We start from the raw sequence: 72,089 nt of genomic DNA on the forward strand, positions 1-72,089 counted from the left end.
CATTAATTCCATTTGCAATTGTTTAAACCTGACAAAGTATGAGAAATTACTATGATTCTTTTTTAAGCAGGGATATCTGAGATCTGTATGCACAATCTGGAAAACCAAAAGTCGGTTAAAGGGCACCAATTATGCCCCTTTTCACAAGATGTAATTTAAATCTTTGGTATGCCCAGAATGTGTCTGTGAAGTTTCAGCTCAAAATATCCTACAGATCATTTATTATACCATGTAGAAAATGCAAATTTTTGGGTGGGAATAAAAACTAGCAGTTTTTGTTGTGTGTGTCTTTAAATGCAAATGAGCTGGTGCTCCCTGCCCCATATCCAGAATAGGGCGGAATTTTGATGTCTCTGCTTCAGATAACTAGACAAAAGCAATATGACTGACAGTGAAAATGGTGGTGTTCATTCTTATATGTTTGAACCGGAGTCAGACACTGATGAGGGAGAGACTCCAAGAATGAACCAGGAAGTTTCCGAATGGTTATTTGATAAATGTATTTATTTGAAACTGTTCAATAGTTGTTGTTTTTATTACTATGAAATCTCTTCCCTGCCCAGTAAGTGGTGATATGCACAAAGTTATTGTATGGAATTATTTAAATATTCATCTGTTTGTTTCTCACCTACATCTAGCATATCACTTCATAAGATATGGATGTAACCACTGGAGATTTATGGATTACTTTATGCTGCCTTTATATGCTTTTTGGACCTTCAAATTCTTGCCACCATTCACTTGCATTGTATGGACCTACAGACACTCATTTTCTCTCTTCATGAGAACAAGTCCCATTCCAGACATTCTCACAGAATGCTTCATATGGAGGCTGTGTGCTGAGGGGCTCATGCATGCTTGCAATTATAATTCAGTGTGACTCAGAGCGCTTTACTGCTGGTGTACCACCAAGGAACCAACCCCCAAATTCCACAGGTCCCAACAGTCTCACCAAACCTGAGAGCTCAGCCTGAGTCATCTGGGTGTGCTGAGACTGTTGGGACCTGTGGAATTTGGGGGTTGGTTCCTTGGTGGTACACCAGCAGTAAAGCATGAACAGACATGGACAGACATGGAATGACATGGAATGCTTAGATTATCAACTTTTTATTTGTAATCCCCTATAAAACATCTCTTTCAGGATATATCCAGCAATATTCACTCAACTGTAAGAAATCATTCATAATAATCTCGAAAGATGGATAGATGGATAGAAAGAAAGAAAGAAAGAAAGAAAGAAATGTATGTATGTATGTATGTATGTATGTTCCAAAAAATATTTTCCAAGAGAGCAGAGAACGGGTGATCCAAATCTGCATTTGTGACGAGGAGGAGGGCGTGGCCAGGCCGTGAGGCTGCACAGCCGGCGCTGAGTCAGCTGATCAGCAGGAGAGCCAGATAAAGGGGATCCAGATAAAGTCAGAGACACCAGTTCGAGAGAGACACACGTGGCTGTGTTGTATGTTTGTTTATGTTTGTTTTAATTTGACATTAAAACTTTATGTTTTCAAGGATGGGCAGGGAACCGGCAGAAACAAAGTTTTAATGTCAAACTTAACTTAAATACAGACAAACATGCGATGCGGCTGCGTGCGTCTCTCTCTTGAACTGGCTTCTCTGGCTCCCCTTTATATCACTCTCTCGCTGATCAGCTGATTCAGGGCCGGCTGTGCAGCCTCACGGTCTGGCCACGCCCTCCTCCTCGTCACAGCATTGTTGAAATAAAACACCAAATTATAGATAATAAATTCTCTGACTTTGATAAAGAATGGTCTGCAGTGAAATGTGGAAGCTGTTGATGGTTCCCGAAGGAGATGGTGACTTATTGTCAGACTATCACCCACTTGCTGAACACCTGGAGGACTACTTCCAAGCAAATCTGTTCCTATGCATTCTGGATTTATTTATGCCATTCATCCTGCAGATATTTGTATTGTATACTGGTTTAAGCTCCTTTCTCAGGAGTTCAGAGTAGAAAAGCATCTGGTTATGTTCATCAGTCAAAAGCTGCCTCTAGAGAACTGACACACTGCAGTGGAGAGAGAAGGCTTTGAGATGTAGTGGAAAATCTTGAAGCTGTGGTATTAAGTTTAATTTTCATAACAGACCACGCTCCACTTCATGCATTATGCATGGTGAAAGTGAAAGATATAGTACCTGTACCAGAGAGACTTACTGGTTCCTTTATGCTTCAAGACTTGCTGCCACAGATGTACACTGAAGAGTATTTCTCTATGTAAGTAATCTATATATTTAAAAGAGTGCTGTTGGTTTGTCTGTACTGATATTCAGTTCAACATCATGATTGCAAGTGTGCTATTGGTTTTATACAAGTTCTATAAACAAAAAGTTAAAATTTAGTAACTCGCATTTCAGACACAATATGGCCAGCTGTTTTGTTTATTTGCACTGCCAATGAAAATAATAATAATAAAAAAGCAAAAGGAAACAAAGTGAAAAAAGGAAAGCAAAGCAGAGTGAGACAAACAGTCCTGTCATAACAAATATCTGTGGTCCAGGAACACATCTTGACAAATCAAATTAGATTCTCATTACATTCTGTAAATGATATGTGATGGTTTGAAGAACCTTATTACATACTGGTGGGCATACAAATTTCTCCCTTTTCTCTTGAAAAACTTTCATGTCCTTCATTTACCATGTCTTCAGACTGTTTGTTTCTGTAAGCACTCTAATGGTACTTTTCCACTGCACGTTATGGTTCGACTCGACTTTGCTCTCTTTACTTTTCTGGGCTTTCTTTTCCATTGCAGTTCAATTATTAACTTTTCCCTACATTGTTGGTAGGTCCGGTGGTAGCCGTGTGCGGCCAACAGCTGAGACACTTCCTGAAAGTCTTTTTCATTTTGCATCGTTTCGTTCGTTGCTAACGAGAGGAACATCTGCACCTCTTTTATTGACCACGACGTGGTTTTGCGCACTGCCATTTCTTTTTACAATTCGAAAGTTGTGTGAACAAATGATACTGCTATCGCTGTTGCTAACTTAAAAACTAGCGGCAGTGAAGGTTCTCTCTGATCAATCAGTGATCTGCAGTGTTTTGAGTCGAGTCGAACTGTACCGTGCAGTTGAAAAGCCACGTAATATCCTATATGAGTCTCATGCAAATTAAAAATGTTCATTCCTAAATAAAGAAGTGAAACTTAGTTATAAATCTATCTTTATATTCCACATACATCATGTGCGAGGGTGGTTAATAAAATGCAGAACAGTGAGCAACAACAATAGCTTAAATAAGTGCAATCAGCATTCTTGTAAAATCACAATATCCCTCTTCTGGAACTTTTGGATGCATTATGGCTAACTATTTTAGCATTATGTAAACTACTCTTTGTTGGCCAACAGCTTACCTTTTAACCATTTGTCATTAACAAAATATATAGAGCGCTAATTTAAAGGGATAGTTCATCCAAAAATGTAAATTGTGTTATCATTTACTCACTCTCATGTTGTTCCAAACCTGTATGACTTTCCTCCATGGAACACAAAAGGAGAGATTTAGCTATGTATGTATATATGTTGCATGTTTATGTGTATGTGTATTCATTACATCTTTTTTCCATACAAAGGAAATGAATGGTGACTGAATTTATGTGGGTTTGGAACAACATCAGAGTTAGTAAATTATGTCAGAAGTGTAATAATTGGGTGAACCATTCCTTTAAATTCATGTGTTATTGATATTGATTAATATATTAAAGACATTCTCTAACCATTCTGTCATAAAATAGACTTTATGAATTAATGATGTGGGTTCAGAAGAATCCCAGGGGCTTAAATGAGCATATGTAAAGTTTTATGAGCATATGTAGGAAGCGTGGCAAGTGACGAAAAGTCAGTTTCCATGCTGCAGGTCAGAATGAAATCCATTTTAATACAAACTCTTTGCTTTCAGACATCTGGATGATATTGAGAATAAGCCACAAACATATCAGACCACAACACTGGAATAGCTGTAATTCCACACTATATTATGTTTAATGAAATGACAGGGAATAACATGATAAGCAAGATCCCAAATTAAAGTATTAACAAGTTAAGAAAACTATACAAAATGTTATAAAAAAGCTGAATTTACTGGATACTATGGAAAATTCTTAAGTTCTCGGTATATATTTACACATGAAGTAGTTACTATGTATATTTTGGCAATTAAGCAAATAAACTAAAAACTCTCCAAAAGCTCTATGATATTAATTGCATGTACTGGTAACACAACACAATATTACACAATATTATTCAACAGTACATAAAGGTCTCTTGTAATACAACTCTTCAAAATACAACTTAAATCATAAGAAATCCAAAAACATCAAAACAGGAACAAGTGTTCCTAATAAACTGGTATTGTTGAAACGTTGTCCCAAGGATACACTGCAATGTTCTTTGGTTCAGGCAATTTAAAACATATTGGTGTACTTTAATGGCCTCTGCTGATTCAGTATTCTAGTTAAAGTATTCTGAAATTCAACTTTGACAATGTTTTTTATTTAACGTTTTGCAAGCCAAATATGAAATTGCAATCAATGTTGCTGTTACGTTCGGCAGAAGGAGGCAGACGAGGAGTGAGGATCTAAGTGCGGTTCTTTTTATTAAACAACGGTGAGGGTAAACAGACAGCAACAAAGGAAATAACCACGATGGGTAAAACAAAACTAAAACAGGAGAACATCGAAGGAATGCGGAAACTGGATGAATACAACAAGACAGACAGGCAGGGCAGGCAAAACAACAGGATCCGGGCATCAACAAACATCAGAAAAGCGGGAACATGAACATTCATCAATCTTCACAAACAACGACTGACAGAGACTGAACAAACAACCAGGGTTTAAATACAGAAAGGAACAAACAAGGGAATGAGGGACACCTGGGGAAATAATCAGGGAAGGAGGAACAATCAGGGGGAAACCAATCATAAAAAGAAACTACAAAGGACTACAAAAACCAAACAGGAAACAGGAACTAAACTAAACTTCAACATAAAAGCACAAAAACAAAATACAACAGTGAACATGACAGTTGCTTATAACAGGACAGGTAAATGAGATTTATTTCACATGATCAGCAGACTATATGTTATGACAGTTCATAACAAAGAGACTTACGTATGAATAATATGTATGTACTTAAATACCTGAAATAAAATGCCTGATGGTGGACTCTCAATATAATCATGAGATGTTGTTGCGTGTCTTGTATCACTCTAATTGTTTTGTCAGGTCTTCAATGCACAAGGTGCTTGTAACGAAGTTCAATGGAAGGAAGAGGCAAGAACCAGTTTAACAACATAATCATTTAATGATTAACTTAAACAAAAAAGACAAACACATGTCGGGCAGCTGTCCGTAATGCTCTCTCTCCCACGAATGGCTGCCTCTGGATGCCTTTATCCCTCCCGAGGGCTTGATTAGCCTGATTAGGGGCCGGGTGCGCAGCATCCCGACCCGGCCCCACCCTCCTTCCTGCCACAATGCTCCAATCTGTTTATCTTAATCTGTAAAATTTAGAGGAAAGAGAAACATACGAGATAAGAGATATTCAGTCTTGGTGGTTGTAGGCTTGTGTCGGATGGTGCCATCAGTATACTGATGTCATTATCTATCTGTTGCAGCTTTGTGACAAAATACTTCCAGGCTTTGACTAGCAAATCATAAGTTGATTCAAATTCAGTAAAGTAGAACAGTTACTGAATATGCTTTTCTTTTGATTTAAACATTTCAAAGAATTGCAAATATCAGGCTTCAATCATTTTAACCTGTTGTTACCTAAAAGGGTAGTTTACCCAAAAATTAAAATATTCTCATCACTCACCCTCATGCCACATCAGATGTGTATGACTTTCTTTCTTCTGTAGAACATAAACCAATAATTGTTCTCAGCTCTGTAGGTCCATACAATGCAAGTGAATGGTGAGCAGATAAAGTCAGCACAAACATAATCCATAAGACTCCAATCGTTTATGTGATCCAGTTGGTTTTGGGTGAGAACACACCAAACTAACTCCTAATCGAGCTTGTTCATGCCTTTATACTGCAATGACAAGTTGTAGAGTGAACAATAAGTTATATTTTGCTCTGTTCTTACCCAAAATCAACTGGATCGCTTCAAAAGATATTGATGAAACCACATGAATCTTATGGACAACTTTTATGCTGACTTAATCAAATTTTTGGAGCTTCTAATGCCTGATCACCATTCACTTGAACTGTATGGAATTACAGAGCTGAGAGATATTCTTCCAAAAATCTTCATTTGTGTTCAGCAGAAGAAAGAAAGTCACACATCTGGGATGGCATGAGGGTGAGTAAATGATGAGAGACTTTTCAATTTTGGGTGAACTATCCCTTTAAATGAATAGTTCAACAAAAATTTTTAAATTGTGTCATTATTCACTCACTCACATATCGTCCCAAACCCATATGACTTCTTCTGTGTAACACAAAATGTTTTGTTTTAAAGAATGTCACAATTTCCATACAATAACAGTGGATAGTAACCCAATTTATAGTTTAAAAAAGCACCTAAAATAATCATAAAATTAGTCCATGTGACTTATATATCATAATCGAGTCATCTAAAGGCATAAAATCACATTATATGATGAACAGACCAAAAGCTCCAAAACGTCATGACACAAGAACCAATGAGTTTGATGTTACTGACATGTTACCATATTTGGTTTGAGAGTGAATAACGACTTAAATTTTAAATTGATCATATAATTTTGCAATATGTCTCAGAAGTTTCAACTAATTTTATGACACTTTTGGGTGCTTTTTAAGCTTCTAGTGTGACAGGACTGCCATATGCAGGGATCAAACCTGGGTCTGTAGTGCTCTAGTGTGTGGTGTTCTACCACTGAGCTAATTCCCTGACAGTCGAAGCAAAGAGCAGAAATGAGCCCACTACAAAACTTCAGAACGGAGAGAGTTAGGGACAAAGAGGCGCCCTGGAGGGCCATTACCTGGACCTGGTTGCTGCAACTGGGCCTTCTTGACAGCAGTCTTGATATCCCACTGGATGGGAGCCACCACGCTGGAGGTGGAGAGGATGGGTTCAGGACAGGACTCCCTTCTGGTGGCTCAAACTGTCTCGAGAGAGCATTGGGTTTAAGGTTCTTGGAATCTGGGCGATAGGAAAGGGTGAAGTTGAACCGGTTAAAGAAGAGAGACCAGCGGGCTTGTCGGGTGTTCAACCTCTTTGCCTCTTGGATGTAGGTGTGGTTCCTATGGTCCGTCCCAAATAAGGAAAGGGTGTTTGGCCCCCTCCAGCCAATGCCTCCACTCCTCTAGTGCCATCTTGATGGCCAGCAGCTCCCTGTTCCCAATATCGTAGTTCCTCTGAGTTGGGGTTAGCCGATGTGAGAAGAACGCACATGGATGTTCCTCTCTTACCCCTCTGGGACAGAACGGCTCCCACTCCCACGTCCGAGGCATCCACCTCCAAAACAAAGGGCATCTCAAGATCAGGAAGGGCAAGGATGGGGGCAGAAGTGAAGAGTAGCTTAAGTTTGTTGAAAGCTTGGTCTGCTCTGCTGGTCCATGAAAACCGTCCTGTTGATTTCTTGGTAAGAGCGGAGAGAGGCTCTGCAACCGAACTGAAGTTCCTGATGAATCGTCTATAAAAGTTGTAGAAGCCAAGAAATCGCTGTACCTACTTAACAGAGGTTGGACAGGGCCAATCCAAGACTGCCCGAATCTTGCCAGGGTCCATCTGGAGGCAGCCTTTGGACACGCAGAAGCCGAGGAAGGAGACTGACGGGACGTGAAATTCACTATTCTCCAATTTCACGAAGAGCCTATGTTTGAGTAGCTGCTCTACGACCTGCCGAACATGCTGAACGTGCTCTTGGGGGTTGTGGGAGAAGATGAGAATGTCGTCCAGGTAGACAAACACGAATTTGTAAAGCATCTCTCTGAGCACATCATTAATGAAGGCCTGGAAGACGGCTGGGGCATTCACCAGGCCGAATGGCATCACTTAGTAGTCATAGTGGCCTGTCGGGGTGTTAGTGCCATCTGCAGGAGAGGAGAGGAACATGGCATGGGAGGTCCAGGACGAGCACCCCCTGATGGTCTGGAGGAGATCCTTACATCTAGGCCCTGATATACTACATATAAAATCAAAGAACGAATGGGTGTGATGTAATTTAGAAATAAATCTGGCCAAAAAGAAGGTGTTCTTGAGTTTGTTTTGGTGGTCTGTACAGCTTGCCTGGGCGAACATAAAGGAAAACTTCTTACCGGCTGCTAAACATCTTCTTACTGACATTGGTTGGTGTGGAGCTCCACCTACCTTGAGGCCAGTAACTAAGTCCCATTCATGGCATTCAGTCAGTTAAGATCAGTTAACATGAGCACGCCGGTGTGCAGAATTAGTAGCGAGCTGGTGCAAATTGACCTACATCTGTACGATTATTCGCATATAGACATTTGCTAATGTCCTAATAAATGACAATAACAGAGTGTAATCGGCACATATTATGGCAATGTATATCGTGTTAGTGCATCATTTAAATGTACTTCTATACACCTCCCACTGTAGTATGGCTAGTGTCTGAGTGGTCGCAAACAGTATAGTGTTGTTTGGCTGTTTAGAACTTATTTTTTACCCCTGAATGAAGAACAAAATAGAACTTCTATGGATATATCGGGGGCTTTAAGAAGAAGCACAATGCATCTAATAAAAATTAGCATTCTCGAGATTCTTTAAATTATATCCTTTTGTATCCGCAGGAGAAAGAAAATCAAATGAGTTTGGAATGACATGAGGGTGAGTAAATAATGACAGAATTGAATTTTTTGAGTGAATAATCCATTTAAAATTGTATGTGACAAATATCATAGATGCTTAACCAGCAGTGACTCATTGACCAATCTTGATATTGACTTTGCAATCTCTGCTACATCTGCAACATCAACAGGAAACAGTTGCTCAGAGAACATGTGATCAGCAGCCCTTGAACAGTTGCTGTGATGACAGCACAGGAAAGACGAATTTCCTTTTATGACATCTGTTTCTCTTGCCAGCTGGCATTGTATGTTAAAGGTTCACTTGATCCCCAAACTTCACAGTGTTTGTCACTGAGATTTATTTCTTCTTCTTCGTGGTCCTCGTGGTGATGCGCGCTCACCTCAATCCGAGTGGCGAGAGAACAAGCCTCAGTTGCTTCCGTTTCTGAGAGAGTCAATCCATGCATCTTATCACGTAGCTCGTTGTGCATGACACTGCGGAAACTCGCAGCATGTGGAGGCTCGCGCTACTCTCTGCGATCCACTCACAACTTACCACACGCCCCATTTAGAACAACTAATTGCGACCACAAGGAGGTTAACCTATGTGACTTTACGCTCCCTAACAAACGGTCCAATTTGGTTGCTTTGGAGACCAGGCTGGTGTCACTCAGCACACCAGCCAGGTGTGCTGAGTGACAGTGTATATATTTTCTGTATTTTTCATAAGTTACATTACACTTATGAATGGGTCTTTTTGCATTATCTTGAACATTGTCTAGCATTCATTTAATGTGTTATTGTAGTTTACCTTGCTGAATAATTACAAATTAACATTGTTTATGACAGTTACTGTGCAGGCAAGATCAAGTTAGTTAAAATTACACCGATCAGTCTTTATGGTACTATTTTTCACATGGAGTTATGTAAGCTTACCTGTCCAATAAGAAGAATGGCTTTGATCCCCAAAACCAAACGAAGGTCCCGCCAGAAATCAAATGCCCTGCTGATGTCCACTCTAGTTTTCGCTCGACCATGACCACATTACTGCTTAGCCAGACTGGATTCAGTAGATACATAGTTTTTTTTTGGCTTACTCTGAGTTTGTGTAGGAGTCGGTGTTGTGCTGGGAGCTGGATGTTTGCTGGAGCACTGGGACAAGACTCTCGGGAGTGCGCATAAACGTCACATCCTTTGGATGTGCCGGCAAAAGCAACTCACTCCCTTCTTATAAAAATCAGTCTACTGGCTTTAATAGGCAACCTAGGAAGTCTGGGAAGGGCTCATTTTTTAAGTTGCATTACAAACCGTTCACACATTGGCAAAAAAAAGGGAGAATATTACATGAAAATTGTTACATATTGCACCTTTTTAAAAAAAGGTTGGGTCCTTTAGCAGACTGGCAAACACTGAGTGATGTATAACATGGCTTAGATACAACAGCCTAAAACCGACAAGTCTTGGAAAAGAAAGCTGCTTCAGGATTCCTGCAGGCTAAGTTCAGGCATCGAGACTTTACCCTTACAATACCCTGCATCAGTTTCCCCTCTCAACCCAGCTGCATAGTACTCCCCCATACATGAGAATGACTTAGCCAGGAAGGCTAAACAAATTAGACTTCATTTGAACCCATTAAACACAATGAGGTCAAAAGGGCACAGTGACAGGGCACCAGATTGCAGTGCACTTTAACTACAGAACTGAAGAATTTTATTTGGCTCTAAGCATTGAATCATCAACACCAGCTGTGCCTCACCTAATAAATATCCAATAAGGTTAGAATAACAAGCTAAAATTGAACAGCACCTTCTGAAAAAAGAAAGAAAGAAAAGAAGCACAGGGCCCATGTTTCCCAACAGAAATGCTCTGCATCTTCAATAATATGACACATTAGAAACAATCTGGCATTTCTGGTCCCATAATAGACTCAATAGCCTACTGCTGGCTTGAGTTTCGCAATGGACTAAAGGGCTTGTAGCAAATGTGTTGAGCCTGCTGGAAGTGATGAGGGCTAGAGGAGAAGAATCGCCGATGCACACATGGTCTGTGTCTCTTCTGTGGATCTCCAGGTCATCAAGCACATTCCTGTCCGGTAAAAGAGAGAGCCCTCCAGTAGTTAAGAGTTTACTGGTGGGAAGTTAATTCCAACGGAAATCCTCATCTTTGACTCTCCTCCCGGTACGACTGCAGTGGGATTCTCTGCATCACTCCCGTCAAGCCCTTGTTGACTCCGGTGCTGAGGCCAACCTTACTGACACTTCCTTGGTCAAGGCTCTCAAGATTCCCAGTTCTACTCTCAATGTCAAGATTCCAGTCAATACTCTATGCAACACTCAACTTACGGAAATAACTCACTGCACCACCGCCTTAAACCTCACTGTCTCCGGTAATTATTCTGAACTCTCCTCATTTTACATTTACATTTACATTTATTCATTTGGCAGACGCTTTTATCCAAAGCGACTTACAAAAGAGGATAACACAAGCTAATCATCTTAAGGAGACAGTGGTACGAAAAGTGCCATACTACAAAGTTTCACTATCATCAGAATTGTATACAAAACAGATTTAAGTGCAACAAGAATTTGTAAATAATTTTTTTTTCACGGATTGAGTTGGGAAGGTCATTCCACCAACATGGTATGATGAAACTGAAAGTCCGGGAAAGTGTTTTGGTGCCTCTTTGTTTTGGTACGACAAGGCGACGTTCCTTAGCTAACCGCAGGCTTCTGGTGGGAACGTAGCTCTGCATAAATGTTTTTAGGTATGCTGGAGCAGACCCATTGACTGTTTTGTATGCCAGCATCAGGGCCTTGAATTTAGTACGTGCATGAACCGGCAGCCAGTGGAGAGAGACAAAGAGTGCTCTCTTAGGTTCATTAAAGACCAGACGTGCTGCTGCATTCTGGATCATTTGCAGAGGTCTAATAGCACATGCAGGAAGGCCTGCAATGAGAGCGTTACAGTAGTCCAGTCTAGTTATGACAAGTGACTGAACGAGCAGTTGTGTGGCATGTACAGAGAGGAAAGGTCTTATCTTCCTGATATTGTAAAGTGTAAATCTACATGATCTTGCAGTCTTTGAAATGTGGTCTGTGAAATTTAGCTCATCATTAATGGTTACCCCTAGATTTCTTACCGTTTTGGAAGGCGAAACTGTAGTTGGACCCAGCTGCACGGTGATGTTGGCTGGAAAGACAAGGAGTTCGGTCTTGGCTGGGTTGAGTTGCAGGTGGTGTTCCTTCATCCAGGCTGAGATGTCTGCCAGACAGGCAGTGATTCTATCTTTGTTAAGTGCAGGTTTTTTCAGCAGTGGGGTTACTCGAGCCTGCTTAAATGTAGTGGGAAAACATAATTGACTCTCCACTCACCCCAGTCGTCCTACGACATTCATAGTTATCCACACACAATCCTCACATTTGCTGGTCTGATAACACGATTTTGGCTCAGAGTACTTTCTGCCATGCATGTTTTTTGCCTGTGCCTTCCCCTGTTTCTTGTTCTGTGTTGCAGGATGAACCGATGGATGTTTCCAGAGTTCCCATGGAGTACCACGACCTGAGAGAGGTGTTCAGTAAGTCTCGGGCTGCATCTATTCCTCCTCATCATCCCTATGATTGTGCTATAGGGCTTATATCAGATACATTTCCCCCCAAGGGAGGTTTATACTCTCTCTCGCCTCCTGAAAGGGAGGCTACATTTCTGATTCTCTGGCTGCCAAGATCATTCGGTCCGCTTACTCTCCTCCATGTGTGGGGTACAACTTTACCGTTGATGTCATCAGCCTTCGAGTGTCTGCGGGGTGTCAATTTTTTCACGAAATTGGTCCTTCGCAATGCTTATCATCTGGTACACATCAGAGAGGTCGATGAGTGGAGGACTGCTTTTAACACCCCTAGGGGGCACTTTGACTATCTTTCGGCTTAGCCAATGCCCCCGCAGTCTTCCAGGTATTAGTCAATGACGTGCTGAGAGATATGATTGATCAGTTAATTTTGTCTACCTGGATGTCATTCTGAATTTTTTCCTAATTCTCTCAAGGAACATGTTCAGCACATCACATGAGTGCTCCAACGGCTGCTAGAGAATGGGCTTTTTGCCAAGGCTGAGAAGTGCGAGTTAACCTTTCCAGGATTCATTGTGTCACCGTAGGGGATTCAGGTAGACCCAGCTAAGATTAAGGCTGTGGTAGATTGGCCAACCATGGATTGTTGCAAGGCCCTGCAGAGATTCTTGGGTTTTGCCAATTTTATTCGCAATTACAACCAACTAGCCATGCTTATGATGGACCTTACCTCCACCAAGACTGAGTTTTGCTGGTCAAGGGAGGCTGATCTGGCATTCTCCAAACTCAAGGGCGCACTAAGGCCAAAGCTGATCACCACCGGTCTAAGCATCCAATCTATGTTGTGGGACAAATGGTGTGGCTTTCTTCTAAGGATATTCCTTTGAATTCCATCGCCAATAAACTCGTTCCCAAATGTATTGGCCCATTTCCTGTTACTAAGATCATTCACCCGGTAACAGTCTGTCCAAAATTGCCTCTAGCATACAGGAGGGTCCACCCCACTTTCCACGTCTCTAAAATTAAGCCCATTTTTTACTCTCTGAAAAATCCACCCACTCCTGTTCCTCCACCGCCATCTCGTAGATGGGGAACCAGTTCCAGTATTTGGTGGACTGGGAAGGTTATGGAGGAGAGATTTTGGGTCCCTGCACGGGACGTACTTGATCATTCTCTCTTTGACAGTTTCCACCAACGGCAGGTCACTGGTCCTGAGTGTGCCAGGGGGCGCAAGTAGGGAGGGGGTACTGTCATGGGATTATTCAGCCCTGGTTTGTTTTGAGTGTCTTCCCTCATGTTTTTGTGGGTGTGGCGTTAATTATGCGGCGGTGTTGCTCAGCAACGCTTATTACCAGCCGCTGCCTGATTAACGCGACACCTGCATCTCCTTTCCCCTTTATAAGCAGCCCTTTGTGTGAGTTGTGTTTGTCGGATCATTCTCGTGTGTTGTGCTCACACTCTTCTTGTTTTTATTTGGATTTACCTTTTCCTGTTTTCCTGTGCTCCAGTCATATATATCTCTCAGTAACCTCTGCATTTGGTCATCTCTGCCTTCCTCTTCCCACCTCAATGCAGTCACTGCCTGCCAAGCTTCATCATCATCATCACCATTTGGATTACTCTGGATTGTCTGCTGTGTTTAACCACCCTATAATATATTTAAATATCATATGAACTGTTACCTGTATCTGGGTCCTCTATCATAACATTAAGGTGATTAAAACAAATGTATAATAACTGTCCAATAAGTGAAAGGTTAAAAGCCCCCTGTTGCAGGGGCTAAAGGCCCCCATAAACACATTTTTTTTCTTAAGAGGGGCAAATAGATTTGTTATGAAAAATGTTCAAAGAGGACTCACATTGACTGATCCAATTACAATGGAGATTCATTTGTTTATAGTATACTTGAGATGTTATAAAATGTCAAAAGTGATTTAAATTAACAGAAAATGGTTAACCCTTTTCTGAAGCATTATCTTCTTTTTTTTTTTCTTTTTTTTATTCAAAGGAAAAAAATATATTTTTTTAATGTCTCAAATATTTGCCTGCCCTTAGTTGCAAATATTTTGCCCTATAACTATGTATCTATATTTACATTATGTCAATATAACCCCTCTGTGGGCCTTTTACCCAAAATGTTGGGTAAAAAAAAAACAGGAGTTTTAATCAAAACAACCTTTCATTATTTCTTTTAACACAAATGATGTTGCTCCATCAACAATTAAATGAAATTTTAGTTTTCAAACATGATACACTTTGTGACAAGAAAAAAAGCACATTTTAATTAAGGTGTGCCTTTAGCCTCGTTGTACCCTACGTTTGTGCTTTTCAATTGTGAACTAACAATGTGACTTATTTAATTTAAAAAGCGCAGTTCAGACAACAACTAAAACATCTTTATTTTTTTATTTTCTCCCCTTTTTTCCTCAATTTGGTATGTCGAACTCTCAATAATTAGTAGGCCCTATTGTACTGACGAATCTTATCACATGGCTCGCTGTGCATGAAACAGCGGAGACTCACAGAATGTGGAGGCTCGTGCTGTTGTTGGTTACCCCATGTGACTCTACCCTCCTTAGCAACCGGGCCAATTTGGTTGCTTAGGAGACCTGGCGGGTGTCACTCAGCACTAGTGATGGGAAGTCCGATACTTTTTCACGAACTGGTTCATTCTGATGGTTCGTTTCAATGAACTGGTTAAAAAAAAGTGATTCTCCAGTTCATTTAAGAATACACACATAAACACATACAATAAAGCCATATGAAAGGACATATTGCTGATTATAACATTTTATTTAAGTTAGAATAATATGGGTGCACCTAAAGCACCCAATACTGACACTGATATACAAACGTGGATGTTCTACAAGTTTAAAGCATTAAAAGTGATTAAACTAGTCAATCAACTCACTCTTTTTACAGAAACCATGATACAGCTCATCACAACTTCAGATATAATCTGCATGCACAAAACTCAATTTAAAAGTTTGTAAAATTTATTTACATCTCTCGACTGAAACGTTTCGCCCCCTCATTCAAGTTCTCAGTTCACGCATGCTCATCAGCTGCTCACTGATAGCAGTTCTCAGTATTTTGTTGACCCACAAGGAGGTTAACCCATGTGACTCTACCCTCCCTAGCAACTGGGCCAATTTGGTTGCTTAGGAGGCCAGGCTGGAGTCACTCAGCACTAGTGATGGGAAGTCCACTTCTTTTCCGTGAAACGGTTCTTTCGGACGGTTAGTTTCAATGAACTGGTTAAAAAAACCAGTGTACTGTTGACTCGAGAACCGCTGTGATCACCTCAATGTACTGTTGACTCGAGAACCGTTGTGATCGACTCAATGTACTGTTGACTTGAGAACCGCTGTGATCGACAAAATGTACTGTTGAATCAAGAACTAATGTGATCGACTCAATGTACTGTTGACTCGAGAGCTGGAGACTGGATCACCTTCATACATTGATAAAATGGTAATACAATCAAGTCATAAACATATTTCCAATATGTTTTATTTGTTACACTTTCTGTTGTTCAGAAAAATACACATGCAACATTGCATGTGTATTGCAACATTTTGCCCCTTAATCTCACACATGCTCAATGTCAGCAGCTCATCAGTTCTCAGTATGTCAGACACTTCCAAAAGAGGCGATTCTCAGTTCAGTGTACTGGTGACTTGCAAACTGCTGTAATTGACTCATTGTACTGTTGACCCGAGAGCTGTTGCGACCCGATCGTTCAGTCTGATTTCTGAACTAGGGAGCGGTTAACTTGTGGAACAGTGTTGACTCAAAATGTGAACTGTTTCAAATGATTCAGTCCGATTTGGTGAACTAGTTCAACTCATTCACTAAAAAGGACCGGTTCAACAGAATGATTCCTTCACAAACTGGACATCACTACTCAGCACACCCTGGATTTGAACTCACAAATCCAGGGGTGGTAGTCAGTGTCAATAATCACTGAGATACGCAGGACCCCCCTTCTTTATTTTTATAACGTTTTTCTATTGCAACTCAAAAATGAAATGCACTGAATTGCAAGTGGATTTCCTCAACATATGATACCAAGAAATGCTGCCTATAGAGTCACTAACTATATACGGTATTGAAACACTGTTAGTGTTTAACGTTCAGATCTCATGTCCAGTGTTATTGCTGAGGTGTAATGTCAAATTCCTGCAATCCTCCTGGGAATGTGTCAAGCGACATGTGGGGGTCAGATAAGCAGTGTGTGTTTGCATTACTGTCTGCGTGGAGGACAAATAAATACACATGCCTGTTCAGAGTTCTCCAGTTACCAAGCTTCTGTTGCGCGGAATGTGCGGGTGTGTAGTTGTGCAGCTCCACTGACTTAGGGAATAAATGCTTCACTACTTCTGCAGCTATAACTGCATATGAAAATCAATAAAATAATTTTTGATAGTCCGTCCTCAATAAAAATTTGCTTATACCAAGAAGAGTAAAATTTCATGATAATTATCCAATAGTATAATAATAAATGTATTAATAAAATGCTATTATTATTGGCTAAATAGGAAAACAATTCGGCCTGTTTTATCAAGTCATTAGTCAAGTGCAGGATTAACCTGTCTAAGATGTCAACAATAATTAGCTTATAGTTTATTGGATAGCCTTTTTTATCATTATTATTAAAGGAACTGAATACCTCCATCGCTGAAATCTCATTGTGGCAGGGCGGAGGGCAGGGCCGGGTCGTGATCCTACACACCCGGTCCCGTATTAGGCTAATCAAGCCTCTGGCGGATAAAGGTTGACTGCAGAGGATCGTGCGGGAGAGAGAGATCGTTAACGGACATATCCGTCAACGATCTCTCTCCCGCACGATCCTCCTTTTGGTCCGGAGAGTGGTATTTTGTCTATCCATCCATAGAGAGATCTTGCAAAGTTTCTTCATCTAATTGTTTAGCCCTGTCCATCATTTAAAACGTAAAAGCGTGGCGAAAGAGGTCATCCCATTACTCTTGAAAATGTTATTCAAACTATCTTAATAAGGTTACATTTGTTAACAGCAGCAATTAATGGAATAGTTAACCTGAACTAACAATGAAAAATAATTAAACAGAATTTAGCAATCTTGGTTAGGCTAATATTGATTTCTAAATATAGGCCTACTAAAATATATTTTTAACATTAAAAGTTGTATACAATAATATTGATTAGTTAATGCATTTGAACTAAATTGAACAATTACAAATATTTTGATCAATTAACATTAGCCGAGATGAAGAAATTCTGTAAAAAATGTTGTTCACTGTTAGTTTATGATACCCAAAACATTCACCAATTTTAACAAATTAACTTTAGTGTAGTTACCGATATATCTAAATATAAATACAAAAACATGATTGATTGCCAACGAATTACAAGAGAAATGTGAAAATGCTTTATTAAAATAAACAAATATACAAACAGACATTATAATCAATACATATTTTCAGATTTACATAGAGTAAAATCAGACCAGCTGAGATCGCATGATTGAACAAAGATTAGGTGGGCAAAAAACAAATTTTTGCCTTTGTCTAACTCACTAACTTTTTCTACAATTTAACTCAACAGTAAAGGTTTCGGAAACATATAAATAAAGAAAAATGCAAATATATGTAAACAACTAGTCACAATGTGGCCACTGATATGCTATTTTATGGACTGGGATTCATGTGGCACTGTGAAAGTTTTAATCAAACTAGAAACCCAATTAATAGGACTCATATATATATCCAATGAAACAAATGAAGATGTGTAAAACGGAAAATAATATTTTCACTGTATTTTAAAAGATATCTTATAAGGTTGATCTGGTCTGATGTCCACAAAACAATTGCTTAAAATTCTTCTATCTAATGAGAGACGGAAAGTAGGGGAGACTGGGGTTGGTTGGTACAGAGGCAATTTCTGGTCATTTTGAAATATGTAAATGTTCACTTTCTTGCCCTATACAGGTTGATTCTGTCAGGGCATCTGAATGTAAAGATCTGTTATAGTAAAGACAACATTGCATTAAACTAATCTGCTAAAAATGCTGAATAATACCAAGAAATATTTTTTAAATATATACATTTGAGTTAATAGTGATGGGTATCAGCTTTATTTTGATATAAGTGTTGTAAGCCTGTGATAAGCTACTGTGTGCTAGCTGACTCAATACATTTATCAAATGAGTGTAAGTGGGTTTGGTTGGCACATTGATTTTGGGGTTGGTTATCACACTGGGTATAAAAAAAGAATAGATAATGATTCATAACCGTCATATACATTATTTACCAACTTAATACCTCTAAACACACATACATATATCATATAAAATAATGTAATAATAATCATTATTATTATGCTTATTACACATACTAACAGTTTAAGACAAGCCAATTATACAATTTGTTTGTTTTATTTATGAAATTAGAAATGTTTTACATTTATATTAAACAAGTTTAATTAAAATTTAGGTAAGTTTATATACATACAAACTGTTCATAATTATTTTTTTAAAATCATATTAATGATAGAAGACAGACATGTGTTTTTATGTTGTCCTGGTTTAAAATAAACTGTTGTTTGTTTTTTTGTTTGTTGCATCTCTCTTAAAACTATAGTGTTTTAATACTGTGCCAACCAACCAGACAACCAGTGCCAACCAATCCCATTTGGGTTTGGTTGGCACAAACGCACAACATAAATTTGACTGTTAATTAACAAAAGTTAATAAATATTTGTATTAATAAATATTGTACCGACTTGGGGTATCTTCATGTTTGTTCCAACAGAGATATTCAACAAAGTATGAAAAGTGTGCCTACCAAACCTGGCCTCCCTAACACTGGAACTCATGCCTTTGGAAATAATAAGCTTCTTTCTGAAGAATATTTGGCTTCAGTTTTAAAACACATGAGAATATTTTCTCTGCTGCTTGGGAGTAATGGGACAGTGAAAGAGGGACTTTGTACACTTGCATTTTCACAAGATGTCATTTAAAACTTTGGTGTCCCCAGAATATGTCTGTGAAGTTTCAGCTCAAAATACCCTACAGATAAAAAATAATGCCAATTTTTGGGTGGGAATAAAAGCAAGCTGTTTTGTGTGTGTGTCTTTAAATGCAATGAGCTGGTGCTCCCCTCCCCGTATCCAGAATAGGGCAGAGTTTTGATGTCTCTGCTTTGGATAACTAGACATCATAAGCAATATGACTGACAGTGAAAATAGTGCAGTTCAGCCCTATATGTTTGAACCGGAGTCAGACACTGATGAGGGAGAGACGCCGCCAGAAGTAACAACTTTGAGAATGAACCAGGAAGTTTCCGAATGGTTATTTGATAAATGTATTTATTTTATATAAATGCGTTTTTTCAGCAGTTTTGCAATGATGGGTGAGCAACACACACACACAAATACTGTTACAGCGTTTGCTATGCGCTATAACAAAACAACACACACAAACAAACATGTCCGTTGGCAGTGTCCGTCAACAGTCGTGGGCAAGGCGTGTACAAAGTGACGTCACTTTGTACAGAATCTGCAAATGGCTTGTTCTGAGACAGTGCTTATGATTAATGGGGATTAAAAAAAGGACTTTGTGTATTTTTCTCATTATAGGGTGGATGTGTACACACACTGCCAACACACATGTTCAAACACTGTGTATAAGTGAATTTTGCATAATAGGTCCCCTATAACTAAGTGGACATTAGATGCCCTGTATTGATATTTTTGATGGTTGTTTTTTTTTTACACACAACTGGAAATGGCTGTAAATTTCTGAGAGTGATATAATTATTTTTTTTTTTTAAAACATACATTAAATAAAAATAAAATGGTAAAAATACAGAAACGGAAACAAACAGGTTGTACCAAGATTACCAAAATTATAAGGGAGCGAGTGAGTGCAAATGCTTCATTTTGTTTTACCATCTCCTTTAACTTCATCTTGTTATTCACAGCCATACCACAAAGTAATATGAGCTTTATTCAGCTCATGAACTGCTCCCTCAGTTTTGCATCCCAAGCTTCTTCTGAAGACCCCAAAAGAACAACTCAAACTCAAAACTGTTTCAAGTCATCTGGGCCTGACAGGAGGTTTCAAAGCTACTTTCTGGATTGCCTACAGTGAATGCAAAAGGGCATTAAAACCTTTACATTCAGTCATTCATTCACATTTTTAAGTCAACCCCCCGGTACATATTTATACCATGTTCAATGGAAACAAATAAATGCTTTACGTTGCAACCCCCCCAATGTTCAAGCCAAATCTACGCCATTGTGTAAATTTACCTTAGGTGGAGCATGTGCTGGATGTATCCATGCAGGTTTTGCAGGAGGCATTGGAGGTGATTTTGGTTTAGCCTCCTATTAGTGCAAGCAAAGAAAGCATAATAGTAATGAATAGGATTTACTGTTGAAGTTAGAAGTTTACATAAACCTTAGCCAAATACATTTAAACTCACAATTCCTATGTTTTTCACAATTCCTAACATTTAATCGTATAAAACTTTCCCTGTCTTTGGTCGGTTTTTAAGAATGTGAAATGTATAGTAGAGAGAATTATTTCTTTCAGCTTTTATTTCTTTCATCACATTCCAAGAATCAGAAGTTTACATACACTTTGTTAGTATTTGGTAGCATTACCTTTAAATTGTTTTAGTTGGGTCAAACATTTTGGGTAGCCTTCCACAAGCTTCTCACAATAAGTTGTTTGAATTTGGGCCCATTCCTCCAGACAGAACTGGTGTAACAGAGTCAGGTTTTAGGCCTCCTTTCTCGCACATCCTTTGTCAGTTCTGCCCATAACTTTTCTATCAGATTGAGGTCAGGGCTTTGTGATGGCCACTCCAATATCTTGACTTTGTTGTCCTTAAGCCATTTTGCCAACTTTGGAGGTATGCTTGGGGTCTTTGTCCATTTGGAAGACCCCTTTGAGACCGAGCTTTAACTTCCTGGCTGATGTCTTGAGATGTTGATTCACTATTTTAACATAATTTCCCTTCCTGATGCTATCTATTTTGTGAAGTGCACCAGTCCCTCCTGCAGAGAAGCGCCCCTACAGCATGATGCTCCATGATGCTGCCACCCCATGCTTCACATGCTTGGTTTTGGAGCAGTGGCTTCTTTCTTGATGAGCAGCCTTTCAGATATGTCAATATAGGACTCGTTTTACTGTGGCTATAGATATTTTCTACCTATTTCCTCCAGCATTTTCGCAAGGTCCTTTGCTATTGTTCTGGGATTGATTCACACTTTTTGCACCAAACGTCTAGGTTACTAGTGTTACCCATGTTCCCTGATGGAGGGAACGAGACTTTGTGTCAATAGTAGTGACACAAGGGGCTTCTTCCAGGAGCCTCGGATACCTCTGAATATGAGAGATGGCCAATGAAAAACTGGTGAACAGAATTAGCATGTCCCGCCCCCGGACATACAGGTATTAAAGGCGGGGATCGTGCATCTGTTCAGTCAGATTCTGCACTGAGGAGCCGAGAAAAACTTTGGCCATTACAGCGGCTTGGTACAGTGTTGTGGCAAGGAGGACAAAACTCCATCAGGGTAGCAGACCACTCCTTTCCCCTAGAAACCTAGACATTTCCCCTTCTGTCACTCGCTCAACGTTGTGTTGATTGTAGTGACACAAGGGGCCCCTAATCAATAACGCTACCTACGCTGAACCATGTTACGTGATGTGCTGATGCTGGTGCAGCAAGCTGTAGCCTGCCAAAGGAGCATGGGAATCAGACTGCACGTACATGGTACCCAACGCCACACTAAGATGTCATATTGTTTTTATTAGGTTCCCGGCATCTGACCAAGGTTTTTTCTTGAGGAGTGGGAACAATCGACGTGACAAGCATGGGAGCAGGCCCTGCCAGCCGCAGCCTTATCTATCTATATGTTTCTCCTCATAGAGTGTTAGATTCAGCTGGGGCCATCTAGCTATAAACAACATCAGGGAAGGCATTCTTTTCCAGTCATATTCTTTCAGGGGAATAGACTCCGTGGAGACCACATCCTGCCCAGGCTGGGGAGGTTAAAAATCTGGCAAATACGTCACATGGGCCTGTTATGCCACACATGGATAGGTAGGTCCTGCCTAATGAGGAAGGAGTTCTACAAACACTGCGACAGGGGCAGTGGAGACTGCCCAAGGGAGACACAGGCCTGCCTGACAGGGGGACTGTACCACGGAAAATACATCACAGGGGGTTACCGTGATAACCAGCACCTATGGAGCACCTATTACAGTACAGAGTAATTTGTACCTGCAGTGGGTCTGGTCGGGAATTCCTCCACTGAATTTGCGAGCCAGAGGGCTAGGGAGGAAGAACATCCAGGGAGCGGGAGTTTGAGGACTCACCTGGGAGTAAAAGCACAAGTGTTCACCTCAGTGGAGGGGAAAGGTGCTAGCGCAAGCGGAATACCCGCTCAGTTGTCCCTTGTTACTGAGTTCTACATGCTTAGACCTGACAAAACGCAGACGAAACCGACTCAACCCGGAGATTGCCCGGAACCACGTACCGAGCTCTGGCTTGGTTGATCGTGTCTACAACAGCTGGTGGTAGACCACTTAGATCTTCCGCATCCCGTCCAGGGGCCAGACGTGGAGATTCCAGAGGTCTGGGCGCGGATGCAAGAGGGTGGCCCTGTCCCTGAGAAAGAAGGTCTTTACTCAGGGGAATTTGCCAGGGAGGTGCTGTCGAGCTCAGTGCGGGCTGCTCCAAGAGGGCCAGTAAGGGGCCACTAGAGTGACTTGATCCTCGTCCTCCCTGATCTTGCACAGCACCTGTGCAAGTAGGCTCACTGAGGGAAATGCGTACTTGCACAGCCCCCGGGGCCAGCTGTGTGCCAGCGCATCTGTCCTGAGGGGACTTGCCTCCGACCTGAGGCAGTACCAGAGTGGGCAATGGGAGTTCTCTTGGGAAGCGAACATGTCTACCTGTGCTTTGCCATAACGGTCCCAGATCAGCTGAACCACCTGGGGGTGGAGACTCCTCTCCCCATCGAGCAAGGCCTGTCGCGAAAGCGTGTCCGCTGTCGTGTTGAGGCTGCACAGGATATGAGTGGTGTGCAGTAACCTCAGTCTGCGCTGGCTCCAAAGGAAGACATGGCAGGCGAGTTGTGACATGACGAGAGTGTACGCCGCCTTGGGGATTTATGTACACTACCGTTGCAGTGCTGTCTGAACAGATAAGGACATGCTTGCCTTGGATCAGTGGGAGAAAACTACGCAGGGCAAGGAATAAGGCCAGCAACTCTAGGCAGTTGATGTGCCAAAGTAACAGCGGGCCTGACCAGGAGCCAGCAGTTGTGTGTTGCACACGGCGCCCCAACCCTGTTTGGAGGCATCTGTGGTGACCACAATGCATCTGGACACCTGCTGTAGGGGTCTGTCCAAGGGTTGAATAACTGATGACAACGGGGGGGATGGGGGGGTGAAGACACACGATATGTGCCGTGGTGCCATGCCCATCTCGTGACTCGAGTCCTAAGCCAGTGCTGAAGTGGCCTCATATGTATCAATCCTAGCAGCGCGACCACGGCTGAGGATGCCATATGACCCAGGAGCCTCTGGAACTTTTTTAGAGGGACCGCGGTGCCTACTTTGAACGGCAATTCAGCACTGACAGCGTGCGCTCGTTTGTGAGGCGCGCTCTCATTGAGACTTCAGAATTTTCTGAACCAGGGAGAGCTTGCTCTTTTCCCAGTTGACCTGAGGTGCCTTGAGAGTGAGCTAAGATCAGCCAGTCATCAAGGTAGTTGAGTATGCAGATGCCCACTTCCCTTAGCAGGGCAAGGGGGGGCCTCTGCGACTTTCGTGAAGACGCGAGGGGACAGGGACAGGCCAAAGGGGAGGACCTTGTACTGGTACGCCTGGCCCTTGAATGCGAACCGTAGAAAGTGTTCGTGTTGGGGCAAAATCGAGACGTGAAAGTACGCATCCTTCAGATCTACCACTGCGAACCAATCTTGATGCCGGACACATGTTAGAATGTGTCTTTGCGTGAGCATCTTGAACGGGAGTTTGTGCAAATCCCAGTTGAGAACTTCCAGGTCCAAGATGGGCCTCAACCCACCTCCTTTTTTATCTATGATGAAGTAAGGGCTGTAGAAACCCTTCTCCATCTTGACTGGAGTGACAGGCTCTATCACATCCTTTCGTAAAAGGGTACTGATTTCCGCGCGTAGGGTGCTGGCTTTTTCGCCATGCACCACAGTAGGGAGGATGCCGCTGAAACGGGGCGGACGCCTGGCAAACTGAATCACATAGCCGAATCGGATGGTCCTAGCCAGCCAGCATGACGGGTTGGAGAGCATAAGCCATGCGTCCAAGCTCCGCACGAGGGGCACTAAGGGGACGATCGCTTTTCTGGCGGCGGGGAGCAGGTAGTGTTGCTTCGGGAGGCAAAGTTGTGTCCTGAGGCATGTGTGCTGAGAAAAAACTCAAAGCAGTCACCTTGCTCCGTGTACCCAGCAGGGGGCGGGTTAGTGACTGAGGAGGAGGTCCTAGTGAGGCATCCTCTGGACTCGTCAGAACTGGCCGGCCGGGGTTGTGAACGTTGTACAGTCGTGGGTGTGGAGGTTAAGTTTCTACGTCCATAGTGCCACTTTAGGTGACGCTAGGTGACCCAAGGGATGAGGAAATCGCTCTCTTATTGACAATGTGGGTACCACAGCCCAAAGGGGGTGCGGCAAATGAAAATAAGGAAAGCAAGGATTTTCCTCCCGGCCCTCCACCGGGGGAAAGAGTGGTCTGCTACCAGGTCCTGTGTGAACATCTCGTCTCTTGGGTGGTCCATCTCAGGAACGCTTGGGAGCTTTCTGGGTCCTCGAAGAGGTTTGTGAGACGGGGGTGTCCGCTTCCTGCGGGTAGCTCTACACTGGGGCTGAGAGCTGAAAACTGGTTGAGGTGGAGCTACCTGTTGGTTCCTTGTTGCAGCAGGGTGATGCCCTCGGCGAGGAGACAGGGCTCGGCTGGTTGTAAACCGGTGCCGAGGCAAGATGTGTTGAATGGCCTCCGTCTGCTTTTTCACCACTGAGAACTGCTGGGCAAAGTCTTCAACGGTGTCTCTGAATAGACAGAGCTGGGAGATGGGGGCATTGAGAAAGCGGGCTTTGTCAGTTTCCCACATCTCGACCAAGTTCAGCCATAAATGATGTTCCTGGACCAAAATGGTGGCCATCGCCTGTCCGACTGCCCACACTGTGATCTTCGTAGCCCGGAGGGCGAGGTCGGTAGCTGAGCGCAGTTCCTGCAGCACATCAGGATAAGGACTACCCACATGCAGACCTTTTCTCATATTCAGACATATCCGAGGCTCCGAAGTAGCCCCTTGTGTCACTAAAATCAACACAACGTCGAGTGAGTGACAGAAGGGGAACAACATACATCTCTAGAAGACAGAATGCATCTCCTTCCCGAGCCATATGATGGCTGCATGGTCCTATGGTGTTTATACTTGCGTACTATGGTTTGTACAGATAAACGGGGTACCTTCGGGCATTTGGAAATAGCTCTGAAGGATGAACCAGACTTGTGGAGGTCCACAATTTCTATTCTGAGGTCTTGGCTGATTTTTTTATTTTCACATGATGTCAAGCAAAAAGGCACTGAGTTTGAAGGTAGGCCTTAAAATACATCCACAAGTACAGTACACCTCCAATTCAGTACACCTTCAATCAGAAGATAACTGGCTAATTGTCTAAAGTCTTGACATCACTGTCTGGAATTTTCCAAGCTGCATTAGGCACAGTTAACTTAGTGAATGTAACCTTCTGATACTCACTGGAATTGTGATATAGTCAATTAAAAGTGAAGCAATCTGTCTGTAAACAATCATTGGACAAATTACTAGTGTCATGCACAAAGTAGATGTCCTAAAAGACTTGCCAAAATTATAGTTTGCTAATATTAAGTCTGTGGAATGGTTAAAAAAATATTTTTAGTGACTTCAACCTAAGTGTATGTAAACTTCTGACTTCAACTATATGTCAGTATGGTGGGGTGCTTGCTATTGACTAAATTAGGAAAAGTAGAAATAGTCTCTTACAGATTTGGACATCAGTGGTGGTAAAGGTCTTGAAGGAGGAAGTGGTTTAGATTCCATTTTAGGCAACAGATGTTTGGCCTGAATCAACATTTAGAAATCACATACGTGCATAATTTGAAGCCATGTACTCTTGCAAAGAACGTTTTTCTTTTCTAGCACGTCAACTTAATGAAACCAAAAAATATATATTTCTAGACCTTACCTGAGTAGGATGAAAATAGGAAATAGGTGGGGTGGAGGGTTTCACAATCTAATAAAATATAGGAAAATCTAATCAAGTATAGATTAAAATAATAAGTCATTTTAAGTGAGGAGGTAGTTAATTTTTTTTATTTAAGATTAACTACCTGTTGCATCCTGGTGTGTGTTGAGTCCTTTGGGGGCTGTGAATAATGAGAAAAGTGTAGGTATTCAATATGAACGTATGATTAATTTCCTTTATTCTAAAATGTAAGCACAAACTAAACAGCTTGTTTCATGGGCAAATGAAAGATCTCACCATTGGTGCTGGTCTACAGGGGACAGCTGAAGCATGAAGAGGTTTGCAGGCCAGTGACGAGGATGTTTCAAGGAATGTTATTTGATTGATGCATGGTTGTGCACATCTAGGGCTGTTCTTTGCACTGCCCAGTTGGAATGCTGGATTGCACTGGCCTGAGGAAATGTGGGTGTCCTTAAAAGACCTTTCAGGTGATAATTTAAAACATAATGTCCATCATTAATAATATTATTAATGCAATGCAAAAAATCCACAAAGTAATAATTACAGTAACTGATAGTTCAGATCCTACCTTTTCTTTTTAATTGCTACTCTTTTGTTTCTGCTACACAACAGTGCTCCAATGATAAAGATCAGTACCAAGACGACTAAAGATGTAGTCCCACCAATGATTAAAGCTTGTTTGACTATAAATCAAAAGCACACATTTGACATCATCTCTGCTGTCCACTGTGACAAAATGTGTTTTGGTCAATGAATGGATGGCTCACTCATATTACATGACGTAGTATTTATATAGTAAATATGTAAAAGGTTTACTTTTTGGAAGTTCGGACAGTTGAACATCACAATAGGGGGGTGCCCAACCTGGATCACAGTGACACTTTCCCTCATGGTTGCATACCTTTATAATACAAGTCAGTAACAAGCTTTAGTATCTGTAAGACACTTTGAAAAATCATAAATCTCAAAGAAAAATGTAAATCTACTTCTACCTTTTAAACACCTTTAGCATTATTTAAACAAAATGAATTTTGCAATATCAAAACATGGCAAACATTGAAACAATACTTTCTCCTAATTCTAACAATACAAATATAGGGGAAATTACATCAAAAATAAATAACATACCCCACGATTGTTGCATTTATCAGAACAGTTCTCAGTACCATATATGCTAATGTCCAGACAAAGGTTGCTGTAACACACCTGTGATAGGAAAAAATATGTTTTTTTTTTTTTTTTTATTATTTTTCTTCTTATTCTTTTTTTTTTTTTTGCATCATGGACTGCTTTAATAAAGTAAACAGAAAGATAGCAATGCCATCAGACAATATACGTAGCCTATGTACATTACTGTGCAAATGTTTTTACAGTTGTGAAACATGTATATTGAGCAAGTTTTCCAAACATAATGTCATGATACATTTTTTTAATTAACTTCATGAAAAGTGCAATAAACATAAAGAAATAAAAACTAAACATAAACACAATGCCTTTGAAACAGCACCAATCCTCCAAGGTACACTTGCACACAGTTTTTCAAGCATTTTGGAGAACATGCCACAGATCTATGTATTCTATGTCTCAATTGCTTGTCTCTTCTTATAATTCAAGATTGACAGGACTCCTTGTTATACTTCTATTTTGTTCTATTCTATTTGCAAAAGCAATGTTTGGTAAACTATAAAATAACCATCTTAAGACAATTGTTTTGTGAAACATCTCACACTACCCCAACAAACTCCAACATTCTAAAGTTGGCAGTTGGATTTAGAATGCTGAGAAGAATAACTGACATTATCAAACCTTCCAACAAATGCCAACAGGGTGAACACACTGTTTGTTGGGAGTTTTTTTGAGGCAATGTGAATTGGCCTTTAATGTGCCAATTTGCACAGTACTGTAGGCAAATTAAATTTTATTTTCTTGCCTTATTAGTACCACATTTGGTGCCTGTAGGAACCTTCCCCAAATCTTCTGTGGGCGAGGAATCCAAAGCCATGTAGCAGATTCTTGATTGCAAGGTTACTCTCAATTTTTTGGTTGTTATGGGGAACTCATTCCCACCAGAACAGTATATATTCCCACATTTCATGTGCCTAATGGATGTGAGATATTATAGTATCAAAACAATTACATTGATAAATATGTAGATCAGAAAATATCAAAGCTTTCTTGATCAAAGAATTTAATGTTTTGTCCTCAGCCATCAAATAAAAGGTTTCATGTTACAATTTAAGTTACACTTACTCAGCAGACTTGGACGTTCCGTCATATAAATTGTGACGAAAGCAGGTATCGGCATCTACATCAGCATCTAAACATATTATGCGATAACAACTTTATATTATTAAGTTTGAGTTCTCATTCCTCGATCTCTGTGTGAAATGAATTAGGCAAAAAATATTGGCTCAGTAAGAAGAGTACCTGATCCCCACAGAAACTTGCAGTGTTCCTGATGTGTTGGACATTGTCCATTGTAACAGTAACCCTGATTAGAATTGCAAGGAAGTCCATTCATCTTATAGTCATCTTTGGGACAGAAGGCTGACTCTCCTGTACAGTACTCTGGCAAATCACAGTCATGAGCACTTTGTCTGCACGGAATGCCTGACTGCATCAGCTAGAAGGGAAGATGAACAAGAGACAAATGAACGCACTAAATTACAAATACTACTTATGTACTGTGTATGGATATACTACAATGATATTAGGGGCATTTGCTGATACCTGGCAATTGTGGCAGCACTCCCCATGTGCACAATGGGCATCTTTGGTAAACCGACAAGTGGAGGCATTGCAGCAGGGATTGTTGCATTCCTATGATCAGATAAAATAAAATAAAAATTGTGTCAACAAAATGAAGGATCTTTTGAGTAAACATACTCAAAAATTACAGCTATTTTTGTGAAGTCATACTTAAAGTATGAACTGGGAAACTTTTTATAAACCAGCATGTTAAACCTTAACAGTTCCGCAGTCACACTCCTCTCCTTTTTCCACAAAAGCGTTCCCACACACTGGGCCCCCGTATAGTTTATCCTCATTTGGAATGTCTAGCAGACAGCTGGAGTCATAATTCTGCAAAAAAGTCTTCAAGGATGCTTGACTGCAAGTACTGAAGGAGTCAGGGTAAACATATCTGTGGGAAGGGAACATTATGGTTGGTAAAAGAGTAAAAATGTTTCTTGACATGTTTATTGTGTCTTTGCATAAGGGTATACTAATCAAAAGTGTTTTCAATTAGCCTCACCCAATGCTATCTTGCATAATGCAGCCATTGTTAGATGAGCACCCACAGTTTGTATTATCATGTGACATGCCCAGATTATGTCCCATTTCATGAGCAATGGTAGAAGCCACTGCAATAGGATTGATATTATGGTCCTTTGCAAAGAAAAACTTGATTCATTAATGATACCACATCCACAGCTCACTTCAAAACACATTTACTTAGTAATAAGGAAACTGTAATTTTTTAGTCGTTTAATTTACTGATGTAAAAACATGCTCGTAAACATACCTCATTCACAGCACCCGAGGATTGAGAGCACATAGCATTCATTGTTGCCAACCCAACAGTGGATCCATGAAAATCTATAGAACTGAATGAAAATGAGAGACTTTAAGCCAGGGTTAAAGACATGTTTTTAAGCAAACAGGATTCAGTGAAAGTTAAAATGTGGTATTCAAATCACAGAGAATGATTAAAATGGCCAGCCAATGACTCACGTAATAAAATGGGCATTGTCATGCTTCTTCCTCTTGAGAAGAATGTCCTGACGCCATTTTAAAAAACGATCCAGAGTTTCATTCGGTATATGGCTGACATCAATCATGTCCCTTTGAGACCAAATCTCAAGTCCTACCAACATGACACGTATGTTTAAAGGCCGGTAGAGCTGGAAGTGAAAGCAAAAACTAACATTTTCATAACTGTATAAATCATAAACTGAACCACACAATAAACACATTACCATAAGACCAGAATTGTACCTTGTCCACATGATTAGCGACCAACATCATTCTTTCTTCAATATTCGTAACACTTCCAAACCTCTTGTACTAAAGAAAGTAGATATTTTTAACGATTATAAGCACAACACAGTAGAAAACAATATTTTTTTCCCATTACACTCTATTATTACCTCCTTATAGTCAACAACCAAAACCATCTCAACAATCCGCTGTCCTCCACTGGGGGCTTTGTTTTTCTAACGAGCAAATGAAATAAATTAAACAGTTAATTGTAAAAACTTAATCTTCATCACTAAAACAATCACATATACACTATCACAATCTTAGTTATTACCATGTTTTTGCTTTTATACAGCCCACTAAACCTTGGACCAAGGTCGTAGACTGTGTCATTAATGTATTCAAAGGCCCCCCGTTTGGACCTTAAATGCTCTTGTTTGTATATAGCATGGTCACCATCCACAGATTCTTCAAGGGGCTCAATCAAGTAAACTTGCTTTCCAGCTCGCAGAAATCCTCTTAAAAAAAAAAAAAAAAAAAAGATATTTTAAAGAGGGAGAAATGTTAGGCACCTGAATTAAAGGGATAGTTCACCCAAAACTGAAAATAATCTCCTCATTTACCTTCATGCCTTCCCAGATGTGTATGACTTTTTTTCTTTTGCTGGACACAACTGAAGATTTTTAGAAGAAAATCTCAGCTCTGAAGGTCCATACAAAGCAAGTAAATGGTGACCAGAACTCCAAAAGCTCATAAATGCCAAGCATAAAATTAATTAATCAGACTCATTTGTATAAATCAACGTCTTCTGAAGCAATCCAGTTGGTTTTGTGTGAGAACAGTCTATAATTCCTTTTTCACTGTACATCTTGACAGCAATTTCCTTGGCAATAATGATTTCAAGCTCACTTACACTTCCTATAGCTCTATCTAGCACTCTGCGTACGCGTCAAGCTCTAGGAAAAGTAATCGAGCTTGAAATCATGATCATCCCTAAAGACAGCATTGAAAAGGTGTACAGTGAAAAATTTGTTTTATTTTGGTCTGTTCTCACCCAAAACCAAATGGATTGCTTCATATGCCAATGATTAAACCACTGGAGTCTGATGGATTACTTTATGCTGACTTTATCTCCTTTTTGGAGCTTCAAATGCCTGATCACCATTCATTTGCATTGTATGGACCTACAGAGCTGAGATATTCTTCTAAAAATCTTCTGAAGTATTTAGCAGAAGAAAGAAAGTCATACACATCTGGGATGACATGAGGGTGAGTAAATGATGAGAGAATTTTCAGTTTTGGGTGAAAAACTTTTAAAGCATGAGACACTTGTGGGAACTGTACAGACAGTAAATATGAAGTAATTTGGCAGTTAATTTTATCCAAAGGCACTGTGCACTTTTTGAAACCACAAGATACATCTGCACAATGAACTATCTTTTACCATTTTTTTACAACTCCCTTTGCTACCACTGTATAATAAAAGGGACTTAGAGCAGAATTTATATGCTGTAGGTCTATCTATTATACTTCAGCTATTCACTATTGCAATTATTGAACAAATATTAATAAAAGTATAGAAGTGTATCGATGACTGATAAACTAGCATTCAATATACATAGTAAAACAGTTGTTTGGTTTTAAGAGACCATATGATTTCCACCTTGTTAATACACAGAAATTGGATGTTGGAATATCTGACCATATTTTTCATTACTGTACAAAAAAATAAACTATGGGTATATTCAACATACATCAGATATAAGTAGCCTAACTCAACAATAAAAGGTTTCCTTACTGCATTCCAGAGCACAGACCAACACTAACAGAAGAATCCTCTATTTCTTGGATGTATCCCTGATAGTAGCAGTGATCCTGAAGTGTGCAAAATAGATTAAAAGCACTATTAAACATATTAAATATATATATATATCAAACTATATAACATACTATATAAGACAGACATAAGCTATTTTACTGTTTAAACGTACAATATTGCCAGAAGTCTCCAAAATCCCATCTTCGTTATAATGTGCCATAGTGTAGTGTTTTCCTAAAAGCTCCCTGCATGTGAAGAAACTCCATTAGTTTGAGTGTGAAACAAGGCACAGATTGTCAATTTTCCCCCAACATATTGTTAGTACGTTGTTTATATTTTAATGATTGTCTCACCTATTTCTATGCAAAGAAATATTGAAGTTCCTCCCATCCACAGCAAGAGCATATTCAAGTTTTTCAGGATAGGTCTAACGAGGTGGAAGCAAGCGCTTCATAAATTAATAAAAGTAAGATATATCATCATCTTTTCTTTAAACAAATAAATAGAAGATGTACCAATAACATTTCAGTCTTAAAATGTAGATTGAAAATGACCGGACCTTGAGAGGAAAGACGCTCCTTTTCGTTCGCTCTTTAAGTGCCTTAAGTCGGACAACATCATAGTGCATCACATGAGGTAAATCTGGATCTGCTGCCTCAAGGTTCTCTAAAAAACACGAGGTGTTTAAACAATGAATCAGTATCTGTGTTTGGCAAATTAAAGGCTGCTTTTTATTTAGCCACATCACGCAAAAGTTAAATGATTCGCTCTGTAAAAATACTCTGCGCTCACCCCATGTATAAACAAAAGAAAGCAGTGATATAAATAATCCAGTGTATCTCATGGTTTAATGTCCTGCGGCTCCTCGCCTCTGATGGATTTAGAGGCAGCTGATGTGAGAACACCGTTACTTTAAAGTTACAGCTCCGCCTCAGAAATCCGGCAACTTGACAAAAAGATGACGAACTCCTCATCCGGTTACAGCAAACTAGTAAGTCATCATGAGTCAACTGACCTGTAGGCTAAATGTCTAAATATGTTCATGAAACCGCAATAGAAAAAAAATATATTCGTTTGTTTTAAATGCATTCAATATGTGTTTATTGTAAATAAATACACTATTATGTCCGTCAACGGAAAACTGATTAACTTAACGTTAATGTTAATAATTATGTGTATTTGAATTAAACAAATGAACAGCAAATCTTCTTCCCGTTTGAGATCCGACTAGCTAAATGCTCTTGGATTATTTTCCAAAGAATATTCCTTGATGTTTTACCGGCTACTTAAATTCTTAGAGTTCTTAGATTATGCTGACATCATGTGGTTATATTCTGCAGGTGCAGTTGTCCTTTGATCCAGGTAATGTGGACACATTTATTTTAATTTAATAATAGTTATTATTATTATTGCTGTAATAAGTACAACATGACAGCAAAAAATTTGAACAATAAAAAATAAAATAAAATAAAAAAACATAAAAATTGGTATATTGACAGTTTTAAGTGTACAAAGTAGGTATGTAAGGCAATAAATTATAACATAAAAGGTATATAATACATACATAAGATGTAATGGTAGGAAAATAAACCCAACTTCAATGTATTTTCTGATATAATTGCAGTGTTACCATAAGATGATAAAGGTATGTAAAAATAGTAGCCTAAAGCACAAAGTTAACACTTTTTATTTATATTAGTTAAAAGATAAATTATTTTTCTTTTTCTTTTTCATAATGTCTGTATTATATTTGAACATGTTTACCATGTTTGCTGTTTCACTTAAAAAAAATTGCTCAGATTACTCTTCATTTTCATCACTTTTTCCTTACTGTCGCCACCTAGTGATACGGCGGTATGATTGTATTCAATATAACTTTTAATTTGACAACCTTTTCAGAATTAATTGGTTTAAACTTTGTGGTTAAGGTTGGGTTTAGGGGTAGGGGTAGGGATAGGTGTAAAAAAAACTCTGTATGAATGTGACATCCAACTGTTGCAATATTAGATGGCTTCAGATTATTCAGTTCCCCCTGTATAACAAAGGTATTCGACAATATTTCAGCCAGATTTCTCCTAGAGGGAAATTCCTTTGGAATGCTCAAATCTCTGATATTTCTTTTTTTTTTTTTAAAGCTTGGTTAAATCCTTATAAATGTATTTCGAACACGGGAAATTTTAATTCCTACATAAACTTTACCCCTGTATAAACCTGCTTTATCTAAATATATGGATATTGATAGAAAATGTGCATTTTGTGGTGTAAATGAGCAATATATCTCTCATGTGTCCTCAAAATTTAGGTTTTTAGCTCCTACTTATTTGACCCATGAAAAATTGTCTACAGTTTATCTCTGAAAGATGTCATATGAACTTAAAACTATAAGAGTTAAAACTATATTTTTAAATGCTTGTAATGGTTAATTTTGCTCCAATAATGTTTTTATGAAGCAAAAGGCCAAAATGTTTATCACAGTACATTTTTGGAACTGCAATTCATGTTGCCTGAAACAATTAAAAATGTGCTTTGTTTCAGAAGGAAACTGTGGCATCACGCATTTCTTTGCCTAATTACTCATTGTGGGTGTTGCATTCTCTGAATGAACACCTTTTTAACAACTATGTATAATTACTACAAACACATGCACAGCTATTCCAGATATAAGGAAAACTTTATTAGAGGTAAACATTACATTTATCAGTTGTTTCCAAGTCTTCATTGAAGTATTCTTAGATGTGATGCATTAATACAGATTTGATACTGCCGGGTTTTGACTCAGAAGCAGATCTGCAAATAAAATTATACTTAACTGTTAATTAACTGCTTCTTATGATTTCTATGCCAAAAAAGCCACAACAGGAAAAAAAAATAGCTTATTTTAGCTTATTTTGGGCTTGTTTTTCCAGACCATATTGCTTGTTCCTCTTGCGAGATCAGGCAACACTGCAATTGGTATTTCACCCACCCTACTGTCATTTTAAAAAGAACATTATTAACTGTTCTTTTATTTTGTTCTAACCAGTAACCTTTTGGAAATGAGGCTGCAGAACTTCTGAACAGGAAAAATACAGTTTTTGCTCAAATCGAACCGAAACAAAAAAAAAATGTTTGGTCCCTCCTAATAAGAACAAGATTGTGGAGTATGTGGTAAACTTTTATATGCAGCATGGGAAATATTATATCCATAAACAAAAATGTGCAAATTGCCAACCAAAGTTTCATTTATTTTTGTTAGAAATGAAGCTTTTGGAAAAAGTCTTTACAATTAATTGTCAATAAGAAGACACTTTACTCAATTTCACTAAGAAATTCTTTGTATTGTAAAGTCCCTAACTTTATACTTTACTGCATTATTATTATTATTATTTTACTTTTTTTTTATAATTATTTTTCTTTTCTTTTTTCTTTTTTTTTAATTTGCTTAACTCGAAGAATGTAATTCTGTAATTTCTATACTGATGTTTATCCGAAATTTTGTAAACATACAATTTGTCACAATAATAATAATAAAAAAGAGTCAATATGACGGGGGCGTAACTTGTTATGGGCGTGTATGCAAACCTTTTTGCACGAGAGAAGACTTTGTCCTGGCACATAAAATAAAAATTCTTCTTCTTCTTCTTCTTCTTCTTTTTCTTATTCTTATTATTCTTATTCTTATTATTATTCTTCTTATTATTATTATTCTTCTTCTTATTATTATTATTATTATTATTATTAGACGTAAACCTTTCGTGAATAGCCGTGCAGTCAATAGGCTTTTATTTTGAAAGGGGTTTGACACGGAAGCGCCGGATATTCTATCAGTGCCAGTGATGTGATGCTAAGAGCGTCTCAGTTACTGTACTGAAAACAGTATGTTGATATAATGCTGCAACAAGAATTAATCGAACTTTTGGGGTCTGGTACACCAAGAATTCTTGCAGATAAAATACCAGTAACTGAAAAGAGGCAATTCGAGTTTTCATTTCAACAAAAAGAAAAAGAGGGAGAAGCAGAAAATGCTGTTTCACCGTTCAAATTTAGACCTCAACGAATTCGCGTTGCTGTAGAAGATGAATATTTTGAAGTAGGCACCTTGTTACACACCTTGCACCTTGTTTTATCAGCAGTAGAGTTTAATTTATCTCTGTTAAATATTGAATTTGAAATTGTTTGTCTCCCCTCTGCCAATTTAGTTCGCAATGTTACTTAAGAGTGGTGAAGACATTTTAAAATGACAAGTAACGTTGAGTGTGTGATTAATTTATTTACCAATATGCTTTGTTCTTAATGTTTCTTCAACAGGATGGGGACATACATCGGCACATGTATCTACAGGATGTCGTAACTTCTATTGCAGATGATTACCAGCCTCCAACGTGAGTGTCACAAGTTGCTCTCATTATGCTACATTATGTTGTTTAGTAATTGGGATAGTTACTTTGCTTATTGTTGATAATTATGATATGAATAGTAGATATAATTGTGGCAGATTATCACTTTATTCATTATATATGTTCAAGCCGTAACATTAAAGATAGATTAAAATATTGATCATGTAGTTGTGTTGTAGTAGGATCTTGTATAGTGGGACTAATATGTCACTTTCTCAACTCTCTTCCTAGCATCTCTGAGTTCAGATGTCACATTGCGGGATGCATACAGTTATTTGACACTTTGGAAGGGTACGAACACCACTACAATTCATTACATCGACATGTATGCTCCAACTGCAAACGTTCTTTTCCTTCAAATCGACTACTGGACATACACATCTTGGAGTGGCATGACTCTCTCTTCCAGGTCATGGCGGAGAAGCAGTGCATGGTAATATCATAAGCAACACCAGAAAGTTAGTTGTAATGTTGTCTTATGGAGTGCAGTGGTCACTTCATTCACAATAGCTTGCATTGACTGATGTCAGACTATTATACATAGTTTAATATAACTCAGTTTGATGAAGTTGATGATACTGTCATTGAGGTTTCATTTGGCATTTGAACGTTATTAAACAGTACACCTGTTCCTAAGATGATGCACTTGCCGTGATCTCTTCAAAAATATGTGCCAAGCAACTATTTTGGCATTTTTATTTCAAGCAATGAATTGGTGCCACACATGCCATTAAAGGTTGTCTTGCATGAATTATTTGGGCATATGACTACCAGGTAAGAACGACTGTTGTAAATGTCCACAAAATTTGTAAATAAATTCTGTTGTTTTGTAGCACATACAGTACTAACATGAGACCAAGCTGAATAACACCAAGCATCTTATCTTTGCAGCGAAATGCTGCCTCCTACTGGTTTCTGTCAGTTCATTTCTGTTTCATGATGTGCGTATTTCAATGGCATATAACTTAAAAATACACACTGTTAAAACTAACATATTATGCTCAGCTCATTTGTCTCAAATTGTCTGAATGGTGACTGTGTCTTGCTTTTCAGTATGAGTGCTTGGTTGAGGGATGTGGACTGAAATTCATAACAAGCAAAGAGAGGAAAAATCATCTTATCAGAACGCATAGCTATCCGGCAAACTTCAGATTTGACAAATCAAAGAAAAGTGGAAGGTTTGAAATTAATACTGAGTTTAAATTATGGCAAATTTTAGAATAAGGAAATTCCTAGTTTACTAAATTCAGTTTTACATTTTTTTTTAGTTTTATAAACATAATTCTATATGGTACAACAGAATTCGAGAAAAAAAGGTCCCACAACAGAAGGATGCTCATATGGAGGTTTCTGCAACTAGTCAGCCGGAGAATGCTGAGTCAATGGATTTCTCCCTGACTTCAGAGCCAGAAAGCCTGAAGACTATAGAAACTAATCCAGTGCATACAACTATTCCAAAGCCACAATATTCATACAAGTGGGTGGATTAATTATTGCATTATAAATATTTAAATATTAAACATCATTGCCTTGTAGACGCTGTGATCAGAATTATCTATGTTGACTATTATCTTTCCAGAGTTCCGCCATCCATTTGCTTCGGTCAAGGCTCAGTCAGAGGGTTCAGAGGAGGAAGAAGGAAGAAGTAGGCCAAAGCTTTCAGTTAATGAATATTTGTCATGTATCCACTTGCATGTTAAATGTACCATGTGTTTTTTCAGAGCAGGATTTTGCAATAAAACTTTTCTTAAAGCATTTTTTAAAATGTTTTCTGTTCCTTTTATATGGATGGCTCTTGTTGAGATGCATAATCAGATCGAAAACAGTGCTGAGAAGTTGCTTCTGTGAAAGTTATACAAACAGAATATTTTCTAAATAATTTAATTTCAAAATAGTTATAAATAAATATGTTTTACATATTCAAATAAGCCTTATGTTTTCGAGATCTAACTTAGTTACAGGTGATTTCAATGAATGTCAAATTGATGTTACAGCCCATAGAGGTGTCTTAGTAGAATAAGACCTAATAAAAGGTACAAATGCATTAAAACGAACGTGTGCTCTCGAATCGGTTTCACAGAGAGATTAATATTTTGTAACCACGTATAAAGGATCTAGCACTCCTATCTTAAATACAGACTATTTTAGGGTGAGCCTTACTCTTAAAGTAAAATTTATGAACTAATTTCGGGCCGAATAATGTTCACATTTAAACGTATTATTTACATTTTGTTGTAGGCTCATTTTTTTTTTTATTATTAAAATTTAGTAGCATTAGTCGTGTCTCTTGGATATTATTCACGCTACTCGTCACACATTTTAAAGTCCACTTAGCGTTGTTTTTTTTTTCCTCTCCACTAAATGAAACGCATGCAATAGGTCTAATTGTCGGTTCTCTAAACCTGTAATGTGCGAAGCAACACGGAGATAAGCTGCATCAAATGTAAACAGGGTGTGTACTGAGTAGTCTTTTTATCCAAGTGTACCAACTTAACGTATGTTTTTAATAACATAAAAACATCTGGACAATTATTACATTGAATTTTGCAATTTTTTAAAAACATCTTAGTAATGACATTTTACACATCAGTCTTTGTGAGATTTATTGTTTTTTTTTAATGCAAAAGATTATTTTTCTAATTTGTATATACATATAAAATATACAATAATTTACACAAGATAAATGCAAACAGTGTATAAATATCAGCAATCCTATTTGTATCTTTTTCAAAAATCTGTAGTATATACGTGTATTTACAGTAATAAAAATCTAGTGATTAATCTTAAAGTCTAGAAAACTAGCATATGTGTAGCCTACTAATGGCTAAACAGACGAAAAAACAGAAAAACAGGCCAAAATCCTCTATGAATCCAACAACACGTAGAAAAAAACTATGAAGATTTGGGAGAAAAGGTTCAGTAAAGGTATGGGATAACGGGCGATGCTGTTTTTTCACCAATATTTCCTCTTCATATAAAGTCTAATGAAATAACGAGCAATGCATATAAAACTAATGGGGTAATTGTCAAATTATTGCCAAAACAAACAAAAAAATTATACATATGGTGAGGTTTAGGCAACCTGTTGGCAGTGTACATTTAAAAAATTATAGCGGGGTACAATCTTTGTAATAATTTGGTTTTGGAAATATTTGGTTTACGTGAAGGTACAACATGTATATTCATTCAAAGAATTGCTCACATTGACTTAAAAGCCAAGTAATGGAAAGTAGTAATGTCATAGGACGTAGTCAAACTGAAATCAGCTTTTATTTTAGTGATTCTGACCATGCACAAACATTGGGTGTTTTCTTGCACATATCAACAAGTGATGCTGGCAGAAACTTCCCAAATAGGCTGAAATGTGTCCTCAGTCATGGTTTAAAAAAAATCACTTTGAAATTGTATTTGTCTTAGGGAAAATAAAACATTTAGCTACATAATTGTTTGTCTGTATAATTCTAGATAAAGTTTGCATTTAAGGAATTATACATTACACACTTAAAGGCTGTCTCTTTTTTCCCCCCTCTAAGCCAATTTATGGATACTCACTTTTGGAATAAACTTTGTAGATGACAAAAATAATTTATTTTAAATTGGGATAACTGCTGAAGTTCTTTAAAGAGAACAAATGTGCTATTTCACTCGTCTAATGACTGGCAAAAACGCAGCAGTTGTAGACGGTGAATTATATAACTGACGTGCTTCAGTCGGTTAAGACAAGTAATACATTCCGTAGGTCACTGGCCCACCGAAAAGTCCTGGTACTGGTAACGCAGGTCTAGGGAAGGAACTGGACGGTCCGTAGAGGGATGGAGATCCAACATGTGCTCCTAGTGGGAACGGAAAGGCGAACGCAGGTAATAATGGCTTGGTAGCAAGTTTCAGTTTCTCTAACTCGGCCTCTTGGAGTCTTTTTGCCTTCGCCCGTCTGTTTTGAAACCAAATTTTAACTTGAGTCTCAGTAAGATTGAGTGAATTGGAAAATTCCGCTCTCTCCGCAATGGAAAGATACTGTTTTTGACGAAATTTTCTCTCCAAAGCAAGTAGCTGCGAGGTGGTGAACGGGGTCCGAGGTTTTCGGTTGTTCTTATGCTTTCTCAAGGTGCAAGGAGGTGGACTTGAATGCCCTGCAAAACAACATTGCACAAATTAATTTGAGAATGATTTGATTTGCCGCACATGGTAGTAGATGATTCTTCCTTTTCCTGTCGGGTTTGCACTTTATATTCTGCGTTATCAGGATTTAGCCTACATAGTATGTGTGGAATCAGATTATACTTTAAAGTTATATATCCCAAATTATAATTCCAGTGCATCCATTACATTTTCTCAGCTAAAATGAAATGCCCCAAAATAAGCAAGTTTAGGCTTTCTTTGTAGACGCATTATAATGCCCTTGGATGACACCAAATAATTGGCTGTAACTGTACATTCTTTTGACTGGTTTCAATAATAAATTAGCTTACTGAAATAATTAGTGTTTGTGGTAACCAGTCTATTTGCGTTTAAGTGGCTGAAACATCTTTACTATAAGTCATGCGTCATTGCATTAAAGTGCCAAATTGATGACAGGCTTCCCTACTGAGCTGTAAATTCTGACCACTCACTTGGCGGAGAGGAGTACGAGGCTGTCTGAAACCAGCCGCTCTGTCCCTTGTCGCCAAGTTCCTCCATATCTCCTCTCTTGCAGTCAGATAGGTTTGAGACGCTCTCCACTGGGATCTTTCTATCTGCGTAAAGAGCCATGGGGGAGAGCCTCAGCCGCTCATCTGCACCGGATGCCGGAGATCTAATACTCGATTCAGATGACGCGTATAAAGTCCTTGTGCTCGTTCTGTCTGATATTAAAGATTCCACACTGAATGGAAGACTCAAAGCCTTGCTTTTACATCCTTTGACAGTCGCTTTATCGTTGGTTTGAGCCTCCTCTTTGTCCGCACTTTTGCGTTCCTGTAGTTTTCCTTCTTGGGAAAGGTGCCCCTGAATAGAATTCATCATGAACGATAAAGGGGCCATACAACAAGAATATTTGAAAACGTCCTGAATTTACTTTTCCAGCACTGCCCGGCCCTTCTGTCGTCGCGCTTTTGCGACGCTTGCCTCGATCTCCTAGCAGAGCGCACTCACAGCTATAAACATCCAAAAGTTCGCTTTTTTTCCTTGCCGCCCTCCAATCGGCTTGACATTTCACCCACATGACTTTTTGAATGCTCAGTTTGATTGGTCAGAGCAGTTCCTTTGAGACGTCACAATGATTTTGAAAGAAATGTTGCATGGTTAATCATACTTGTCTTGCCGAGGTGGTTTATTGATTGCTCTGGGGGCTCCAGTCTTAAAGTCAAGGAGCCATTTGAGAAGTTTTGTTGCAATTAACCAGAGGGGATGTCTGTATAGCGGGCCTCAGCACTCATTAACTGAACTCTTATTGAAAACATACAGCGAAACAAACCACTTCCTTGCCTCTTTGTCTAAGAATTTTTTTTCTTATATATTTTTTCTTTCTTTTTTTTCTTTTTATGAAAACACCGGTTATGGAATCAAAATTAATTCTGTATTTTGTTATATCGCACATGTGATTTCTTTTTGACATAACGGAGTTGAATATTTTGTATAAATATATATAGCCTATATAGGCGTATATACCACGGGATTAAAATGTGTAGCAGTTAATTTTTCGAATGCGTGTTGCAGATGTTAAACATAATATATTTTGTTCTAGATTGCATCAGACTTGCTTTACCTAAAAAAATAAAGCGTAAATATTACTAAATAGAAAAGTGTTCAATTGCAAAAACAACTTTTTCCTTAATACTGTGAATGACAGAACGGTGTGACTGAATTGACGATGATTTTGTCACGGTGCATTACGACAATTTAAAGCTTGTCTTGGCCCTTTAAGACTGCAAAAAGCCTCCATTGAGGCGCAACTGGCAACCCCTCACCGTAAGTCAAAGCATTTCATAACGCAGACAAGCCCTGTTTTGAAAGGCGCCAGTCTCGGCAAGATCAAAAAGGAAGCTACCTCAGGGAGAATATGCAACAGTTAACTCCACTTAACCAATTGTCCTGGAAGAGTTTAATGTCAAGGCAATAGCCAGAGGGCAATCAGTTCTCACAGACAGTGCGCACCACTCTGTTAACTGTTGCCTCACTAAAAATGTCTCCTTGCAGAAGGGCTAGACTTGATCATTTTTATTTACTCTGTAGATTTCTTCGTAAATATAACAGAAAAAAGAAGGTTACAGTGAATACAAATCGTAAACCGGATTTGGGCATGTGTGCCAACATGTTAAATGCACTGAATAATTAATGTGTGACTCTTTATGATTCGAATTATTAATAAATTATTGTTTATTTAATGTTAAATTGTATTGCATTTAATTTGTTTAGCTGTTAGAGCTAAAGTCCTAGCATAAAAAAAAAACATTTTATTTTATTTATTTATTTGCATTTGGCTGTAATTATTATAATATTTAAAGTAGCCGGAGACTTGCATTTGGATTATGCCCTTTATTTGATGCAATTAAAAATACTTCTGGTATTTAGAATTTAAATTATGCCATTCACTGTGTTGTAAAAAAAAATATTTTCTTGTCGATAGCTGAAAACTCATTTAGAAAGTTAAAGTTATTGTGTTTCACCTCGACAATTCAAGTCGACCATATAGGTCAAATGTTAGCCTATTATTATCCTGATGCGTAATTTCTATGGATCTATTTAGGATGATTCGTCGTTCAAAGACTGTTGTTACAGACTGCAGTTTATCGGATTTTATATAATGTTATGCTTTATATTTTATAATAAGTGTTGCTGTTGTCAAATATTCCAGTCAAATATTGGTTAGAAATATTTAATAGACAACTGCAGAAAATTGTCAAGAATTATGCCTAATACCTTACAAGGGCTATACTGCAAAAAGTGTTCTATCTATCTATCTATCTATCTATCTATCTATCTATCTATCTATCTATCTATCTATCTATCTATCTATCTATCTATCTATCTATCTATCTATCTATCTATCTATCTATCTATCTATCTGTCTGTCTATCTGTCTATCTGTCTGTCTGTCTGTCTGTTTGTCCATCCGTCTGTCCGCCCTGCCTGTCTGTCTGTCAGTCAAACACTATGAATCATGTAACCATGCAGCTCTATAACTGCTCTGTTAAAAACTAAAAAAGTGGAACACAATTTTTTCTGCTGATCCACACTGCTCTCCGTAAGGTGGTATTTCAGCAAAATTCTTGGTGAATGTAATTGCTAGGCCCATGTAACCTCCTCCCATGAGAATACCGCTTCCAAGTGTTCTTCAAAACCAGTGCACATATTGAAACATTCACTAAGGAAGTGGCTCTGATTTATTACAAAACAAAATACTGTAAGTATTGTAGTGTGTATGCTACTCATTACCCCAAAATGGCAGAAGCTGTCAAGAGCCCAAACAACTTTAATGTATATACAACTGTGCATTCAGGGCCATTTAGTCACCTGTAAGCTATGCTAATTTAAAACTGATGATTATAGAGTGACTATGTCTCAGTAACTACAGATAAGGTGCTTTAAAAATCTGTTTTGCTATTACTCTAGTAAAAAAAAGAAAAAAAAAAGAATATTTGGTGAATCCTTAATTAGGTTTAGAGATTCATTCAAGAGAGAACACTTGAATCACTAAAACTTGTTAACAAACCAGGATTTTTTTGTTTGCTTAGAGTCAGCCAATGTCAAAGTTGATATGCTGATATGCTGAGGACATCACTGTTGCCTTTTGCTTCTTTAGAGCTATTAAGTAATTTACTTTGCCATCATCTTAGGAGGCTATTTCATTTCTGGAGAATTTCAGTGTCATGCATAACTTTCCTCCAGTCTCCCTTGACTCTCAAACTTTTTTATTGAATAATAAACTTTTCCTGTTACTTTTCTTGAGGTTAGTAATTGCTTGAAATGTAAACTCAAAATGTTATTCAGAAACCCTCATGACTTGACTATTGCTTTGCCAGTGGAACAATTGCTCTTAAGCAGCACAATACTGTTTATGTTAGCCCTCTGTGCATGAGTTCAAAGATTTGTAAAGATCTGATTCTTGAAGGAATGTTTGTCTATGTCCAAGGGGGGTTACATAGATTTCTCATGCATCCTTAGCTTTGATTCTCATGTTTAAAAAAAATAAAACCAGGCAGAATTGCATGTTGATTGCAGAGAAACTCTTGCGGTTGGAAAAAGCATCTTTTCAAAAGGAAAATTGTTGGGCAAAGTTGTTCAAGTTATAGAGTGATGTGTTATTCAGTATGTTTATTTTTTCATTTACTAAGCAAACTTAGTTATAGAAAATAGGGGGAACATCTTTAAGATTTACATGGCCTTGAATAAGATTTGATGAAGAAGATGCCTTTTTAATGCCAATAAATTCAGACTAATATTCTTGCATAAAGCCAAAATCTCACATGCTGGAATAATATTCTTATACAAATGTGTGAATTATAGCTAAACTTCAAGTTTCATTGCCACCATTTTGGCTCAACTGACATTAATAGTTCAAGACATTTCATACCCTCTCCAGCCGTGCTGACATGCTTTACGTTGAAGCAATTACAGATGTGTGGTAATGCCATAGTACAGAGAGGACAACCCCCCTACTCATGTCCTTTATGGAGTTTAAGGTCACATCCCAATCTCATCTATGTGGTTTTACAGCCCTATTTTGTGATCTCATCCTAGCATGTTAGTGTTCTTTCTGATCTGTGCCCCATTTCTCTTTGGACCATGAATACCTTTGAGAAAGCAATACTTCTAAAAAATCTCTGACTGTCATCTTCACAGATTTCCATCTTCGTAACGAAGTCTATGCATCTCCATACTCCCGGCTAAAATGGACTGTCTACAAACATTAAATCTTGCGGCGTATCCATACAGATTGTAATGGCATCATATTATGATAATCATAGGCTTTTAGTCGATCAAAGAAAATCTTTGCAGAGGTTTCAAAGGATATAAGTAACCATTTTAAATGAGATCAGTGTTTTTGAATACTCCAAGGCACAGAACTTGAACTTTTGGCTTCAAGTTTTTTGTTTTTTAATCAGATCTTGTTCTGTGGATAGTACTTCGGCTTGTCAAGATCAATTTACATTCGCACATTACAGTAGTCCAATTTTGAGTGTTTTCATCTTTGCATCAAGCTGTGTCTTAGTGGGGTGCAGTCTGTGCATGGCTCTACTTAAATTTGGCAACTCTTGAATTTATTGTGTAAATATGGTTCTCACCCAAGGTTCAAGTTTAGTTTCCATTTTGTATGTCCATGTCGTTTAGTGGTTATTGGTTACTGATTTAATTTGGTCAAGATAACCTTAATAAAAATTTATATTTATCCTATTATCTTTTGCATTTTTATACATATACCTTTAGGAAAAATCCTTCTTGAAATATAATTTCAAAATATTTGGCTTTAGGCTTCCAAAGTGGTGCCCTGTTTCAAATATTTCCGCCTTTGACTCCAGAAGACATTTTTGTCACAGCGTGGAGGCAAATAAACTATGTCAGAAGTCATTACAGACCTTAAAAGCGGATCTGTCCTTCAAGGTCGCCTAGGAGTAGAATCGACATTTTCACAGAGTGGGCGAAAGTTGGCTGATTCAGTGCACTGACTCAAAAACTTCAGTCAGCTAGAGACTGAAATGCTTTTAGAGCCATTAAACACAATAGCAATACATAATTTGTGATCCTGCTAATTGCTCCTCTTTAAAACATGTTAGAAACTGCAATCTATTGAGTAATCTGTCTGACAACAGTGAGAATGTATAATCATTTAAACCCTCATTGTGTTGCCAGGGTGGTCACAACAGTGAAAATTATTTTTTGTAGAGCACCTGTTTACTTTAATGCTAAAGAGCACTTTGGGAAGTCAGTCCAGTCCAAGATTAATTTGTTGCCACAAGACACATGATGTCCATTAACTGACCACTCACATGAAAAAAATCCAGCAAGCGGCATCAAGCTCCAACAGGATTACATCGGAGCATTGTTCTAGGGTTTTAAAGAGACAGTTGGAACCTTAAACCCTTGGAGTAGCTTGTCAGAGGCACAAAGGGAGACAGTTATAGCCCTCTGTGAAATGGTGGCCAAAATGAAGTGTTGATGTGACAGAAGTAGGCAGACCACAACGGCTGTATCCCGCTGAGGGAAAATTAAAACTATCATTTACATCTCACAATCATGCCTTTGCCAAGTCTGGGGAGAATTACCTCTTGGATAATGATTATTGCTGTATCAATGACAGCAAACAAGAGCAGCAATTTGAGTCCCAAGCCTACAAAAAGGGCTGTGCAAATGTTAACAAAACCATACCTCTCTTCACTAAGGTGTCCCTTACTGTTTCAGTTTATTAATTTGTTTTTGCTGTCTCTCTCTTCTATTATTTCTCATGTTTCTTGTCACTTGAGAATATTAAATTTTTTAAGTTGTTTGTTTTGAGTGTGTACAGTACATTCAAATTTACATTAAGGCTCTTGAGAAATGCTCTCTAACCAAACCAACTTAAAAGAAAGTGCTTGTCTATTTTTGTGAAACATAAGCATAGAGTATGTTAATATGCTTTCAATATTTGTGAAAATAGTTGTAGCTATGTTGTCGCTTGTTTAAGCAAAGTACATTTATTATGATTTAGAAAAAGTTAATCCTGTAGTGGTCTTTTCTCACTCTGTGACCAGCGTTTTTTCTGCAGTCTTTTTGAACCAGAACCCAATGGGTTGTTGTGAGTGAAACCGGCAGAGGTCAGGCCTCATAAATGCTTAACTACCCCGAAAGGGAAACTGCTTTGGCAAGTTGGTCTTGTGTTTATGTCCATGCGCATAGGGTTTCCTTAAGATTTTTTACTCTGCCCAGAGGGGGCACTTAAAACAGAGGCCTCGGGTGACACGGATAAGTAGAAAGTATCTTGACCTTTTATTTGACTTAACAAGAGCTTGACCTGACCCAATCAGTTTAGGGTAACATCATGGCCCCATTTCTAAAGCCATTTGACTTCCCCACAGAAAAATCTTACCTGCTTTAGCTCAACTGTCGGACTCATGTTTTTGAACAATTATAAGGGTAAGCTGCCCATGAACCGCTGAGCATCCCAGCTGAGAGATTTAACCCACCACAGAGCCTCTTGCTTGAGTACCTACACCCATTAATGGGGCCTGCCTATTTGTCAGTCATATATGTAGAAAAACATAGGCTAGATTTGGCTTACCTATTTTAAGCTAACCTATTTTAGTTTGTGCTAAGCACAGTGCTATGCCATAAGTCATACACACAAAGTCAATAGACATAGCGAGGAAGTTTTTGTGTTTTTGTGCAAGCATGCACTAAGTCTAGGTGCAAATGGGATTGGCAAAATTGCACCTGCAAAGTGCTAATGGGCTGGGCCAAGTGCAATTTAATTCTGAGGTTCTTTTCTGGCACTGTTTGCGTCCTATTATACAGTCTATTCTCTGTCAAGCACCAGTGATATAAACAAAAACAGCACATTCATTTGAAGTTGATAGTGTACATGGACTGTATGCAATGAATTATAAGAACAGAAAATTATATTCTTTTCTATGACATTGACACACTCCGTTTATACGCGTGGAAAATGTTCTCATCAGGACATGTTTTTTTACGCACCGTTAAATTATAGAGAATGGAAGTATTGTTAATAATGTTTATCTACTGACATACAAATGGTGTCTATTATTAACAGTGATTGTATAGGAACACTTCTACCAGTTGATTTTGATTATGAATAATTTCATTTATTTATTGAAACACAAAGAAATTAAACCAAACAAAAATATTTCTGAATTCAGATTAGACTTCAAACGAAATGAAAATATAATAAAAATAACGTGGTGGGGAAAAAATTGTACAAAATCCAAACCTTTTACCCTTTCTAACTTCTTCCACCGACCCCTGTTGCAGACTTAAAACCACTCTACGACAACAAGTGAAAAAATACAGTACAAATTAAATCAATACAATTGTAAATATCAACATAATAACTGAAAAATAAACCATGACATAAGGATAGTTTAATATAAATCTCATAAATATTTGTTTCATAAAATGCCTACAACAGTGATCATCATGGGCATAATGTTTCAATATATATTCAGAGTTTGGACATTAACTTTATTACCACCTGCTGGTGGAATCTCCAAACTGCAAATGCAGGAACTGAGTTTAAACTTTGCACTGCAAACAGACATGCTTTTGAAACCTTGTACGGCAAGGACCTATTTCTCAGGAAAATAGCAAATTGCGCCTTGTGCAATTTACAGCACATACAATACACCTCCAGTTTGCGCATATACACCCACCGATAATGCAAACACTCCCACCCACAGCCTCTTGTGCTTTATAGATATTGATGTACATACAGTGTATATATATATATATATATATATATATATATATATATATATATATATATATATATATATGTAACCCACAACTTATGCTATTTAGACAATACAAAATACATGTCATAAAATGGATTTGTGTATATATACATTAAATGCTTTATCAGATAAAAACATACAAAAAAAGATTTGTAAAGATGAACACAGCATGAGTTACGAGACCATGTTGCTTAATGAGAGGATCTTATGTGCACTGCAAATAGATTTAGAGAATATGAGCAGATTTGAGGTGTAATTTTCATGTCAGGATCATTTATAAAGCACGCAGTGAGGGAAATGCTTGAAAGTTCAATTTTATCATCATTTATAATAGCAAGCCCTGACAGACTAGGCATATTTTTTCAATTACTGGCATTTTTCCAGTCACTCTTCTTCTCTTTTCTATTCCAGTAGAGGTTTAGAATCCATTGAAATAAAAACAAATAACACTTAAGGTGCACCACAAAGATGACGACAGACAATTGAGGCATTTTTTCTGGACTCTAGCTGTGGATTTGAACCAAGATTTTTGAGGGAAAGCAAAGGACAATGAGCGTGGTCACATGGTTTTGACTATAGGGATGAGAAACTAATTGTGGCCATTTTGTGGTTTAGCAAGTAACCGAAGTATGTGACCACACATTCGAATGCTCAGTCCTACTCTCACTCTGTCCGCAATGGCTATCTGCAGTGAATTAGTTTTCGCAAATGTGTCTGCCACTGTGTGAATGATCCCTTTTGGTCTTTCAGCCCAACTTCGACTGAGACAACCTTTCCAAACTGGACAACATTTCCAAAAGCATTTCTAGATCATGTAAAATATGCATTTAAAAAAAGCTTAATTTGTTAATAGTTTCCTGTTTTTGTTATTTTATCACTGCAAATGCAATCCTTTTTTCTCACATAGTTTGTCACAAATATGCCGTGTTTTGTTTTTAAGCTACATTTAAAAAAACACAATGAGAAAATAAGTTTTAGTCAGCATGTTCTAGCATTATTCCTCACTTGCAAAGAAACAAAAAGTGTCAGAAACTAAACTGTTCAAGTCAGATCAAGTCATAAAATCTAAGATCAAACCTGAACAATGCCCATCTATCAAGCACAATTTTAAGTGAGATTGATTTAACTGCTAACACTTATTAAGCCCTTGAGAGTGTTTCAAGGAGGGAGCTTTCCGAGGCAGGGGAATGCATGCACCTCACAGTGAGGCTCTTTAACAGGTACTCACTTGATTTAAAGGGTTTACTGTGATTACGAGTGAGACAGGGCCTGAACAAATAAGTCAGCCTGATTGTCCTGAGATTACAATTTCCAAGTCCTCCCATGAAACCCAGAACAAAGAGGAGGGAGGAGAGCAGAGAGGCCCTCTGAATAAACAAGCCTTAAATTCTCACTGAATCTAAGTGGCTCCACGTTTATGAATACTTCAAGCTGTGGCGCTCTCATCCATGCCTTATGCACATACAAATTCCTTGTGCTGACCATAAAAACAGAGAAATGGGAGCAAAATGTTTATTTTACACTTAGCGGAGGCTTGTGTTTTCATGTTGCCTCTTTTGAAATGCAGACTGCGGGTTGGAGGGGTGGAAAAGGAGGGAGGGGGTTGCGGGAGGATGAAAGCTTTGTTGTGCTTGGGTTTAATGAGCTGGAAAATACAATTGCACTTTTCTGACTGTGAAAATTGCTTTGAGGGCATCATAAATTAGCTGCTGGGAGATGCTTCAATTGACAATGCTTTGTGTGATTCGTGCACATGGCTCTCTATGTGTCAGCGGCGTCTTCAGAAGTTTTCAGCCGAAAGAACGCAACGGAATCCAGGACCTCAGTGCCCGGACAGTCTTTTGATCCCTTTTTAGGCTCTCTACTGTTTGTGAAGTCTGTCAGACTTTTAAGAATTTCCAAATGGTATACAGTGCAAGTCTTGTTAAATCTAATTTTGTGTCAATTTTAAATGTGTGCATTTGATTTACAGCAGGAGATGAACTTGCTTTATGGTGTTTATATGCAACGTACTGCATGGAATATTTGTATTCAGCAAGTGGTTTTTCTTTTTCAAGTTTTGTTTCTGGAGAGCAATTTTTGCATTATACAAGGCTCCCTCTTAAAGATATCTTTCCAAACAATGGAAGATGGAACCATGCATAAAATCAAGACTTGTGGTCAAACTTTCTCAGTCATGGTCCATATTCCAAAGACTACATTTATGGGGCCTTCTTTAGCCCGACCACAGCACAGTATAGTTTTCCATTGCCTGCAGCCGTGCATATCTCTGCATTCTAATGCGTCGGTCCCGCTGGGTTTTTAACTTTTGCTCTGTGTAATTGATGGCTTCCACACTCCGGCTGAGTTCCTCACCCCTCTCCCTGGCGATTGTTGGTATATTTCTGTGGTTTGGGCTCTCAGGTCTGTTATTGTTCTCACAAATAGAAGTGTGAGAGGGGACTGAGAAAAGAGGGCTTGAGGAGTTTTAAAAAAGTGCCCCCCTTATATTTAGTCAACTCCGAAGGGCACTTTTCATTCTGTGTTTGCAAGCTTGGCACATGCCTTCTGTTACTAAGTGGCTTTGCATTGAAAGACTCCAGAGCTTCTATTCTTCGGCCCACTAGGTGCCCAGACTTACAGCTCTGGCAGCTGCTGGGTCGTCCAAAAGGCTCTATAGACCGCTCTCTGCAGGTGTGCTCTCCTGCCAGAGCAATTTCCAATCAAAAGCCCTTTTCAGCCCACTCAATGGGAAGCTGACTTCGTATGTGCCACTGCTCGAGAGGAGCATTTACAATGGGCGCCTTCTCTAAACAACATTGCTCACATGGAGTACTGCCATTCGTCCTTTTTCTCTCTGGTTTTTCTGTCTACGATCAGAGCCAACGGTTGGTGCAAGTTGCTTTTTTGGGAGAGAAGACGGGCAGTTTTTTCCCCCTGCAATTATCAAACGAGTTGCTACACATTACTCATAAGGTGTGGCTCTCCCCTCCTCTCGCTTTCAATGGCCTCCTCTGTTTGTCTGAAGAAACTGCTGGCAAGCTGAGACATCTATTCATTTGGCTACTTGAGTGTAATTGCCCAGCTCTTTGAAGCCCGCGAGAGGCGAGCGATTTCGCCCCTGCCCTCGGGCGATGGTGGCGACATCTCCAGCGACCTCTGCGAGCCCCTGCGGTTGGCGGAACACCTCCGCCAGGGCAGCCACCATACAGAGCGGGAATAATACTGCCCAGGCTGCTCAATTTCTTCTCCTTTTCATCTCTCCCTTTGAAACTTTTATTAACAACAGCTTTCACACTCATATCAAGAGGCTTACGTGGACAAGGGAGCTGGACTCCCTGATGCTGACGGCCCAAAGTCACCACTGCGTGACTTTCCCTCACATCAGTGAGGTTGGGAGTGGGGGCCATATTCAGAAAACACAGGCTTCTCAGTTCACACCAGTGTGCCTATGTCCACCCTTGGCTTTAGTGTTTTGCGTGTCATCTGCAATATCAAAGAAAAACCTGCTTTTTGTTGTTTTGGACATCAAGTATATCTTAATCATGTCCCTTCTCTCTCTCTCTTGAAGGAATATCTTGAAGGAATAGTTCACCCAAAAATGAATATCATTATTCACTCATCCTCATATCATATGACTTTTGTGCATATGCAGAACACAAAAAGATATATTTTAAAGGATTCATACAAAATCAGTTTATAGTGAATTACTTTAAAGCTTAAAAAAGTGTAATAAAAGCAGTCCATGTGACTAGTGTGCCATATTCCACGTTTTCTGAAAGCATATGATTTTGGTTTCAGTTAGAAACAACCCGAAAGTTAAAGGGATAGTTTACCCAAAAATGAAAATTCTCTCATCATTTACTCACTCCCATGACATCCCAGATGACTTTCTTTCTTTTGCTGAACACAAACAAAGATTTTTAGAAGAATATTTAAGCTCTGTTGGTCCTCACAATGCAAGTGAATGGGTATCAAAATGTTTAACCTCCAAAAAGCACATAAAGGCAGTGTAAACTTAATCTATAAAACTCCAGTGGTTTAATCCATATCTTCAGAAGCAATATGATATTTGTGGGTGAGAAGAAGATCAATATTTAAGTCTTTCTATAAAAGTTTAATAATACGTTTTTCTATAAATTCTGCTCCCTGTCCAGTAGATGGCAATATGCACGATGAATGTGAATTACCAAAAACAAAAGAAGTATGTGAAAGTAGGGATTAATAGTAAAAAAAAGGGCTTGAAGGAAAAGTTCAAATGAATTTACTCACCCTCATGCCATCTGAGATGTGTATGACTTTCTTCTGCAAAACACTTTTGAAGATTTGTAGAAAAAGATCCAGGCTCAGCAGGTCCTTTGAATGGGAGAGGATGGTGATTAGATATTTGTAGGTCCAAAAAGCACTGATAGTCAACCAGAGGTGGGTAGAAATACTTTACATTTACTTTAGAAACTTTTTGGAAAAAAAAGTAATTTTAGATTAGGTTTAAAAGTGAGTACTTTTTACTCTCACTCATGTATATTTCTAATTAAATTTGTTTTAACTTTTAATTCTTTACAGTGGGCAATGTTCCTGCTATTACATTACTGGGTTTAATTTTAGTTATGTGTAATTTATTGAGAGATTATTGAATGGGGCTTTTACGAGAGCGGAAGTTCTCACAGCAGCGACGTAGACTGTCACTCAAGCCATCAATGCTGCAGCATCAAACTCTTCAAAGTGAAATGCTTTCTTTGCTCCGCACAGAGAAAAAAGAATAGTTTTGTGCAATACATTCATTTTACAACAAGACAAGTTGATATTTCAAGATTAAAATATCAGCTTCAATTTAAGGCAGCATGCCAAGGTAAGTTAAAACTCTAATGCTAACGTGGTCTTTTCTGTGTAATGTGATGGTCATTTTCAGGGTGATAATGTAACTGGGCTTTTATGACATCAGTTTTTAAGAGTACATTGCAGCAATATATCAGCGTGCTTTGTCCCGCGTGTCATGAGCAGTATTTATGCATTTACTGGAAACTATCACTATATATTTGTAATATATACTGTATGTTAAATGTGCAGTATGTAAGATCCAGAAACCCTTGTCATTAATGACACCTGTGGCCGTTAAGTGAACTGCAGCCAGCAACCTGTTGCTCATGCTCGCACTCGTGCACACACCCCATAGGGGACACGCGTGAACGTCGGCCAAAACAATAACGTAATGTTCAAAGAGACTGAAGGTGATCCACTGGCATCATGCTGACAGTAGCATAATTTAAATTACACAGTTATGATTGTTTTACTAAAACTTTGAGACTAAACTAAAACTACTTATCAGGTAGCATAGCATAATGATGTACACATCCAGCTACAAAATACCGAACTATACCAGACAGTTGACTGTTGCACTGTTATATGTTTTGTATGTCATATGTTGTACTACAATCAATATTTTTTTTATTTATCCTGTATATCTGACTTTTGTATAAAGAGAAGATTGTTGAAATTATTTGAAAGGTAGATTGCAATTCGTCAGCATTAGCAGGCAAGATCAAGTTAGCTAAATTACACAGATCAATCCTTACGGCACTATATTTCACATATTTAGCAGTTAAGTAAGCTTACCTGTTCAATAAGAAGTACGTCAATTCAGGGTCGGTTTTGATCCTCAAAACCGAACGGAGGTCCCTCCAGGAATCAAATGCCCTGCCGATGTTCACTCTAGTTTTCGCTCGACCACAATCACGTTCCCGCTTAGCCAGCTGGGATTCAGTAGATACATTTTTTTTTTTTTTTGGCTTTCTCTGAGCTTGTGTAGGAGTCGGTGTTGTGCTGGGAGTCGGAAGTTTGCTGGATTCCATCTCTAAGATAACGCTTCCTAGTGTTGCATTTTGTTGTCGCTGTTGAATAGCGGAAGAGAAGCACTGAGGCAAGGCTCTTGGGAGCGCGCATAAACGTGACAAACTTTGGATTTTCCCGGCTAAACCGACCCTCTCCTTTCGTATGAAAATCAGTATATAGGCATTAATAGGGTACCTAGGAAGTGCGAGAAGGCGTAATTTTTTAAGTTGCGTTATAAGCTGTTCACACGTTGGCAAAAAAAAAAAGGTGAATATTACATGAAAATTGTTACATATTGCACATATTTTATAAAATAGAGTACATTTTAAAATGTATCTGTATGTTTTGTCTCTCTATATGTTAATATGTTATTTTAATCAAGTAAAGATTTGTCAAAAAGTTATATGATACATTCAGTATGAAATAAAACATTGCAGGAGTGAAGGAAGCAGTAAACTCCCAGCTTGTACATCTTCCGCAAGGTGGATTGTGGGCAATTAACCGTTGTCGAGTGCGCACTCGAAATTAGAGTGCATAGTGGGTAAGAATAAGTAAACAAAAGTAGGGAACGAGTGGATTCAGACACTCCTACAAAATGGCGTACACTCAAAATAGTGCACTATATAGTAGATGGGGCGGTTTCAGACACAGCGAGTATTCCATGATGGTTGGTGCAATATAGGCCATTTACTCTGCATTTAGAGAGCAGCAGTACTGCTCTACAGAACTAATGATCTAAATTCTTTCAACACTGAAAACTGTAACTACACTGAAATAAGAATCCACGCAGGAATTTAAAAGCTATGAAATAATGAATGTAGGCATTAATAAAGCATAATCTTGCTTTGGTTTATATTTCAGCATTATATATAATGTCCTTGTGGGACATTTTTACTTTTTCACTGTAATAATTACTAGAAATCTTTCCAAAACTCTCTTCTAAAAGAGAGTTAAAAGAGAGTCTTAAATTCTAATTATTTACTCACCCTCATCCCACCCCAGATGTGTATGACTTTGAAGCTCAAATGAAGATTTTTAGAAGAATTTCTCAGCTCTGTAGGTCCATACAATGCAAGTGAATGGGTGGCAACATTTTAAAGCTAAACAAAATCACATAAGTCAGCATAAAAGTAATCCATAAGACTCCAGTGGTTAAATCAGTATCTTCATGTGATAGGTGTGGATGAGAAACAGAGAAACAGATCACCTTCACATTCTTCTTCTTGTGTTTTTAGTGATTCACATCTGCATATCACCTCCTGCTGGGCAGAGAGAAGAATGTCTAGCAAAAATGACAAATATTGATTTGTTTTTCACCTACACCTATCATATCACTTCTGAAGATATGGAGTTAACCACTTCATGCTGCCTTTATGTGCTTTTTGGAGCATCAAAAGTTTGGCCTACAGAGCTAAAATATTCTTCTAAAAATCTTAAAAGAATGGTTCACCCAAAAATGAAAATTTGCTGATAATTTACTCACCTTCAGGCCATCCAAGATGTATCTGAGTTTCTTTCTTCATCAAAACAGAATTTAAGATTTTTAGGCTTTCATTTCAGGCCTCCTTCTTTAAACAATGCAAGTGAATGTACAGTATCAAAATAATCCACATGACTCCAGTCGACAAATAAAGTTCTTCTGAACCCAAATTATTGATTTTTTTTAAAAATAACAATACTTATATACTTTTTAACTACAAATGTTTGCTTCCGTACATCTCTGTGATGCGCGCTCATGAGAGGGATGGCGTAAGCTCGTTGGTAAGGTCACGCATGCAGGAGGAGGCAGGAAGCGCCTCATTGTTTCCAAGAGAAGAAGCGCTGTACAAAAGTTTAATTGTCTTCGCTGTAGATTTGTATTTGTATAAGCGTATTGTTTAAAATTGTTGTTTGGTGTGTGTATTCTGGATGCTTCAAACATCAGAAACCCCAAAGAAAATGCATGCCGGGAAAAATATAAACTTTTCATTGATTGCCTATACATGATCATGAGCGATTGAAGCTCTAGCTTATCGTGCTGAACCTGGATATCAGTACACCCTTACATTCTCTCAATTATTGGAGGGTGTGCAGTGAATATTTTACCCCTGAGGATTTCAGACCTTCGAAAGAAATAAAGGTTCGATATCTGAATTCATCAGCTGTGCCTGTGCTGACTCATGTATGTGTGAAAACTTTGTCATATAACCTATATATTTCTATATAGTAGCTATAGTAACAAACAAAACATGATAATTACTCTACTGATAGGGTGCCATTGGGTCCTTCTGGCCTCGAACTGCGCTTCCAGTTTATTCGTGGCAAACAGAAAAACACCTCTAAAATGCTGGTGCTCAGTAATTGTGGAAAACCATTATTTCGGAAATGCAGCTAGGACTAGGAGTGTTCTCACTGGCTGCCTCGCTAATTGTTTCCAACGGTGGGATTGCTATGGTCCAATTGTGGCAGCACAGGCTCTCTGCCTCTGTTGGCATTGGTTTCCATAGATCTCTGCCTCCCCGAGACTTGATTGCACTGCTGTTGCAGCCTCCTCCATCTCCCTCAGTTCCTCATCGGTGTATTCAGGCTCAAATAAGTAGGTTTGTTTAAAAAAACAATTTTCTTCTAAAATCAAAATCCATCGTGTTTGAAATTGTTTTGGACTGTTTTGGTTTGTGAACGGTCCTGTGGTCTGTGCAACTTTGTCTTGTAAACAATGACGCGCATCCTGCCTCCTCCTCCATGTGTGACTTTACCGACAAGCTTACGTCATCCCTCTCATGAGCGCAGAGATGTACGGAAGTTAAAATTTGAAGTTAAAAACTATATAAGTATTGTTTTGTTTCTAGAAATAATCAGTCGTTTGGGTTCAGAAATACTTTATTTGTCAATTGGAGTCGTGTGGATTATTTTGATGCACCCTATTTATGCATATTGGACTGTCCAAAAAATGTACATTCACATGTATTGTTTAAAGGAGGAGGCCTGAAATGAAATCCTAAAAGTCTTAAATTCTGTTTTGATGAAGAAAGAAACTCAGATACATCTTTGATGGCTTGAGGGTGAGTAAATTATCCACAAATTTTCATTTTTGTGTGAACTATTCCTTTAATTGTTTTCTGCAGAAGAAAGGAAGTCATACATATCTGGGATGGCATGAGATTGAGTAAATGATGAGGGAATTTTCATTTTTGGGTGAAGTATACATTTAAAGTGATAGCTCAGCCATAATTTAATATTCTGTCATAATTTCCCTCATGTTGTTCCAAACCCGTGTGACCCTTTGTATTATGTGGAACACAAAATATGTTAGGGACTGACAGTCTCGGTCACGCATTCACTGAAAGTAAATAGTGACTCAAACATTATGTCTAATATCTCCTTATTGTGTTTAATGGAAGAAAGAAAGTCATACAGGTTTGGAACAACATGATGGTGAATGATGACAGAATTTCCATTAATAATAATAATTCTGTAATACATGTTTAATGTCTATTATGTAATGGAATATAGGGGAGTTAACATCTATTATGTCATTTTGGAAAGTAACGAGCTACTCACTACTTGAGTACTCTTTTAATTGGATAATTTCTTACTCTCACTCAAGTAATTATTTATGTTAGTACTTTTACTTCGACCTGAGTAATATATTTTTTAAAGTAATTGTACTTTTACTTGAGTACAGTTTTTGGCTACTCTACCCACCTCTGTAGTCAGCATAAGAGTAATCCATCCTATCTCCAGCGTGATGGCATGTGAACTGATACGTGACAGACATACAACCAATGAGTCGAAGGAATGTGCCAACACGTTTGTGTCACAGGAGCACTCGGGTATTCGGCCATTTGTCAACGCCTTACTGAAAATTATCTTTTTTAGTTAAAAAGTGCTTAAATATTGTTCTTTTTCACACACAAAGTGGTTGATTCACTTCAGAAGACAATAATATCCCCACTGGAGATAGGATGGATTACTCTTATGCAGACTCTCTGTGCTTTTTGGACTTACATATATCTAATCAACATCCTCCCCCGTTCTAAGGACCTACTGAGCCTGGATCTTTTCTACAAATCTTCAAAAGTGTTTTGCAGAAGAAAACAAGTCATACACATCTCAGATGGCATGAGGGTGAGTAAATTGTCAGAGAATTTTCATTTTTGGGTGAACTTCCATATTGATCTGGTTCTCACCCACACCTATCATATCGCTTCTGAAGACATGGATTGTTACTCCATGGAGTCATATGGATTACTTTTACAGGCTTTTATATGCATTTTGGAGCTTAAAAATGTTGGTACCCATTCACTTGTATTGTACAGACCTGCAGAGCTGAAATAATGTTCTAAAAATCTTTGTTTGTGTTCAGCTGAAGAAAGAATGCCATACACATCTGGGATGGCATGAGGGTGAGTAAATGATGAGAGGACTTTCATTTCAAGTTCATTTTCATTAAAAATCTTAATGTTCATTGAGCGCTATGAGAGAAGCTAATTTTTCCGAAAATGAATGGTTGTTTGTAGAGCTAAACAGAAATATTCATTAAAACCTCTCCATCTGTGTTCCACATCAGAAAGAAAGTCATACTGGTGTGGAACGATATGAGGGTGAGTAAATAAATACAGAATTCCATTTTTGAGTGAACTTTTCCTTAAAAGGTTTCTACATGATGGTCATAGATCCTCTGTTGGGATCTTTTGTTCCCCTTTTTATATCAAAACACAGACTGGTTTAAAATATCATCCATTGTATTCGTTGTAGGCTATAGCATGTCTCGGTATGACAAATAACAGTGATTAAAAAAAAAAATGCATTGCGTGTGTGCCAAGAACAAAACGCTAAAATGGGACAGCCTTACCATAGACAGCCTGGAATGCTTTGAAACATCAGAGTGCCTAAACTAATTAAGTTTGGTAAGTAGATGTTATCAGTTCTGGTCTAATTTCACTAAGTACTTTCGGAGGGTTTTCTTGAATCAACTCCACTTGTTATTGCCTGCTCGGGGCTGTTTACTTTTCTCTTAATTACATTCACAATTCGATAAGGCGAATTACTACTCTATTTACTAGTTACCTTGGAATCTTAGACAAACAATTTAAGGTGATGGAACGCAAATGGAATTACACGTGCTTTAACATGCATTACAACTTTACAACAAAACTACCTGTATCAGCAGAACTGGCAGAATATGCACTCAATCTAATTCAGCTCAATACCACCCAAATTACACTTTTCAAAATGTTGCTGTTGTTATTATTGTTATTATCTGTCTTGAATATATTCCTGTAGTTCCAAGTTTTATATTCAGATTACCCAAAGTTTTCATACTTTCGTGTTAGAATATTTCTTCACTTATGTATTTAGTTTTGGGGGAAAGTATTAACCTATACAGCTAGTTATATATTACTTAAAGTTCTGTACCATGAACCTTCAGAAACATATTATTCTTTGCCCCATAGAAGTACCTAATGATAAAGATGAAGACCAAGTAGACACCAAACGTGCAGACCAGACTTTCTCCTCTGTGCCCTTAGAATGCTTCAGCATGTATGATGTCACCTTCCTAACATACTTTGTCTTTCTCAGCCAATCTGAAAAAGAAAACAAATAAAATCTCTCCCACAAATGTATATATCCAGTGGTGAACAGATCTGGCCATTTGACTCATTCAAAATAGCTGTAAATAAAGTTCAGTTTTTTTTAGCTGTAAAGGTGAAATACCTCCTTCATTTAATATTTAAGATCTAAGTTTGCTGGTAGGGTGTACTTTACACTAGTGCCTGAAGACACTGTGTCCTGTCTCATGCTGAGAAAAGAGAAAAAACACAGGGCTATTATGGGTTTGATCTGGCTCCACAAGGCTCTGATGATAGTCTCAGGAGGGTTAGAAGTTCAGGAGATGCTTTCATAGTAGCATGGATAAAACTAAGCCTCGGGAGACAACAGATTGATGAGACTAAATTATATCACAGACTTTGTGCAAAGTATTAAACAAAATACATGTAATGAAATACGGATCTACATGTCACCATTGAATGGACAGCAATAAAACAGAAAAGGGTTATGAATATTGCATGCTACTTGTATTATTTGCTTTGAGGTTTTTAAGATAAGCATTTCCTGAGGCCAAGTCAGCTGGTAACAATTTTGAGACATATTAAAGCAAGTCCGTGCCAAAGAACTTCCCTTTGGGATATTTCAGGAGGCTATGTAAACCAATAATGCAATTATAATCCAGTTTAGTAAGAATCACTAAGTTCTGCATTGTTAATATGAGGCACGGTTTAAAAAGAGTCCAAGCTTTCCTGTTAACTTTTAGTATCTTGTTTTATTTTAATACAGCCAAGTAAATTATTCATCTTTTCATTGACATGCTATGGGGTGCAACACTGTCTTTTGGCAAAAACTTAATCTTTAATCTTAAACTTAATTTTTCACAATATCGTAGAGTAGACAGAGAGTGGTAAACTAAATGCATGAAGGAAACATGCTGTTTAATGTTGATGCTGATTTTAGAATCGCTTTGTAAATATATGCCAGCAACATCTCATATTTATGACTGTTACATTGTTACATTCTTCTGTGTCAGTTTGGTAAGGGAGTGTGAGTCTTTTCCATGTAGGATGAAACAGAATGTTTGAAAACTTGGGCAAAATTCAGCATAAAATACAGTGTAGTGCGAACGTCTGCTACTTGGCTTCAGTTTCATGAGCGGGTATGTGAGAGCTGCACAGAATAGTGTTCACATGGGGCATTCGTTATCTTAACAAGCAGCATATTTGACCCTGGTTGTATGTTTTTTTCTCTGTATGTCATGTCCTATTACTGACTCAAATGGCCTTTTGGTGCAGCCTTTGAAGAAACACCAGATAAGGAAAAGCAATTTATGGATCTTATGTACTGTTTCATTGCATCATTTATGAGTAATCTCTTGTATAAGCTGGTGATTTTTAAAAATATTTTTATTAATTATCACTTTCATCATGCATTTTTATTAGAAATGTTCTGTTCCCATCCATATAATGTTAATAAAGAGATATATGAAGGTCCTTATTAAAGAGATAGTTCACCCAAAAATGAAAAATATGTCTTTATTTACTCACCCTCATGTCATTCAAAACCTCATACATTAGCAGTTGATAGTGACCAACTTTAAATCTTAAAAAGCACTCAAAATAGTCATAAAAGTACTCCATGTGACCAGAGCATCATATTCCAAGTCTTTTGAAAGCATGCAATCACTCTATGAACAGACCAAAATTTAAGTTGTTATTCACTCTCAAATCAAATCTTTGATCAACTCATATACAGAGCCCAGATCAAATATGTCGACAAGTCAATAATACCAAACCTCACTGATTCTTTTGTAATGACATTTGGTCATAAGTCCTGCAATAGACCAATGTTTGATCTTATTGATGTGATGCCGTTTGTGATATTGGTGCTTTAAAGTTAGTCACTGACTATGTTTACATGAACACCAGAAAGTGGATTATTACGAGAAATCAGTGTATTGTGAGAAAGTAGCGTTTCCATCACTCTTTACACCTGTACACTTGTGGCTCTGTCAGTAAGCAGCTTTCTTCAATGCAAATTTCACCACAACACTTGTGTAAATAACAAACATTGTATCTGAGGAAGACTTCACTATTTTTATTCTCTATTGCTTCGCTTTATTTCCAGACATTCCAGAGGTGTTTGTTTTCTTAGCTTTATATCTTGACCTACAGCTGAATTGCGCTGCAATAGTGGGGATTACCTTCTACATAAAATCTGGGATTCCCCCAATGTATGAGCGGATATACGCAAACATAAGGGACAGTCAGTATTTTACATTAGTGTGTATAAATGGGCATCATTTATAGTGTATGTGCTTTTGCCACTGTATTGTGTGAGTGAAATGTTGAATTCTTTCCACTGTGTTGGCTTGTTGTTGGGCTCCATTCTGTGACATTTGTTATCCGGTCTGTTCACACACAAATGCGCACTCTTCAAAAACCTGTTAGAATGCTGTATGGGTGTTTGTATGGCCACATAAGCCTCATTCTCCGGGAGTAACCTCGGTGTGTTGAACCGCTTTCTCTTTATCCCTTAAACTACGTAAGGAAATCGGCATTCTTGTTTACGTGATATCTCAGAATGCCGCTTTCTGCTACAAATCCGTGGTCACTATCAACTGCTGCTGGAAATCAGTGATCGAGACATTCTTTTTGTGTTCCGCAGAAGAAGAAAAATTAATATGGGTTTGGAACGACATTAGGGTAAGTAAATTATGTTGACATTTTATGTCAAAAGAATAAAACAAATGTAAAACACATTTTTCACCTTTACTTTGAACTGTCTGTTTACAGATTTTAATTTAAACACAGAAACCAGTTGAACCCTGTGCTCCCCCTTAAATCGTAAGAAACATATCTGGCTACCTATCTATCTACATTTCAGTATTTTCTTTATTTGTTACAATAAATAAGCACACAATGAGTTTCCTTTTACTTTTACATAAGACAGAGAAAAGGAAAACAATGGGGATGAATATTGGGCATGGAGAGTCTTATGTGATAAGCTGCCTTGTTGCTCTGGTATTGTATGTGGTTTTTGCAGACATATAATTAGGGTTTCTGGGGTCTGGAGCCAGACAATCATGAGGACAATGGCTCTGAACAATGTGCAGGCTGGATATGGGAGCCCCAGCTCTCCCTGCCCCATCAAACACAAGGATGTCCAGTTTAGTGTAATGACATATAATTAGAAAATCGATATTTTAGGTCAACCGCTTGTTTTGACCATTGGCTGTTTAACCTGTCATATCTCTTTTTAGAGAAGACCTATGTTAATCTGCTATGAATGGAGGGGACCTTTTTTGAAAGCCTTATTGTTTTGTCTCTTTGCTTCTTATGTTAAGAGAGCACTAGCACAGCTATCATTTCCATCTCAATCTGAAGATGAGTGAGATGAAACACTTTAGCTGATCAGATGTACGTTCCAAAGAAAGCTCTGTTCAGTACTTCCTAAGCACTGCTTGTTCTTTGAAGTCTTGTATGGTATATGGTGATATCATGCGATCTGCTTATAATAGTTCCAGATTATTTGTAAAAAAAATTTTTTTAAATGTATAAACTTACTTTACACTGTAAAAAGTAGATACATGCTGTGAAAACCTTAAACAGCTTCTTCCTGATCTGGCTTTAAATTGACTTCTGTTTTTGTAACCTAATGTATTCAAGTTGATTTAGTGATATTAAGTAATATTTTTAACTTTAATAAAATCAGTTTTGATAAAACCAGTTACTTTAGATGTTATCACACAAAGCATAATTTTTCTGTTTTTTAGGCATTTTTTACAGTAACACTTATTTGTACCAAACCTCATGATATGCAGTTTACTCATGTATTCATGTTCATTTTTGCCAAAACTTAAAAAAAATGTTAACCAGTTAATTCAGATGTTATCAAACGAAGCACAAATTTTAGGTTAACATTTTTGTCAGTGCACTGTGAAATATTCAGCAAACCTAAAAATGTGCTTCACCAAGTAAAATCTAAATAAACTGGTTTGATTCACGTAAAAAAAAAAAAAAAAATGTTATCTGACTAAATCAACCTGACAAATTAGATTACACCAATGAAAGTTATTTCTACAATTTAGATCCAGTAGAAATAGATCCCGATGTAATTATTGCAGGTTATACCACTTTTTTGCAGTATATTAAAACATGCCACACTGGATGTGAAGCTTTGTCATTTCCAGAGGTACTTTTGTTCATCCGTGTCTCGGTTAACATCTTTTAGCGCAACAAATGGATCCGACATAAGTGCAGAATCACTCAGAATATTGTAATATCATATTCAGGTTCCTGCACTGGAAAGAATGCCTTCATCACTCGTGTGTTTTTGAAGTGAAGCTCTATTCCTGAAACCCTGCAGCGTGTAGGCTCATACTTCTCTCTAATCAGTAAAAGTAAAATATATATTCAGCCATACACACCTACTAAGCTGTAAACAACCCTGCTTTGCATTAAGGGTTGTTGGTACAAATGTCATTTTTTGAGTACTGTTTCTATTGCCTTTAAATCAATTGGTTTTGTCACATCCTTGAGGGCTCAGTTTTGGTGCAGAGCAGCCTGATTCCATTAGTCTGATGGAACCCATGTGGCTGCTATCAGTGCTGCCATCTTCTCCCCACAGTCTCTGAGAAGACTGGCTCCTCTCCATAATAAGCAGAGAGCAAACACTCTCTCTCCCAGTCTGTAATATCACCCCACACCTCTGCAGTACACCTCCAAGCTGACCCACATTAAAGCAAACCCAGAGGTTCAAAAGCAAACGGCCCAGGAACTTCCTATGTAGAGCTCTGTTGATATGAATTACTATCTCTTCCTCAAATGGAATTGAATGTGGACTTGCCCTCATGAACACTATTTGAAGGTTAAAAAAAATGCCCAACAGTGTAGAATCTCTTGGTTTTATTAAGGGATTGGCTCAGATTTGTTGAAATAAATGTATGAATGGAGTATGTTACTCAATACAAGTGATATCTTATTGTAAAACAGTTATACGGTGATAGCTTATGGTGAAACGTAATATGAACCACAGATTAACAAAATATAATCTGTGTTATCTATCTCATTAAGATTCTTTGTGGTTTATCATGTAGAAGAAACATAACATATAACATGTTGCTTCTAAAACTATCAATGTGTATATGTGTGTGTATGTGTGTGTGTGTGTGGGCGGGCAGGTTTAAGTGGTTTATGAGGACTTTTTGTAGGTTACAAACTGTTAAATACAAGGGTATTATGCTATAAATGTGGTTTATGAGGACATTTCAGTGTCCCCATAATTCAAATTGCTTATAAAACATACTAAACAATGTTTTTTTGAAAAATGTAAAATGCAGGAAGTTTTTTGTGAGGGTTAGGTTTAGGGGTTGTGTTAGGGGATAGAATCTATAGTTCGTACATTATGTTTGTGTGTGTGCATGCGTGCGTGCGTGTGTGTGTGATCAGAGACATATACACAAAAAAGGTTTTAGCCAATCAAACTGAATTTCAATTAAATTGAATTAAGTAATCTTTAACTAAATTAAATGAATATTTGTTGCATTAATTTACTTTAGTTGCAGATTTCACAAATCCAATTGAGTAAAAATTGACATCTTAAAAATAGACAAAATATGTATATTTTATACACACACACACACCAACACACACACATATATTTTCTACTGTGTGTATTTTCCATTTCCCTTTTTAAGTTGTAACTAGTAGCAACTAATAAACATGCAAAAAAAAACTTTTTTTTAATAAATACAAATCTAGAGTAAATAGTTTTCCTACAAATGTATGTCCATACATGTGGATAGCTGGTACTAAGCTGTGAAATTTAAATAATACCAAGATATAGAAATACAATTGTTTATTGTGTTTCCAGGAGTGTTGGTTATTCATGTTTTTGGGACATTACTGACATTACAGCTGATTTTCTGTAAAGCTGCTTTGGAACAATGTGTATTGGGAAAAGCACAAACAAAAAAACTATACAAATAAAATCATTTGACTTGATTTGACCTTCATTTTACAATGTCTTTTTCTACTTTGGCAACAAAATCTCAGTGTTCTCTCTTTGCACTGTCAAACAAACAAGTGATAGCCAATGCTTAAGTATTTTACCAATCAGAAATTAGCATACATTTTTCTGATACAAGTCATGGCCAGCATCGTCCAATCACTGCCAACAAAGTTAAAATAAAATGATACATTATGCATTTTTAATCTAAATACTGATTAACATTGTCCCATGTATGCCAACCATATTGAGTGGTTCAGACATCAACTGCAGCCCTAAACTGAACTTTTGATTGGATGGAGTGCATAGAAGTGAATGGACTTGGCTTCACAGTAAAGCTATAGAATGGTCCCTTGCTTCCTATTTAGTGAATGACTTAGCCTCCAGGGTGCTGTATGTCTGCACTGGTCTAAGAACAGTTAGAAATTCACCTTATTTTCAACCTGACTCAATATACAGCCTCTGAAATTTTTTTTTTTTGCTGTGGTTGGTGGCACGTGGTTTTGTCACATGACTCTGTATGTTGAAATTTAACCCTTTACCAACAGCCCAGAGTTTACTGAACTGAGATCAGTCAGTTTAAATGAAGTTAAATAATGCGTTGTGTATAGCGAAGCCAATAAAATGTCCACGCATATGTATGTGGGGTTGCACAAGATGTGTATATATATGTGTGTGTGTGTGTGTGTGTGTGAGCGTGTATTTATCACTTTGTGGGGACCAAATGTCCCCATAAGGATAGTAAAACCCGAAATGTTTGACCTTGTGGGGACATTTTGTCGGTCCCCATGAGGAAAACAGCTTATAAATCATACTAAATTATGTTGTTTGAAAATGTAAAAATGCAGAAAGTTTTCTGTGAGGGTTAGGTTTAGGGGTAGGGTTAGGTTTAGGGGATAGAATATAAAGTTTGTACAGTATAAAAACCATTATGTCTATGGAAAGTCCCCATAAAACATGGAAACACAACGTGTGTGTGTGTGTGTGTGTGTGTGTGTGTGTGTGTGTGTGTGTGTGTGTGTGTATCACTTTGTGGGGATCAAATGTCCCCATAAGGATAGTAAAACCCGAAATTTTTGACCTTGTGGGGACATTTTGTCGGTCCCCATGAGGAAAACAGCTTATAAATCATACTAAATTATGTTTTTGAAAATGTAAAAATGCAGAAAGTTTTCTGTGAGGGTTAGGTTTAGGGGTAGGGTTAGGTTTAGGGGATAGAATATAAAGTTTGTACAGTATAAAAACCATTATGTCTATGGAAAGTCCCCATAAAACTTGGAAACACAACATGTGTGTGTGTGTGTGTGTGTGTGTGTGTGTGTGTGTGTGTGTGTGTGTGTGTGTGTGTGTGTGTGTGTGTGTGTGTGTGTGTGTGTGCGCGCGCGCGCGTGTTGGTCCACCTTGTGCCACCAAATCAGCGCCACTATTCTCACCACAATTGTACAGAACGGTTATCTGAGTTACCGTAGACTTTGTCAGTTCAAAACAGTCTGGCATTCTCTGCTGACCTCTCTCATCAACAAGGCATGGTTTTTGTTTTTGGCACCATTCTGAGTAAAATCTATTGACTGTTGTGTGTGAAAAACCCAAGAGATCAGCAGTTACAGAAATAACCAGAAATCTGGTACCAACAATCATTCATGCGATTATCTAATCAGCCAGTCACGTGGCAGGAGTGCAGTGCATAAAATCACGCAGATATGGGTCAGGAGCTTCAGTTAATGTTCACATCAACCATCAGAATGAGGAACAAAAAATTTTATCTTACTGATTTGGACCGTGGCATGGTTGTTGGTGCCAGATGGGCTGGTTTGAGTATTTCTATAACTGCTGATATCCTGGGATTTTCACACACAACTGTCATTTTCACACACAACAGTCATTTATATATATATATATAATGTCAGCTGTCCATGTTTTGTTGTTGCAAAAATGATACATAATGGCAACCTAATAGATCTTAATGATGCCATAATTGTATTAGATGAAGAATGAGCAAATATCTCTAAATACAAGTCTCATTGACTTCATGAAAATATGCAACATGATCTGAATGCAATTACTGACTTTGAAATGTTGTTATATTTTGGCACTCAAGAATTAAACAAAATGCATTCCTTTGTAAAGTCATAGCTTACAAAATGCAATTAAGGTACAATTTAGTTTGAGTGAGGACCCATACTGAGTCACACTATGATAAGGCGTATTTGATTGGCATGTCTGAGACCACGTAGCTTGAGGCAGGAGAGAGAGACAGGCAGACGCTCGGTAAGAGCCTATAACTGTATGGGTCACGGACGCTCCACTGCCCATGCAGTCCATTGATCTCTATTGCTCTGTAGCCGTGGCACCAGTCCAATTAAAGTGTGAAGGCCTGGGGGAGCAAACAGGAGTGTTGGCATGCCATCATTTGGGGGTTAGGCTATCTGTAACTAGGAAAATTCAATTCAGACTTCAATGATAAACAAAAGCTAGCTTAAAGGGATAGATCATTGAATAAATACATAAATCTTTCATCGGTTACTCGTTCTCGTGTTGTTCCAAACCCGGATGACTTTCTTTCTTCTGTGGAACACAACTGGAGATGTTAAGGAGAATGTCAGACTCACGTTCATTTTATGGAAAAAAAGACACGGTGGAAAATTCATAGTGGAAAAGTCAACAGAGATATCTTAGAGATTTATCTGAGATAAGGAACATTTTAAATTACAACTGTAATATTCATTTTGTGATTTCTCACCACTAAGCAAATTGCCTTTGCCTGTGGAATTTGCTATTACAATCTGATGGAATCTTAATTTTTCTCGAACTCTTCGCTTTTTCTTTAAGATATAATAAAGTGTGCTTTCTAAACATACATTAAAGGAGTGCATTGCCCTTCATAATGTTTTGGGATGGCACACACATTTTTTTCATAAGGATGAAAGAGCAAAATTCATGAAATCTGATCTTTCTGTTGCAGGCACCATTTCATGCTGGAACAGCATGATCTCCACTATAATTCAGAGCCATTGGAATGGATGGGGCTTTGACATGCAAACAAAAAATGTATCTTAAGTAAATGTTTCTGCTCAAAGCCAACTGTGATTTGGAATCTCATTATCAAAGCCAACTGTGCTCCGGAGCCTGGACAGCTTGGAGAATCATGTTGTGTTATTTACTCAGTAGAGTCCTCCTCTGTGCAGTCTTTACTCGACTGAGACGACTGCTGCTAATACAATGTCAAAAAACACTGGACAAAGATTTATTCCATCATATTCAGGCTTCATTTGTAATCCAAATGCACAGCTGCATAGGAGAAACAACAATTTTCTGCTGTTGCTTTGGATCAAGTAGAAAGAGTACTGGTCTGGTCAAGATCAAATACAAAAGTTTTTGACTATGGTGGAGTTTCTTTTACTACTATGCTCTGTCAATACATTTACTGTAAGATTGAAGCTACTGTATCTAGCTGATAAGCAATTGTGCTACCTAATGAGATATATTTCATGTTGCTTAAACAACATAGATTAGAATGTATGAGAATTTAAGAATGTGGTTCAGACAAGAGAATGGAGACTGAAATCACAGCCACAACTCATTGGGGTTTTCTAATCAGAGAAGGAATATTTCAACCCAAAATTAATTTCTCTCACTCATGTCATTCCAAACCCAGATGACTGACTTTCTTCTGCGGAACACCAAGGGATATTTTCTAAAGAATGTCGTGATCTGTGATTTCCATACAATGGTGACACGTCAATACCAACAAACCTAATTTGTTCTTGTGTCGTGTTATCATAATGTTTAGTCACCAATGAAGTTGTATGCCTTCAGAAGACTTGAAATAATGTAAAAGTTATCGCAGTTGTGAGCTTTTATAAGCTTTAAAGTGAGTCACTATCAACTGCTATTGGGCGACACATTTTTTTTTCAAATATCTCCTTTTTTGTTCTGCAGAAGAAAGCAAGTCATATTGGTTTGGAACAACATGAGGGTGAGTAAATAATGACAGAAGTATCATTAGATGAACTATCCCTTTGAGAAGACCATGTAAAAAGCTCTATTTACTACCCAAGGCTGACCACAGAATCTGTAAAATGTTGGAACAAGATACACATGACATGGTACCGTTCTGTGTTGTTTTAGGGTAATAAACACATTTCTCTCAAGGGCATGTCCACAGGGGTTATTTCATCTGCTCTGTTTAGAAAGTGATGTACAACAGGTGACCAATTTGAAACACATGACATTTTTACCTCAAGGAATAAAACAGGATTGTTTGGCTTTCATGTGGTACATCTAGTAAATTGTCATTCAAGCACTTGAAATTAAAAAAATGCACATATATTTTTAGACATCAAGTGTATTAAGAACTGTAAAGTGATAATTGATTCATTTATAGATGGAGTCAGGAATCCAAACTTTTATCCATTGGTTAGTGTCTTAATTACAAATTTTGAAAATAAAGGTTGTGCAGAACTGAGTTTTGTTAAATGCTTGGATGGACCCACAAACACATGATGCTTGCATTCTGCTCTTGCCTTCAGTAAAAACTTGGGTTTGCATGGACGTGACAAATTGATTCAAACAATGCCCTGTAATGCTTTTCTCCCATTTTTCCTCCTTGAAGATTGTAGTTACTCCCCAGCAAAAAGCTACTGTAATACACAGTAGGGTTATCTGTCAGCCCCCTTCCCTCTTCTCCATAAATGCAGCTCTGTGGCCCGACTGTCTTTAACCCAGCTGATAACGCTTTAGCCTCCTCGTAAAGAATAGGTTTCTTTTAAGTGATCCATTAACGTCCTGTCCCCAAGAGTCTCTCTGAGTCTACTGAAACAAACCAGGAAACCTTGAAGGAAAACAGGATGACAGACAAGCTACAAGATCAAAGACCCCCTTCGATTCCCTCTGCTCATTCCCCAGACATCTCCAGTCCTCCTCCCTAATGTTTTCAATTAGGGCCTCTGAGAATGTTTCAAATCGTAACGTTATCAATTAGTCAGCAATCCCTGTGTTTGCTTCTAATGGCCTTGAGTTAGCAGTGAAGATTTAGTGCCTGAGAGGGAGATATCAGTACAGGAAAAAAAGGTTTTCATGTAGGGGAATTTACGACTGTCTGCCTGCAGGTCTGCTTTCAAGAGTTACATTCTCCTGAGAGCATTGTGGTCTGCAATGTCCAATCAATTTTGGTTCCTTTAAATAAAGCATAATTAGATTTAAAATATACAGTTATAGATTCTATTGTGTTTGTTTGTAGGTAAAGACCACATTTTGAGAGAAACAGTAGTAGGCAATAAAAGTTCCTTTTGCTTTTTGAAATATTTCAATTCAAAAGCAACTCAGGTCCTCGTGTGATTTATTTTATAAAAACTGTTTTGGAGACCGTTGTGTTTTACAGAGCCGAATGGGTTTGAGCTCAATAAATAGAGAAAATTATCTTCAATATGAAGGTATCCTTGAAGGGATAGATCATCCAAAAAGGAAAATTCTGTCATAATTTTCCGAACCCACATGACTTTATTCCATTGAAGATAAAAGGAGATATCAAGCAGAATGTTAGCC

General features: G+C 38.1%; 3 protein-coding genes across 4 annotated transcripts; 1 reads left to right on the plus strand and 2 right to left on the minus strand.

Annotated features, from left to right (window-relative positions):
* Positions 1-17,728: 17,728 nt before the first annotated feature.
* Positions 17,729-33,299, minus strand: adam8a (ADAM metallopeptidase domain 8a). The gene is made up of 25 exons (XM_052151716.1): positions 33,191-33,299; positions 32,958-33,064; positions 32,752-32,825; positions 32,571-32,643; positions 32,378-32,454; positions 30,914-31,097; positions 30,750-30,815; positions 30,598-30,666; positions 30,334-30,503; positions 30,125-30,206; positions 29,855-29,988; positions 29,566-29,743; positions 29,332-29,421; positions 29,029-29,224; positions 28,852-28,918; positions 28,532-28,700; positions 27,730-27,807; positions 27,418-27,502; positions 27,170-27,284; positions 26,878-27,061; positions 26,726-26,761; positions 26,581-26,628; positions 26,379-26,456; positions 20,614-20,688; positions 17,729-20,443 (listed from the first exon to the last, which is right to left on the minus strand). Exons 1-25 carry the CDS (start codon positions 33,240-33,242, stop codon positions 20,399-20,401), a joined length of 2,532 nt encoding a protein of 843 aa, XP_052007676.1. The 5' UTR covers positions 33,243-33,299; the 3' UTR covers positions 17,729-20,398.
* Positions 33,300-36,196: 2,897 nt separating this feature from the next.
* znf511 (zinc finger protein 511) lies at positions 36,197-38,523 on the plus strand. Of its 2 annotated transcripts, none has more exons than XR_007972726.1 (6): positions 36,197-36,467; positions 36,686-36,759; positions 37,006-37,207; positions 37,828-37,952; positions 38,043-38,251; positions 38,354-38,501. XR_007972726.1 is itself a non-coding variant. In XM_052151615.1 (6 exons), the coding sequence occupies exons 1-6, from the start codon at positions 36,267-36,269 to the stop codon at positions 38,421-38,423; spliced, it is 849 nt and encodes a 282-aa protein (XP_052007575.1). In that variant the 5' UTR covers positions 36,197-36,266; the 3' UTR covers positions 38,424-38,523. The 2 variants fall into 2 exon arrangements, 1 of the variants encoding a protein (XP_052007575.1); XM_052151615.1 differs by having other exon boundaries at positions 38,075-38,251; positions 38,354-38,523.
* An 846-nt stretch (positions 38,524-39,369) lies between these two features.
* On the minus strand, positions 39,370-41,897 carry msx3 (muscle segment homeobox 3). Its single transcript, XM_052151489.1, has 2 exons — positions 41,385-41,897; positions 39,370-40,904 (listed from the first exon to the last, which is right to left on the minus strand). The coding sequence occupies exons 1-2, from the start codon at positions 41,791-41,793 to the stop codon at positions 40,489-40,491; spliced, it is 825 nt and encodes a 274-aa protein (XP_052007449.1). The 5' UTR covers positions 41,794-41,897; the 3' UTR covers positions 39,370-40,488.
* Between the last annotated feature and the right edge of the window lie 30,192 nt (positions 41,898-72,089).

Source organism: Xyrauchen texanus, chromosome 20 (assembly GCF_025860055.1).
Source record: "Xyrauchen texanus isolate HMW12.3.18 chromosome 20, RBS_HiC_50CHRs, whole genome shotgun sequence".
Classification (NCBI taxonomy): Eukaryota; Metazoa; Chordata; class Actinopteri; order Cypriniformes; family Catostomidae; genus Xyrauchen; species Xyrauchen texanus.

Excerpts from the sequence above, each read along its gene's own strand:
- adam8a (XM_052151716.1), bottom strand. The coding sequence starts at position 33,242 with ATGAGATACACTGGATTATTTATATCACTGCTTTCTTTTGTTTATACA. Across the intron at positions 27,503-27,729 it reads ATAAATGCAACAATCGTGGG|GTATGCAACCATGAGGGAAA; the intron begins GTATGTTATTTA and ends TGTATTATAAAG. Across the intron at positions 20,689-26,378 it reads CACCACTGATGTCCAAATCT|GAGGCTAAACCAAAATCACC; the intron begins GTAAGAGACTAT and ends TTGCACTAATAG.
- znf511 (XM_052151615.1), top strand. The coding sequence starts at position 36,267 with ATGCTGCAACAAGAATTAATCGAACTTTTGGGGTCTGGTACACCAAGA. Across the intron at positions 36,760-37,005 it reads GATGATTACCAGCCTCCAAC|CATCTCTGAGTTCAGATGTC; the intron begins GTGAGTGTCACA and ends CTCTCTTCCTAG. Across the intron at positions 38,252-38,353 it reads AAGCCACAATATTCATACAA|AGTTCCGCCATCCATTTGCT; the intron begins GTGGGTGGATTA and ends TTATCTTTCCAG.
- msx3 (XM_052151489.1), bottom strand. The coding sequence starts at position 41,793 with ATGGCCCCTTTATCGTTCATGATGAATTCTATTCAGGGGCACCTTTCC. Across the intron at positions 40,905-41,384 it reads CTCGTACTCCTCTCCGCCAA|GGCATTCAAGTCCACCTCCT; the intron begins GTGAGTGGTCAG and ends GTTGTTTTGCAG.